Source organism: Mchenga conophoros, linkage group LG17, assembly GCF_057382185.1.
Source record: "Mchenga conophoros isolate Kocher_MC1m ecotype Shallow Benthic linkage group LG17, M_conophoros_male_GT1.1, whole genome shotgun sequence".
NCBI classification, from domain to species: Eukaryota; Metazoa; Chordata; class Actinopteri; order Cichliformes; family Cichlidae; genus Mchenga; species Mchenga conophoros.
The window spans coordinates 38,615,821-38,678,627 of record NC_140542.1 but is presented as its reverse complement, the minus strand read 5'-3'; the positions used below and the strand labels follow the sequence as shown (position 1 = coordinate 38,678,627).

General features: G+C 41.9%; 7 protein-coding genes across 12 annotated transcripts in view; 2 read left to right on the top strand and 5 right to left on the bottom strand.

Moving 5' to 3' along the window:
- pars2 (prolyl-tRNA synthetase 2, mitochondrial) overlaps positions 1 to 347 on the top strand; it is a 5,714-nt gene extending 5,367 nt beyond the window's left edge. For both annotated transcript variants that reach the window (XM_085252798.1, XM_085252797.1), the window contains exon 4: positions 1 to 347. This exon is cut by the window's left edge and continues 593 nt beyond it. In XM_085252798.1, the coding sequence (XP_085108924.1) occupies positions 1 to 289 (289 nt within the window). In that variant the 3' untranslated portion in view covers positions 290 to 347.
- Positions 348 to 1,026: 679 nt separating this feature from the next.
- Positions 1,027 to 6,845, top strand: ttc4 (tetratricopeptide repeat domain 4). The gene is made up of 11 exons (XM_085252445.1): positions 1,027 to 1,303; positions 1,849 to 1,966; positions 2,056 to 2,217; positions 2,315 to 2,392; positions 2,545 to 2,669; positions 2,774 to 2,860; positions 3,271 to 3,512; positions 3,852 to 3,933; positions 4,149 to 4,231; positions 4,518 to 6,333; positions 6,441 to 6,845. The coding sequence occupies exons 1-10, from the start codon at positions 1,196 to 1,198 to the stop codon at positions 4,615 to 4,617; spliced, it is 1,185 nt and encodes a 394-aa protein (XP_085108571.1). The 5' UTR covers positions 1,027 to 1,195; the 3' UTR covers positions 4,618 to 6,333; positions 6,441 to 6,845.
- On the bottom strand, positions 5,791 to 7,748 carry LOC146555924 (cornifelin homolog B-like). Its single transcript, XM_085252446.1, has 4 exons — positions 7,690 to 7,748; positions 6,679 to 6,784; positions 6,403 to 6,584; positions 5,791 to 6,320 (listed from the first exon to the last, which is right to left on the bottom strand). Exons 2-4 carry the CDS (start codon positions 6,743 to 6,745, stop codon positions 6,084 to 6,086), a joined length of 486 nt encoding a protein of 161 aa, XP_085108572.1. The 5' UTR covers positions 6,746 to 6,784; positions 7,690 to 7,748; the 3' UTR covers positions 5,791 to 6,083.
- Positions 7,749 to 15,067: 7,319 nt separating this feature from the next.
- LOC146555923 (cornifelin-like) lies at positions 15,068 to 23,016 on the bottom strand. Of its 3 annotated transcripts, none has more exons than XM_085252658.1 (4): positions 22,958 to 23,016; positions 15,910 to 16,015; positions 15,628 to 15,815; positions 15,068 to 15,545 (listed from the first exon to the last, which is right to left on the bottom strand). In XM_085252658.1, the coding sequence occupies exons 2-4, from the start codon at positions 15,974 to 15,976 to the stop codon at positions 15,312 to 15,314; spliced, it is 489 nt and encodes a 162-aa protein (XP_085108784.1). In that variant the 5' UTR covers positions 15,977 to 16,015; positions 22,958 to 23,016; the 3' UTR covers positions 15,068 to 15,311. The 3 variants fall into 3 exon arrangements, with proteins under 3 accessions (XP_085108784.1, XP_085108786.1, XP_085108785.1); XM_085252660.1 differs by lacking the exon at positions 22,958 to 23,016 and adding an exon at positions 16,786 to 16,857; XM_085252659.1 differs by lacking the exon at positions 22,958 to 23,016 and having other exon boundaries at positions 15,910 to 16,482.
- A 7,552-nt stretch (positions 23,017 to 30,568) lies between these two features.
- Positions 30,569 to 33,183, bottom strand: LOC146555922 (placenta-specific gene 8 protein-like). Its single transcript, XM_085252566.1, has 4 exons — positions 33,132 to 33,183; positions 31,476 to 31,581; positions 31,194 to 31,381; positions 30,569 to 31,115 (listed from the first exon to the last, which is right to left on the bottom strand). The coding sequence occupies exons 2-4, from the start codon at positions 31,540 to 31,542 to the stop codon at positions 30,882 to 30,884; spliced, it is 489 nt and encodes a 162-aa protein (XP_085108692.1). The 5' UTR covers positions 31,543 to 31,581; positions 33,132 to 33,183; the 3' UTR covers positions 30,569 to 30,881.
- A 3,539-nt stretch (positions 33,184 to 36,722) lies between these two features.
- On the bottom strand, positions 36,723 to 50,513 carry LOC146555921 (cornifelin homolog A-like). Of its 3 annotated transcripts, XM_085252568.1 has the most exons (5): positions 50,433 to 50,503; positions 50,248 to 50,345; positions 37,844 to 37,949; positions 37,527 to 37,714; positions 36,723 to 37,248 (listed from the first exon to the last, which is right to left on the bottom strand). In XM_085252568.1, exons 3-5 carry the CDS (start codon positions 37,908 to 37,910, stop codon positions 37,018 to 37,020), a joined length of 486 nt encoding a protein of 161 aa, XP_085108694.1. In that variant the 5' UTR covers positions 37,911 to 37,949; positions 50,248 to 50,345; positions 50,433 to 50,503; the 3' UTR covers positions 36,723 to 37,017. The 3 variants fall into 3 exon arrangements, with proteins under 3 accessions (XP_085108694.1, XP_085108693.1, XP_085108695.1); XM_085252567.1 differs by having other exon boundaries at positions 50,248 to 50,513; XM_085252569.1 differs by lacking the exons at positions 50,248 to 50,345; positions 50,433 to 50,503 and adding an exon at positions 46,529 to 46,655.
- A 10,777-nt stretch (positions 50,514 to 61,290) lies between these two features.
- LOC146555920 (cornifelin-like) lies at positions 61,291 to 62,230 on the bottom strand. The gene is made up of 3 exons (XM_085252441.1): positions 62,128 to 62,230; positions 61,809 to 61,996; positions 61,291 to 61,530 (listed from the first exon to the last, which is right to left on the bottom strand). Exons 1-3 carry the CDS (start codon positions 62,192 to 62,194, stop codon positions 61,300 to 61,302), a joined length of 486 nt encoding a protein of 161 aa, XP_085108567.1. The 5' UTR covers positions 62,195 to 62,230; the 3' UTR covers positions 61,291 to 61,299.
- Between the last annotated feature and the right edge of the window lie 577 nt (positions 62,231 to 62,807).

Here is a 62,807-nt window from a genome sequence, read left to right as displayed (position 1 = left end):
CAGTAAGGTGGATGAGGCAACACTCCTAGCTGAGGAACTGGTCCAAGCTTTGGGAGAAACTCTGCCTCACCTGAGAGGTGAAGTTGTTTTGGATGACCGCACACAGATGACAATCGGAAAGAGGCTGAAGGATGCCAGCAAACTGGGTTATCCATATGTTATTGTAGTAGGACAGGGAGCTCTGGAGGAAACACCCAGGTTTGAGGTGATCTGTCAGCAGACAGGTGAGACTGTCTTCCTCAGTAGAGATGGACTGTTAGATCTACTGGGAAGAGTGGAAACTATATAAGTAACAAGTATGAATGTTAGAATAAATGTTTCAGTTTGTGTGAGGTGGTGGGCATAGATTATTCCATGTTTTCCAAAGCCTGTAATTTACACATTCAATAAACGTTTTTTAAACAATAGCTCTGTGATGTACCTGACCTGCATTGTACACTACAATGTAATGGAGTCCACAGCTTTGTTTTTTACAGTAAGTCGTGTAATAATCCTAATAAAAACTTAATCTGTACCTGGACAAATCAGTGCTGGTTACAACCAAATTATGAATGTCGCAAAAAAGTGAGACAGCAAAGAAAAGCAAAGTTGGTAGAAATATTCCCACTGTTTAGTAGTATTTATAGTGGTATCCTACAATGCAGATATCCTTTGTAAGTAGGCCAGTATACAGCATGAAGTACATGAGAATTTGTCACAACATGAATGTAATATAACACTGATCTCACACCAGATTGGGAGTGAGTCCTTGAAAAATTAAAATAAATGCAAGTTTATTTTTTTTAGCACAAAAATAGTTATCCCAGTGCATGTTGTAAAGCAAGGACCTCAAAATGTGGACAAAAAGCCAAGAGTTAGGCTACAGTGCCCCCACTGTGTTAGGGTTGCTTTCCATGGTGCACACAAGTAAGGCTGAAATAATTAACGGGATAATTAGAAAAGAAACTGCCACCTATTTTAATAATACGTGGCAGTGCTTTGAGAGCCTTACTTCTGCCGTCGGAGCTTCGTACCGCGAGGAGTGGAACGCTCTGCCGGAAGTGAGTTTCCACACGGATTCTTTCGCATGTGGCACCGCTGTTACACATGTGTAAACAAGGCAACTTGAGGAACGGTTAGCTGGACAGACTGCTGTCAGCATTAATATAAGATTTAAAAACAAGAACAAGCTCTTTAAAGTACATTTTGATCCAAAATGGCGTCCACAGTACACAGTGACAGCGACGATGGCATGGACGCGTTCATGGACAAATTCAAGACCCAGCGGTATAAAAATGCCTTCAGTGAAAACGACTGGGAGGAGGTAAGGTTGGCTTGCGGAGACTATGTGCACTAGATAGAAAGCCACTTGAACCTGAATAAAATGTGTTAGCACGTCTTTGTTCTTATGTTGGTGGTTAGCAACAAGATGCTAACATGCTCAGTATCTCGTGAAGATATCGAAAAATAGCATCAGTACCAGTGCTGGTATCGGATCGATACTAGCGCGATAGAATCGATACTTTGCTTCTGTTTTCCACCTTCAGTTTGTAGCCCAATGAATTGTGTCTGAACCTTTCTGTGCTGACTGTCACATCTATTTTATTTATAGCCCACAGACACATTTAGATTCCAGCCCCCCCCCCCCAAAGAAAAAAATCAGTTTCAAAATACATGAAGCTGAAAGGTAAAAATCACAGTGATTATTAAAACGTGTTCAAAGCTTACAAATTAATAATGGTTAATCTCCGACTCTGTATGCTGCCCTCAGAGTTTAAAAGTATTAAAGTGTCCATATTGGTATCGGCATTACCGGCCATGGCTTTACTTGTATCAGGTAATACCAAAATGTACTGCTGTCTCACGCAGGAGTTTAATAAAATACCCATGTTCATGAAAAACGCCCCCGAAGAGATCGACCCACAGAAATACCCAGAACTAGCCTGCCTCCAGTCCATTATCCACGACGAAGACCGGCCTCCTGAAGGTGTGCGAACCACAGCTTTCTCTCCTCCAAGGCTTTGAATGTATTCGTGAAAACAGCTGAATAAATGTGAGAAACGTGTTCTTTTCCAGAACAAGCAAAAAGCCTGAAAGATGAAGGCAATGCCTATTTCAAAGAGAAGAACTACCAAAAGGCGGTGGTGGCCTACACAGCGGGTTTGAAGAAGAAATGTGCAGACCAGGACCTCAATGCTGTCCTCCTCACCAACCGTGCAGCATCACACTTTTACCTTGGTAAAAAAAAAAAGCATCCAAATGTCCTTTTGCTCTCACAAAAGATGACATTGTTTAAAAAAGATATGTCTGGGTTTTTCTTTTTTCCGTGACTCAGGAAATATGCGCTCTGCTTTGAATGATGCTGCAGCTGCAAAGAAGCTCAAGCCAGACCACCTGAAAGCCTTGATCAGAGGTGGGTACTGTTTTTAACATGTACTGCTATGATATGATGACATTGTGTTACTAGGCATGGAAATCTAGTGCTGGTTTCAGTTTAGATGCTCCAGATTTCTGTCGGTTATAGCTCTTAGAAAGCAAATGAATCCCATGTTTGTGCTTCTGCAGGCGCTCAGTGTTGTATAGAGCTGCGCCACTTTTCAGAGGCCATCCAGTGGTGTGAGGACGGGCTCAAGGTTCATCCTACTGACAAAAAGCTGCGGGAGCTGAGAGCAGCGGCAGATAAGCACAAAGTAACTACACTTCAGATGATCCTTGTTTTTTTATATATTATTTTTAGAAGTGGTGAAATCTTTAAAGCGCTGAAATAAACCTTGATTTGTTTTTGGTATCGAAGAGAGCAGCAGAGAGAGATGCCAGGAAGGCCAAGGCTAAAGAAAAGAAGTTGCATGGTGAGAAAGAAGCTCTTCTGAATGCCATAAAGGTAAGCATTAGAGATGGAGCATCTAACGTCGCTCACACGTCACACACATATTTGTATTTGACACTAATTGGCAGCTACCTGCCCCGGCTGCTGCTGCAGATTTATAGTTAGAAACCAGAAGTCCAGATGCTGCCACAGCCCTGCTGGAGGCGCCTAGCTATCAAGTCCAAGCCCGGCCACAGGCTCGTAGTTAATGGGCCCATCACTGGATGATGCGTTACCAGCGCAGGTCTCGTCTTCACCCTGGGCCAGGGCAACCGCCACAAACCATCCGATTCTACAAGGAGCTTAAGTCAAGAGGCTGACCCTACATATTAGAAGATGCATCTTAAACTGCCTTCACTATCTAAGTGAAAAATGAACGCAGAGAACGAAATTATATCAGTTATGATTTTGGCGTCTATACACAGGATCGAGGCATCAAACTCGTGCAGCCTGCGAGGGCTCAGCGGAGCGGTTCTGACAGTGAAGATGAGGACGAACGCTCTCCTGCGGTGATAGCGGAGCTCAGCCTGGATGGCCTCAGCTCTCAGGAGGTCACCGGGGCTCAGGTCTTCGTAGATGAGCAGGGCTCTCTGCAGTGGCCCGTTCTCTTTCTCTACCCCGAACATCAGCAGAGTGACTTCATCTCGGCTTTCTGTGAAAACAGCTGGTAAACGACTCCTGCCCTCAGTGACCAAGATTGTGCTAAATTTATATACAAATATCACTGATGATCGTTTTGATTATACATTCCTCCACTCTTTGATCTGTGACCTGTTTCAGATATCGTTTGACTAAAGTAAGACACGAGATGTAACTTTTATTAGAGCAGCATAAACGACAATAGCCAGTTTGTGTAATGTAAATGCCAACTGTGACCACTGGGAGTCACTGTTGAGCAAAAGGGACACAAAATGTTTTTAAAAGGTTTTTAAAGAATGACTCTTTTATGTAGGACAGCAAATTGAAGCAGTAAAGTGTGGAGAATAGTCACTCTTGCATCTCTCAGCTTCACAGACCACCTGGCAGTCATGTTTGAAGAACTTCCACCCTGGGACGCGGACAGAAAATACCTCCCACAAAATCTGCAGGTCTGTATGCTGGGCTTACAGGTGGGGAGGTGGGGGTGTTATTTTATGAGAACAGAGATCAATTAAAGTAATGATCAAACTTGTATAAAGCCTTTTAGTGGCTCCAGGTGGAGCCGAGTGAAGACTGGTTGGCTGTTTCAGATTGAAAATGGGGAAATGTGTTTGGCTTCAGTCATCAAACTTTTCCCACAAATAACTGATGTTGTCTTTCACAGCTTTACTTTGAGGACGAGGAGAAGGAGACACTTTACCGAGTCGACCCAGAGATGTCACTTTTGAAAATACTGCAACACAAAAGGTAGATTTAATAATTTATTCTGCTGATGAGTGGTTTCAGTTTCATTTACACGATGGTCACTAAGAGCACTCCTCAAGACAAGTTCTCTTTATAATGCTTCTTTTATTAGGTGCTGCTGTGAGTTCCTTGTTATAGATGACTTCCTTCCTTATGTCAGATTTAAATGTATACCTGAGGGGTTATTAACTGTTAGAGAATTTACTTGTACCATTGTTTTCCAGCGTTGCTTGTTGTAACTTTCCTTCATGCTGGTTTCCTGATTGAATCTCTTCTGTTTTGCCAACAGGTATTTTGTGAAGGCGGGCACGCCCAGCTTCATCGTTTTAGTAAAAGGCTCTTCATACTGCAAGCAGTTTTTATCAGGAAGGAAAATACACGGACTGTAAGGAAAGGCAGAGCTTCAACTCACGCACATGAAAACCTCTGACATTCTCAATAACTGACTCATCAAACGTCACTGAAAATAAAACATGAGGTTTTGTAACATGAACTGTTTACACTCTTTATTTCTTTCTGTGAAAAACGGGTGAGTGTTGAAGTGTGTGAATTATTGCGCAACAGTCATCTCATCTATATATTCTAAGGTAAGACCCTTCATAGTATTAGAGAGAAAACAATCAGAAGATCCCCTTTGAGTAATCACTGCTGTTAGTCCAATAGTCACACAACTGGCATAGTAACTCCAACTTTAATGGTCGCCTTCTTTCGTACAACCACAGAAAAAAACTGACCCTCCAAAACTCTTTTACTGCCCCTTTCCCGCCTGCACGTAGCCATGCCCCCCCCCCCCTCACTAGACATTTGCACAGTAGGACACATCTTATATGATATATAATATGATCTCTCTGCTCCCTGTCAGCACTCTCACTGCAGCAGTTTGCTTTTCCTGATTTTGGTTTCAAATCCTTCAGATTTCATTTTTGAGTCTGAATGTTTTCTTTCTTCTACATCAGGCCAACATTTTTGCAGCACTCCTTCCAAAATCAGTAAGATTTTGATCAAAGAATTCAACTTCTTGGTGTCTTCGAGTTTTCATTTTTTGACATTTGTGAAAAAGGTTTAGATTAATAATAATGATAATAATAATAATATAGTTTAGTAATAATAGTTTATAGTTTAGATTTTGCTCCCAGCTGTATAACCCTATTGTTGCAGCCCTACCAGCCACAGCGCCGCCTCAGACCCGCAGGCAGGCTCTTTTAGCTTTACATGTTTTACTTATGTGAAGCATTCACTTAAGTGTTTTTCACAATGGCTAAAATAATAAACTGGTGTTAAACAATTTTTTCCAGCTTGGAAGCCACGCCTCCTGTGACACTGCTGTGTTACAGTGGATAAGTCGGCCATGTGTGAGATCTCTGAAGCTTTTTGCATTGATAGTGTGATTTGATAAGCTCTTTATCTGCACACAGTTTCCAGGTCAAATTAAGCCCATGCTTTCTGTTTTGTAGGACATCACGTTCAAGCTGACAGAGATTCATTCATTCATTCATTCATTCATTCATTCATTCATAAATGAGATCATAAATGTCTTGGATTTCATATTTTTATTGATGAAAAAACACTTTACATCAGTTTTAGCATCAGAGCAGATCTAACACCACGTTTAGCTCTCTACATGCAACTATGTTTTTCTCATTAGCAGAAAAATTAATAGACTAAAATTCAATCCTCTGTATTATTACTGAAGCTATGCAGTGACTAATCTAAAAAGGCGACTCATGCATTTAAACTAAATGTAATTTTTATGATTATTAGGAAGCTGATAGAAATATTTAACGATACTCTCAATTCAAAATGACTTCATTGTCTCGTATCACTGATAGAAACATCAACACAAACTCTGATTTCGTCACTGTGTGATCACAGTGACTGCTGGTTGAGCCATATAAGCAGCTGGCATTGGTTGTACAGGCATCATCATCATGGGTGCCTGCATGACTGGAAAAGGCTGCATGTTCACAATGTTGTTATTCTGTATGTTGATGACAGTGGGGGCTTGCTTACGATGCTTTAACTCACGATGCATCTGACACCAGGAGCACGTGGCGCAGCAACTGGAAATTACAATATCGTTAAGGAGAGAGCCCTGCAGAGAGACGGTAAAACCATTATTTCTTTCTTTCTCCTTTTCTGCTTCATGATATTGTCTCACTGTCATTGCTTCATACCTTGATGCCATATCTGTTTCGCATGGCAACCCTTACAGATAAAACTGCAGGAGGTGGACAAGTAGGGATCCCATAGAATGAAGGAGCAAACATTAAATCAAATAAAGGGAGAAGATTGTTCTCTCCAAACCTTCCTGCGACAGTTTGGGCGAGGCAGGGGCCGCACCAAAAACCATAGCAGCCTGAAAAACAGAAATACATCACCAAAGTGGTAACATGTCTGAAGTGCCTAAGACCCCAGAAATGACAAGAAAAAGATCTTAAACTTCTTCTTACAAGTACTCGCATCCTCAAAGCAATCCAAGAGACCACTGTCCCAGTCTATCAAGGGTTTTTCTGCCATTGTGTGTTGAAGTTCAGCCACAGACACTAAATAATTACTCTGTAAAAGTAGAATGAAGTAGAGAAAACCCAAATAAAACAATTGCAATGAAAGTCAGCTTTGTCTTCACCTTTGTCTTCTTTCAGCTGAGACGGAAAGCTAAAGAAAGATTCCTTGCATTTGACTTTGTTGATGTTTTTAACATTGTACTGTTAAATGTTTGGTCACGATTATAAGTATACTGTTTTATCAAGATTACAGAATTGAATCTGTTTCCAGGAAATGGAGTAACATATAGGATGGAGGGAAACATGCAAACAACTTGCAAATGATATAAAAAGAGAGCACATGAAAACATGAAATGTGGACAAAGAAGTTGCTAGTTTTCCATGAATACTGTTGTAAAAAAATAGGAACATGTTACACATGTTGTTGTTTAGGGTACATTACTTGTGAATCAGGACATGTTATATATAGCTACTTTGACATAGTCCGATTGATTACAAGGCTAATTTATGACGTTTTTATATTTCTATTTAACCCTTTCAGGCACAGTGTCACTACAGTGGTCAGCTATTGATGGTATACTTCAACATAAACTACATTGGACACTGATGTGTAACTCCGTACCCTGCCGCACACTGGTCAACCAGTTGTCCACCTAAGTGGAGATGTTAAACTCTTCTGAAAAGTACATGTTTTAAAAAAGCGAAGATCAAAAATCTATTTTTTCATGTCTAAAGATGAATAAAAATACTTAAGAAAAGAAATCCAGATTGACACTGTCACTATTCATGCATGAAAGGGTTAAGTTTCTATTGTATATTCACCCTCCATCCATAATAAAGAAAACTGAACAAGTGAAATATCAGAATCTCTGATAAATGAAATAACTGAACTGACAGCATCATTAACATCAAGCACTAAAGAAAAAAAAGAGATGACACAACAAACTCTTCACTTACTTCTTATTCTGCACTCTGATGTCTCTCCTCTCCAGCACTCAGTCACACTCTGTTCTTCTTTATCAAAGGAGGTCATGACACACAGTCCCAGTGAAAACATTGGACATGTGAGCATGACTGGTACTGAATGTATTTGAATATTTAAACAAGTATTTTAAATTGGCTGCACAGAAGTTAAGTGACTGAGAGTGAACTACTGAAACCAGTGGTTTGATGTAAACAGAGCAGAGCAATGCTCTAATACATATAAATAAAGACTGAACGAATAACTGAATAAACGTATAACTGACTGCTGGATTGTAGCCTTTTAGTAAAACTTTGTAACCACCGAGAGAACTGTGGGTTCAGGATGAAGGCTACGAGATCAAGCCTGTCATCATCACTAAAAGCAGCTTGTTAAAAACACTTTTAAATTGAGAGTTTCAGCATGAAAACTACTGCAATTTGTAACTCTTGTGCTTATTTGTGGTCATAGATCAACAAAGTCAGGAAAGGGAAAGTGATGGAGGAAGAGAGCCAAGAGCTGTGGCTATGGAGAGTTTGCTGAGTTTTCTTGGGAAAACAGAGATGGGAAAGTTGACCTGTGGTTATGCTTGTTCCTAGTAGAGGTGTTAGGGTTTAGTTTACATCAGTGTGCTTACCATCTTTCTCTCTTTTAACCGCGGTCAATAAAGTGTCTTTTGTTGTGTGTGGAGAATGCCCACAAACACCCAAATATAATACATTTAGAGACTGTAGTAGTTTGTGGGGCAGAGCTTCACTTTCATGCAGTGTTTGGGTGAATCTGATATTTAAAATGAACAGAGCCTTTGTCTACATAGCAACGATGTTTGCATGTTTGAAAGAAGGTGTGCCAAACTATGAGTAGGTGTCTGTTGCATGGATTCTTTTTCCTTGTTTCTCCAGATATCACTTCCTTGTTGAGCTAAAATGATAACACTGTAAACTAGTACATTTAAAAGATTACATTTAGATTCCCAAAACTTTATTATTTTATTTGAACTTATACTATATCCATTTGGAGATATGCACACAAGTATGGTTTTAAGACAATGCAGCAGTATGAGTGTGCTGGTTTGGGACAAAAATGTCATCTACCTACCAACAAGCAGAGGGTAAATAGAAATCCTGTCCATTGGCTTGATTTTTTGCATTTGCGCAATATCTCTGTTTTAGAAATCACATGGCTATCCAGTGTTGCAACCAGGAAAGAGTTGCAGTCTTACACACCTCGTACTGATTTTATATAGAGGAGAGTACAGGGTGGGCCATTTATATGGATACACCGTAATAAAATGGGAATGGTTGGTGATATTAAAGTCCTGTTTGTGGCACATTAGTATATGTGAGGGGGCAAACTCCTCAAGATGGGTGGTGACCATGGTGGCCATTTAGAAGTCGGCCATCTTGGATACAACTTTTGTTTTTTCAATAGGAAGAGGGCCATGTGACACATCAAACTTATTGGTAATGTCACAAGAAAAACAATGATGTGCTTGGTTTCAACGTAACTTTATTCTTTCATGAGTTATTTACAAGTTTCTCTTTCTTCACTGCCATTGACACGTCGAAGAGGCTAACACGTGAGGAGCGGATCGAAATTGTGTTGATATCTGGTGAACGCAGTAACCGGGTCATTGCAGCAGATTTCAATGCAAGACACCCTACGAGACCACCCATCTCCCATGCTACAGTTAGCAAACTGCTTGCTAAGTTTCATGAAACTGGTTCAGTGTTGGATTTGCCAAAATGTGGACGCAAGAAAACTGTCACTAATGAAGAAACATCAGTGGCTGTCCTAGCTTCATTCAGCAAGAGCCCACAGCGACTCGCCACATGTCACTGGAGAGTGGCATTAGTCGAACATCCCTTCGGCGAATATTAGCTACTCACAAATGGCACCCTTACAAACTCCAGCTACTGCAGCATCTCAACGAGGATGACCCAGATCGGTGCACAGAATTTGCAGAATGGGCAAAACAAAAATTGGAACAGGACCCTCAGTTCACGCAGAAGATTTTGTTCAGTGATGAGACAAACTTTTATGTGAATGGTGAAGTTAACAAACAAAACCACCGCTATTGGTCTGACACTAACCCACATTGGATGGATCCCTCCAAGACTGTTGGACCAACAAAAGTGATGGTTTGGTGTGGTATATGGGCACAACGATAGTGGGTCCATTCTTCATCAATGGAAACCTCAAGGCCACTGGATATTTGAAATTGCTACATGATGATGTGTTTCCCTCTTTATGCACTGAAGCTGGCACGTCCCCTGAGTTTTTCCAGCAAGATGGTGCACCACCACATTATGGGTGCCAGGTTCGAGCATTCCTAGATGAACAGTTTCCTGGAAAGTGGATTGGTCGTCGTGGGCCAGTTGAATGGCCCCCAAGGTCTCCCGATCTGACCCCCTTAGACTTTTATCTTTGGGGTCATCTGACGGCAATTGTCTATGGTGTGAAGGTACGAGATGTGCAGCACCTGAAACTACGGATACTGGATGCCTGTGCTGGCATTTCTCCTGTGGTGTTGCTATCAGTGTGTGAAGAGTGAGAGAAGAGGGTTGCATTGTCAATCCAACACAATGGGCAGCACATTGAACACATTTTATAAGTGGTCAGAAACTTGTAAATAACTCATGAAATAATAAAGTTACGTTGAAACCAAGCACATCATTGTTTTTCTTGTGACATTACCAACAAGTTTGATGTGTCACATGGCCCTCTTCCTATTGAAAAAACAAAAGTTTTATCCAAGATGGCCGACTTCTAAATGGCCACCATGGTCACCACCCATCTTGAGGAGTTTGCCCCCTCATATATACTAATGTGCCACAACAGGACTTTAATATCACCAACCATTCCCATTTTATTACGGTGTATCCATATAAATGCCCCCCCCCCCCCCCCCCCCCCCCCCCGTAAAGGAGCAAATAGTATAGAAGTGCATCTCATGTGTTTATTGTTGCATGTCATCTGTGTCCTCATGTTTCGCCTGCCGCGGCTGTTGGTTGGAGGAGTTGCAACATCTTGTCAACAGAAGACTTTTTAGGTTTTATTGGATTTTTTATATATAGATGAGTTTTATTGGTGGGAGTTTTATGGTTTGCTGTTGCTGTTGTCCACGCAGCCTTTAGAGTAAGCCTGTGGCTTCACACAACAGATTTCCTTTAGTTTTATTCCCCTGTTAGGTTTCAGCAGTACAGCTGCATTAGGCATTGTACTGATTTTCTTTTTAGTTATTGTGCATCAGGCGGCTGAAGCCATTGGCTTGGGAGTACCGCTGCAGTTTGTTTAAGACAGTTTGCCTTCCTCACAGCTGACAGTATGGTACATAAATATCCACCGTTAGTATGCACAGAAGACTAGGCTGAGTGAGTTAGTTTTAATAGGCAGATTAGTGGGGGATATTGCTCCTGTTAATTGTGTGTCCAAGATTTATTGCCTGACCAACGTGTTTCGGCTTGTGGCCTTCATCAGGGTCATCCTGGGTGACCCTGATGAAGGTCACAAGACGAAACGCAGCTTTATTGGCAGAGCAACATTCTTTGTTTTTGCTACCAAGGCGTGACATTCAGTTTTTTGATGGTGATTCGTTGCAATACCAAACCTTTATGAGAGCTTTTGAAGACATGGTGGAGAGTCAAGCTCACAGTGCTAAAGATTGTTTATATTTTCTCAAGCAATACACCAGAGGCCATCCAAGAGAAATGGTGAGAAGCTGTCAGTATATGCCTGCTGAGTATGGATATGCTAAAGCTAAATCTTTGCTCCTGGAAAACTTTGGCAATTCGATGAAAATTGCTGCTGCCTATGAAAGGGTCAGTAAATGACCTCCTTTAAAATCTGAGGATGTGAAGGCTTTGCCGGAATATGGGTTTTTATTAAGGCAATGTTGTAATGCAATGGGAGATGTTGAGTCCTTGCATGAGTTTAATGTCTCTGCTAACATGCAAGCAGTTGTGAAAAGCTTGCTTTATAAAATCAGGGATAATCAGGAAATGTTGCGTCCGATCTGTTGAAGAGGGTTCACTCTAAAGTGGTTTTTAGTGATGTTGTTGAGTTTGTCAAAAGGCAAGTGAAGATTGCAAGTGACTGCGGCCGGTGGGCAAAATAGTGCTCTGTCCATAATACCAGTTACAGTGAAGTCCAAGAAAGGACAATCAGTCACTGATAACTTACGCTTTTCTAGATCCTGGGAGTTCAGCTTCATTTTGTACTGAAGGGTTCATGAATTGGCTGAAACTTTCAGGAAGGAAAACTGGCATTCTTTTACGTACAATGGGTCAGGAGAAGATGGTCAGTAGTTATCTTGTTTCAGATATGGAAGTAGTGGGCTTGGATTTAGATCACTACTGTGACTTGCTTGAATTATTTACACAGAAAAGCATGAATGTTCATCAATGCAATATTGCCCGATGGCCACATTTGGATGAGCTGTGGGAACGTCAAATGAAGGCTGATTTTCCAGAATGCATTCAGAATGAGCAGTTTGCTTTGTCTAGAGATCAGCAGTTTATGAAGTCAGTGATCGACACTGTTAAGTTGGTTGATGGTCATTATACCATTGGTTTACCTTTCAGGTGCAATCAGGTAAAAATGCCTAATAATAAGAAGGCTGTAGAACAGCGAGCTATGAGCCTTAAACTGAAGTTTATCACGGATGGCTCATTTCATGTCAGTTACACCACTTTTATGACTGGTATTATTTCCAAAGGGTATGCAGAGAAGGTGCCTACTGAAGAATTGGATCGCGGTGATGGAGGGTTGTGGTATATTCCACATCATGAGGTGCATCACCCACAGAAGAAGTAGTTGCGGGTTGTCTTTGATTATGGTGCTTCATTTCATGGAGTGTATCTGAATGGACAGCTTCTGTAAGGCCCAGTTCTTACTAGATTGCTAGTTGGGGTAATAAGTGCGTTCCGTAAAGAGCCTGTTGTGCTAATGGCAGATATTGAATCTATGTTTTATCAGGTCAGAGTACAAAGAGAAGACGCAGATCTGTTAAGGTTTCTGTGGAGGCCAGACGGAGATCATAGTCAGGATCTGGTGAAATACAGAATGAAAGTACACCTGAGGAGCCACCTCACCTCAAAGTTGTGCGAGTTTTGCCTTGAGGAAATGTGCAGAGGATAACAGAGATCAGTTCAGACTTGAAGTTGTCAATAATGTTCTACATAATTTTTATGTGGATGATTGCCTTACCTCTGTTGGGTCTGAAGCAGAGGCAGTGTTGCTCCATCAAGAACTTGTTGCTCTTTGTGCTAAAGGAGGCTTTAAGCTCACCAAATGGATTAGCAACAGAAGAGCAGTACTCGCTGGCATACCTCAGCAAGAACACTTAAAAACAAACCTCTCACAAGGAGAGGGATATTGTCCCTTGTGAGCTCGATCTATGACCCTTTGGGGTTTTTGGCACCTGTTGTGTTGCCTGCTGAGTTGATCCTTCAGAAACTGTGCAGAAATCGTTGGGGCTGGGATGATGTGTTGCCAGTTACTGTTGGACAAGAATGGACAGTTTGGCTGAATGATCTTTGCCTTCTTGCAGATTTTAATGTTGACCTTTTTTTTTAAACCTAACTTTGGAGATGTTGCTTCTGCTCAGTTACATCACTTTGCAGATGCAAGCGAGGAGGGTTATGGCACAGTCAGTTACTTTTTGCTTTTTGCAATATATTAGAAATGAAATTTCAAGGTTTAAAGTATTTGTAGCAAACCGGGTGACAGAGATACTTAGTGTCCGAACCTTCTCAGTGGAGATATGTTAATACATCATGTAATCCTGCTGATTTGACTCCTAACCATCTGTTGCTGCTTAAGACCAAGCCATTGATGCCACCAGGAGTGTTTTAGGAGGATTTATATGGACAACGTTGATGGAGACAAGTACAGTACATGTCTGACCTGTTCTGGAGGCGCTGGGTTAAAGAGTCCCTGCCCCAGGTTCAAGCGCGTCAGAAAAGGCAGAGAATTGGACGGAACGTCATTCCTGAACTTCTCAGGGTGAGAGGTTCAGGCATCCGGGAGGGGCTCAGAGTAGAAGCGCTGCTCCTCCACATCGAAAGGAGTCAGATGAGGTGGTTCGGGTATCTGACAAGGATGCCTCCGGGGCGCCTCCTGGGTGAGGCGTACCGGGCATGTCCCACCGAGAGGAGGCCCCGGGGCAGACCCAGGACACGCTGGAGAGATTATTTCTCTCGGCTGGCCTTGGTGTTCCCCCGGAAAAGCTAGAGGAGGTGGCTGGAGAGAGGGAGGTCTGGGCTTCTCTGCTTAGGCTGCTGCCCCCGCAACCCGGCCCTGGATAAAGTGGAAGAAGATGGATGGATGGATGGTCATTTCGGGGGATGTGGTTATCGTTGTCGATGATTCTGCGCCTCGTAACTCTTGGGTGCCTGGAAGCGTTGTGGAAGCAATTTCTGATGGTAAAGGACTGTATGTCAGCTTCGTATTAAAACAAAGACTGGTTGTTTGGACGGGCCGATCATTAAAGTGTCTCTTTTAGAAGAAGCAGAAGAGTCATGAGGATTATATATACTTTATCAAATGGCTACTTGAATTAATGTGGATGTGTTTATTTTTGAATAAAATTTTATCCTTAAATGTTTGATAAAGGATTGATTATGTCTATCAATGTCTCCTACATGGTAAGTATGACGTAATTATTGATCTCAAATAATTAGGGGCCGGTATTTAGGAGCCATATGAGTTGCGTCACCTCAGCCTGTGTTTGAGTCTCTGTGTTGTTCACCTCCTGTCACTGTTAGTTACTGTTGTCTCTGTGCTCCATGTTCTGTTTCTGTGCCTGTCATGTGCTTCCTGTTTTATTTTGATAGTCCATGTCCTGTGTGCAGTGTGTCTGATTTTGCTTCCTCGTCATCTCATTATTTGTCCCGGCTGTGTCACCACCTGTTCCCCATTCTCTCGCTGTCCTGCTTGAGTATTTAAGTGTTTCTCTCTGTTAGTTGTTGTATCGTACCCTCACCGTGTTGTGTTTTCGCCTCTGTGCTTGTGGTAACATCTTAGTTCTCTGTTACCGGTTTTCCAGTTAGAGCTTCGTGCTTTGAGTTTAATTTTTCCTACTGATAGTCCTGCATTTGGGTCCTTCCTCCTGCCACACAGCACACACAATGACACATTTTAAGAAAGACAAATTAATGAGGAGTGAAATAAAAAATGAAAAAAGCCACTGCAGGACTCCTGTTTGATCTTTGTGTCATGAAAGCTGTGAAGAGCACATCAGGTCTTCATCAATCTCAGTAAACTGTAAACTGATCTGAGGCAGAGTTTGGTGAATCTAAAGTAGGATTGCAAAATGATCATAAATGTCTTGGATTTCATATTTTTATTGATGAAAAAACACTTTACATCAGTTTTAACATCAGAGCAGATCTAACACCACGTTTAGCTCTCTACATGCAACTATGTTTTTCTCATTAGCAGAAAAATTAAGACTAAAATTCAATCCTCTGCATTATTACTGAAGCTATGCAGTGACTAATCTAAAAAGGCGACTCATGCATCTAAGCTGATAGAAATATTTAACCATACTCTCAATTCAAAATGACTTCATTGCCTCATTTCACTGATAGAAACATCAACACAAACTCGGATTGCGTCACTGTGTGATCACAGTGACTGCTGGTTGAGCCATATAAGCAGCTGGCACTGATTGTACAGGCATCATCATGGGTGTCTGCATGACTGGAACAGGCTGCATGTTCACAATGTTGTTATTCTGTATGTTGACCACAGTGGGGGCTTGCTTACGATGCTTTAACTCACGATGCATCTGACACCAGGAGCACGTGCAGCAGCAACAGGAAATTGCAATATCCTTACAGAGAGAGCCCTGCAGAGAGACGGTAAAACCATTATTTATTTATTTCTCCTTTTCTGCTTCATGACATTGTCTCACTGTCACTGCTTCATACCTTGATGCCATATCTGTTTCGCATTGCAGCCCTTAAAGACAAGACTGCAGGAGGTGGAAAAATTGGAAGGCCAAAGACTGCCGACACAACACAACAACATGTATCACACAAAGGGAGACAGTTGTTCTCTCCAAACCTTCCAGCAACGGTGCAGGCGAGGCAGGGGCCACACCAGAAACCATAGCAGCCTGAAAAACAGAAATACATCACCAAAGTGTTAACATGTCTGAAGTGCCTAAGACCCCAGAAATGACAAGAAAAAGATCTTAGAGTTCATCTTACAAGTACTCGCATCCTCAAAGCAATCCAAGAGACCACTGTCCCAGTCTATCAAGGGTTTTTCTGCCATTGTGTGTTGAAGTTCAGCCACAGACACTAAATAATTACTCTGTAAAAGCAGAATGAAGTAGAAAAAACCCAAATACAACAATTGCAATTAAAGTCAGCTTTATACACCTTTGTCTTCTTTCAGCTGAGACAGAAAGCCAAAGAAACAGTAAAGTGCTTAAATGGTCTTCCCCAACCTTCCCTCTCTGAGCTGCACTTGCTTTTCCGCTCACATCAACTAACCGACTGCTCCTGGATGTGTCGAGGACACAGCGGAGGCTCAGACGGACTTTTGCCGTAGCGGGTCCCAAGTTTTGAAATTTGTTCCCATTTCACATTAGAGAGGTCTCTTCACTGCCAATTCTTAAATCCAGTCTAAAGATCCACGTCTTCTGCTTGGTGTTTGACCCAGTTTGAGATATTTATCATTCATTTAAAATTCTTTTACTCATGTTTATCTTGTATTGATTGTGTTGATAGAAGTTATGTGGGTAGTTCAGCTTCACCACTGGGGGGCTGTCTAACCAAATTGTGATATATACTGTGTCGTAGAAGCAGCGGCAGGTTACGTTTACGTACATGGATGTGAGCCACGTTAAAATAAAGAAGCTTGCTAATTACTACGGATGTTTTATTGAAAACACGACATGGTACCAGGAGTGAACCAGTAAAGCAGGTCATCATGGACAGTGTTAAGCCACCAGATGCCGTCAACTGGAACGGAAATGTGGACTGTGAGTGGCGAACTTTTAAACAGCGGTTTATGCTATACCTGCAAGCTGTCGGCCTAGATAGTAAGCCTGATACACGGAAGATTGCACTGCTTCTTACCGTAGCAGGTCCACAAGCGGTGGAAGTATATAACACGTTTGTGTTCGCAACTGCAGAAGACAAAGAAAAGTTTGGCGAAGTAGTGAGAAAGTTTGATGAACACTGTTCGCCCAAAAAGAATGAAACATTTGAGAGGTACGTCTTTCGGTCACGTATACAACAACCTTCAGAGAGTTTTGATACGTTTCTGACTGACCTCAAGTTAAAGGCAAGAACATGCAATTTTGGACAGCTGCAAGAATCTATGATAAGAGATCAGATCGTATTTGGAATAAAAGATATAAAGATAAGAGAGAGGCTTCAGAGAGAGGCGGATCTGACTTTAGCAAGTGCTGTGAAAGTATGTCATGCCAGCGAGCTCGCCATACAACATGCAAAAACCTTCAGCGGGTCGCCGAGGGAAACAGACACGGAAAGCACAGCTGTAGCTGCAGTTAATACACGGCAGGCAGGGCGCACGTACAAAAAAGAACAGAAAGAATCAAAAGACACTTTCTTGTGCAAAAGATGTGGCACAAAACATGGAAGGAAACAATGCCCAGCTTATGGTAAAATATGCAAAAAATGCAATGGACAAAACCATTTTGCCAAGCAATGTTTTTCAAAGAATAAACAAAAAGAAAGAGTACACACAGTAGAAGAAACTGCTCTCAGTGACACGTTTTTTGTGGGAATGGTAATGCAGCAAGATACACCCATGGACCAACCTGCAGTCAGTACAGTGAAGCAGGACAAATGGACAGAGATGTTACCAGTGAACGGAGCCCTGGTAACTTTCAAACTGGACACAGGAGCCAAGGCTAATCTGGTGAATGAGCTGGATGTGAAAGCGATGAAAACGAAACCACACATATTCCAAAATAACAGTTTACTCCAAGCATATAATGGAGAACCAATCAAAACCAAAGGTAAATGCAGGCTCCGGGTACAAGTAAAAGGAAAATATCACAGTCTGATGTTTATCATTGTGCCAGAGGGACATGAATCTCTGTTGGGAGATAAAGCATGTGAGAGACTCGGCCTAGTCAGACGGGTATACAGTATAAACAGCTCTGAGCCCAAAAGTGTGAAAGAAATCGTGGATCTGTACCCAGACATATTCAAGGGGTTTGGAGTCTTACCCTTCACCTACAAGATAAAGCTGAAAGAAGGAGCTCAGCCTGTGGTTCATGCACCTCGACGTGTTCCAGCTGCTCTTAAAGACAAGCTTAAAGAGGAACTAGAGCGGATGGAGGCACTGGAAGTCATAAGAAAAGTTGAAGAACCTACTGAATGGGTTAACTCCATGGTGTGCATTAAAAAACCAACCGGCGCTCTTAGAGTCTGCATGGATCCGAAAGACTTAAATGCTAACATACAAAGAGAGCATTACCAGATACCTACAAGAGAAGAAATAACAAGTGAAATGGCTGGTGCAAAATTTTTTAGCAAACTAGATGCATCCCAAGGATTTTGGCAACTCAAACTTCATGAGGACAGTACAAAATACTGCACGTTCAACACGCCATTTGGGCGTTACTGCTTCTTGAGAATGCCTTTTGGAATTTCTTCAGCTCCTGAGATATTCCACAGGACCATGGAGCATATGATCGAAGGAATCGAGGGAGTCAGAGTTTATATGGACGACATCATTTTGTGGGGATCCACACTACAGCAGCACAATGAGAGACTAGTAAAGGTTTTGGAAAGGGTGAAACGTTATGGACTTAAACTGTACCAGAGTAAAATGTCAGTTTGGCGTGGGTGACATTACCTTTCTCGGTGACAAGCTGACAGCTGAAGGCATCGAGCCGGACAAGGAAAAGCTACGAGCTATACTGGAAATGCCACGTCCTGAAGATAAAAAAGGTGTGTTGAGAATCCTGGGAATGGTTAACTTTATTGGAAAATTCATCCCAAGCCTGGCGGCCAAAACAGTGCACCTGAGACAGCTTCTACACAATAGCTGCGAGTTCAGATGGAATGAAGAACTGGAAAACGAGTGGCAACAACTGAAAAAGACACTTACAACAGAGCCAGTTTTGGCGTATTTTGATCCAAAAAGAAAAACAAAAGTGTCAACAGATGCATCGAAGGCCGGGATCGGCGCAGTGTTGTTGCAGGCTTATGGAGACCACTGGAGGCCAGTGGCATATGCCTCAAGAGCAATGACAGAGACAGAATCTCGCTACGCCCAAATAGAAAAAGAGACATTGGGGCTTGTTTTTGGATTTGAAAAGTTCCACACCTATGTCTATGGTTTGCCAACATTTGTGGCAGAGACTGACCACAAGCCATTGATAGCCATAATCAAGAAAAACTTAAGTGAAATGTCTCCACGCATTCAAAGATTGATGATGAAACTACAGCGCTATGATTTCAACTTGATCTACACACCAGGTAAACACATTGTGTTAGCAGATGCACTCTCTAGGGCCACAACCCCAAACAAAGAGCAAAGCTCCACAGAGATGGATGTAAATATACATGTAAACCTGGTAGCAGAGTCACTTCCTGTGTCAGACAGAAAATCACATCAGATCAAGGCTGAAACACAAAAGGACTCTAGTCTGCAAAGAGTTATAACACTGTTGAATGGGAAATGGCCAAGAGGTGAATGCAAAACATACTACAACATAAGAGCAGAACTAAGTGTTGTGAATAGACTTCTGCTAAGACAAAACAGAGTAGTAATTCCACACTCACTGAGAGGAGACATCCTGAAAAGACTGCATGAGGGACATCTAGGCATAGAGAAATGCAAACGGAGAGCCAGAACAGCAATCTATTGGCCAGGTATAAATGCAGACATTGAGCAAATGGTTTCCACTTGTGATACGTGTATCAAACACCAGGCAAAACAACCAAAAGAGCCTCTGACCATAACAGACATACCGGAGGAACCATGGCAGAAAGTCGGAACAGACATTTTCCACCTAGGAGGAAAAAACTACCTGCTGGTTATTGATTACTTGTCAAACTATCCAGAGATGGCATTATTGTCCAACATGTCAGCTACTTGTGTCATAACGCACATGAAATCAATATTTGCTAGACATGGGATACCACAGATTGTTCATAGTGACAATGGACCTTGCTATAGTTGTAGAGAATTCCAACTATTTGCTCAGGAATATGACTTTAAACATGTGACCTCAAGCCCCCTGCATCCACAGTCCAATGGGAAAGCAGAGAAAGGTGTGCACATTGTGAAACAGTTACTAAAGAAAGCACAAGATGGTAAGTCAGATCCTTATTTGGCACTACTGAGCTACAGAGCATCACCACTGGAGCATGGCAAGTCACCAGCAGAAATATTAATGGGAAGAAAACTACGGACCACTCTTCCTTACACAACAACCAGGAAACATAAACAAGTGAGAGACAAAATGAAACAGTTGCAGAAGAGACAAAAGGTCAACTTTGACAAGTCCTCAAAAAGTCTAAAACCACTCGCACCCAATGAAGCAGTCAGAGTGGAAGATGCAAACATCTGGGAAAAGAGAGCAACTGTACTGGAGGAGGTAAACCCAAGATCGTACAATGTGAAAACTGAAGATGGACTGATATTAAGGAGAAATCGGAGGAGTTTACTGTACACTCAAAAGACAATGGGACCATCGGAAGGACAGTGTGATGACAACAACACACCACCTGAACCAACAACACCCGTGAAGGACAGTGTGGAGCAAAGAGACCAGTCACCCATTGTCAGAAGATCAGCACGCTCTATCAAGCCACCTGATAGACTAAACCTTTAAGCATATATATATATGTATATGTTGGTGTATACATATATAGCTAGATATATATGCATATATCAAAAAGGAACTTTCTGCATTATTGTGTGTTCCGTAGTTTACACTGTCACAAGTGTTTGTGATGTTATTCAAGCTATGCAATGTTAGGTATGTTTCCATAGTGTTGTTCAGCAGATAACATCTAAAGAAAAGGGGATGTGTTGATAGGAGTTATGTGGGTAGTTCAGCTTCACCACTAGGGGGCTGTCTAACCAAATTGTGATATATACTGTGTCGTAGAAGCAGCGGCAGGTTATGTTTACGTACATGGATGTGAGCCACGTTAAAATAAAGAAGCTTGCTAACTACTACGGATGTTTTATTGAAAACACGACATTGATGTTTTTAAAAAATGTTTGAATTCTATTTTATATTTAATGTATTTATTAATAAGAATATCTCTAGAATATCCCAAAATCTGACATGTTTGTGAACCAGGACACAGACCCCATTAAGCCAGGTGACGTCTGGTCCCATTTGGCTTTAGTTACGCGTCTCTCCTTCATGCTCCATTGCAGGCTTGGGTATCAGTGCAGATCTACGTACATGGATTCCTTGCATTTGACTTTGTTGATGTTTTTAACATTGTACTGTTAAATGTTTGGTCACGATTATAAGTATACTGTTTTTAAAAAAAAAAAAAAAATTTAATTTTGATTTTTATTGATTAGCATTCAAATATCTCAGTGAAAACAGAACATAGATCTACCACAAAGCAAGAAAGCACGAGACAAGGCTAATCAAAAGGTACTGGCTGAAGCATTTGCTTATTACGCCAACCCTTTTCACAAAATATCTTTTTGCATGCAGCTCCTGTACACAGGGCTCGAAGCAAATAATAAAACAAAGCAAAAACCAAACAAACAAACAAACAAACAAAAAAAACTTTCCACCTTAGATAAGTAACTACATCAAAGCAAAAGAATCAAGAGGTTTTTTTTTTTTTTTTTGCTCTTTTCATTCTTGATATATATATTTTTCTAATACTCTATTTTTAAACATATTTTTAAACAAGGAAAATGAACTACACCTTTTTAAATCACTGTCATAACTATTCCACAGGTTAACTCCTCTAACAGAAACACATCTCTGCTTTATATTTGTCCTCATCTTGTTTTTTTTTTTTTTTTAAAGAAATCTGTTCCTCTTAAGTCATATTGACTCTCTCTGACTTTGAACAGCTTCTGAGTACTGGGGCAAAGCAAGTTATTTTGTGCTTTATACATTATCTGTGCCATTTTATATTCAACTAAATCATAAAATTTCAGGGTATTCAGATTAATAAACAAATGTTAGTTGGTTCTATATAGTTTGATTGATTTATAATTCTTATAGCTCTTTTTTGTAACTTGAAAATATGAAGAGTGTTCGTTTTATATGCATTACCCCATATCTCCAGACAGTAAGTCATATATGGAAGCAACAGAGTACAATAAAGTGTGTATAATGATTTTTTGTTCAGGACATGCTTTGTTTTATAGAGAATAGCAATGGTTTTTGACATTTTTGTTTTCACATGGTTTATATGAGACTTCCAACTCAGCTTATCATCAATTATCACTCCAAGAAATTTATTTTCGTACACTCTTTCAATTTCAATTCCATTAACCCTTATTTTAGATACATTTTTCATTTGTCTAGTGCCAAAAATAATCAATATTACAATATTACTTTATCAAGATTACAGAATTGAATCTGTTTCCAGGAAATGGAGTAACATATAGGATGGAGGGAAACATGCAAACAACTTGCAAATGATATAAAAAGAGAGCACATGAAAACATGAAATGTGGAGGTTTTGAGTTTTCCATGAATACTCTTGCAAATAAATAGTTACACGTTACAAGTTTTGAGGTTTTTTTTTTAGGGTACATCACTTGTGAATCGGGACATGTTATATATAGCTACTTTAACATAGTCCGATTGATTGCAAGGCTAATTTATGACGTTTTTATATTTCTATTTAACCCTTTAAGGCACAGTGTCACTACAGTGGTCAGCTATTGATGGTATACTTCAACATAAACTACATTGGACACTGATGTGTAACCCCGTACCCTGCCGCACACTGGTCAACCAGTTGTCCACCTAAGTGGAGATGTTAAACTCTTTTGAAAAGTACATGTTTTAAAAAAGCGAAGATCAAAAATCTTTTTTTTTCATGTCTAAAGATGAATAAAAATACTTAAGAAAAGAAATCCAGATTGACACTGTCACTATTCATGCATGAAAGGGTTAAGTTTCTATTGTATATTCACCCTCCATCCATAATAAAGAAAACTGAACAAGTGAAATATCAGAATCTCTGATAAATGAAATAACTGAACTGACAGCATCATTAACATCAAGCACTAAAGAAAAAAAAGAGATGACACAACAAACTCTTCACTTACTTCTTATTCTGCACTCTGATGTCTCTCCTCTCCAGCACTCAGTCACACTCTGTTCTTCTTTATCAAAGGAGGTCATGACACACAGTCCAGTGAAACCATTGGACATGTGAGCATGACTGGTACTGAATGTATTTGAATATTCAAACAAGTATTTTAAATTGGCTGCACAGAGGTGAAGTGACTGAGAGTGAACTACTGAAACCAGTGTTTTGATGTAAATATTGGCTACTACTAACACAAATAAGACTTAAAGAGCAACGCTCTAATACATGTGAGTGAAAAGAGCAAGGGACTGAATGAATAACTGAATAAACGTATAACTGACTGCTGGATTGTAGCCTTTTAGTAAAACTTTGTAACCACCGAGAGAACTGTGGGTTCAGGATGAAGGCTACGAGATCAAGCCTGTCATCATCACTAAAAGCAGCTTGTTAAAAACACTTTTAAATTGAGAGTTTCAGCATGAAAACTACTGCAATTTGTAACTCTTGTGCTTATTTGTGGTCATAGATCAACAAAGTCAGGAAAGTGAAAGTGATGGAGGAAGAGAGCCAAGAGCTGTGGCTATGAAGAGTTTGCTGAGTTTTCTTGGGAAAACAGAGATGGGAAAGTTGACCTGTGGTTATGCTTGTTCCTAGTAGAGGTGTTAGGGTTTAGTTTACATCAGTGTGCCTACCATCTTTCTCTCTTTTAACCGCGGTCAATAAAGTGTCTTTTGTTGTGTGTGGAGAATGCCCACAAACACCCAAATATAATACATTTAGAGACTGTAGTAGTTTGTGGGGCAGAGCTTCACTTTCATGCAGTGTTTGGGTGAATCTGATATTTAAAATGAACAGAGCCTTTGTCTACATAGAAACAATGTTTGCATGTTTGAAATGTGCCAAACTATGAGTAGGTGTCTGTTGCACGGGTTCTTTTTCCTTGTTTCTCCAGATATCACTTCCTTGTTGAGCTAAAATGATAACACTGTAAACTAGTACATTTGAAGGATTACATTTAGATTCCCAAATTTTCATTATTTTATTTGAACTTATACTATATCCATTTGCAGATGCACACAAGTATGGTTTTAAGACAAATGCAGCAGTACGAGTGTGCTGGTTTGGGACAAAAATGTCATCTACCTACCAACAAGCAGAGAGTAAGTAGAAATCCTGTCCATAGGCTTGATTTTTTGCATTTGTGCAATATCTCTGTTTTAGAAATCACATGACTATCCAGCGTTGCAACCAGGAAAGAGTTGCAGTCTTACACACCTCCCTGCAGCTTCTCTCCCCCTGCTGTGACCCCAAACCCCATCACCATAGCAACTGTATCTGCTCACAGACCGACAAACCAACCAAAACTGACTTAAGCATAAAACAATCACAAAGAAAGAACAACATAGTTTCCTTAGCTCCATCAGTGTGTCTGTTATACCCCATTCCTAAAAGGATCCTTAAAGACGTCCTACCATTGGTTAAATGATTCAATATAAAAAGTTGTGGAGGTGAACACAGGAGAGCTCTCGATTGACAAACCTGGTTTATTACTTTATTACTCATCACCACACAACTTAATACTTTTGTATTCTGAATACTTTTGTATTCAGTTGTGTGTGGAGCCCTCTAGTGGTCCACCACAATGTCATCATTTATCTCTGTTAATGGGGTACGTACAAAGGGCCTTCAAGCTGGGAGTGATTAAACCACTATTTAAAAAACATCACTTTGTTTTCTCTGTATTAGTATCTCTGCCTTATAATATAAAGCACCTTGATGTGACCACTGTTGTGATTTGGCACAATATAAATAAAATTGAACTGAATTGAGTGTCTCTGCAGGTCAGTGTATGCCAATGAGGCCATGCAAAACTGTCAATGAAATGATCAGAGCCTTTATCATCCTTTAATGAAGTTGGTTGCACCTTAAGTGTGTTTATTTAGCAATTGGAAGAGAAAAAGAGTCACTCATTTTCTTCTAAAAATCTTTGTCAGAGGAGACGACCAACAAGCAACTACAAAGTTTAATGAAATCACTAGTTTTATTACATATAGTTCAATTCTACCCAGTGTAAGGTGGATTTCTTACAGCTCAGAAGACAGCTGCTAAACCAAGGTATTTACAAAATGTAGCGTATCCTCACGCCACATCGCGGTTCACTTACTAAGGGTGTAGAAATTATTTATAAGGGTGTGGGGAAGGTTTTTTATGGCTTAAAATATATAAAAATAATATAATAAACACGTGGTTTCTACTTGGTGGATTCTCATCGATCACGAGGGGTGTCGCAATGTAACCCCTACGATGATCAGGGATGTAGGACCCATATGAGTCGTTCCTTTTTTGGATTAAGAGGGTTGGTTTAAATGCAAACACTGTATTGGTGCACGGGTGTGGGGCGTGACTCATGGGTGTGTTAGGTGATAAAGGTGGTTGCACTCACCTGTTCACCACACATGATGTTGATGACACAAAGGTAGGCTGAACATGAGGGGAAACTTTCTGTTGACCACAGCTTGAGTCATTTTGATGCATTTTTGTATGCAGCCTGAGCTTGGTTTAGTGCACTAATTGATGCCATAGGCCGATGTTGTAGTTTGACATAGCAATTGGTGTAATGTTTGTGAGTTGTGTTCATGTTTGTGCAGTCTGTGCATTTGTATCCTGTTTGATCCCATGTACTGGTTTTGTATAGTGGACAGTACAACGTGGAATTAAAGGAGCAAATGGTACAGAAGTGCATCTCATGTGTTTATTGTTGCGCAACATCTGTGTCCTCATGTTTTGCCTGCCGCGACCGTTGGTTGGAGGAGTTGTAACAAGGGATCTTGGTTCAAGCCCTGGCTGGATCCCTTCATAGTAGAGTTTGGTTGGTCTCCCTGTGGTTGTGAAGGTTTCCTCTGAATACCTCGTCTTCCTCCCGCACTCAGCTGAGTAACACTCAGGGTTACTGTTCAGAAGACGTGTTTGAGATTTAACTCATTTAAAGGAGTTTAGATTTTGCTCCCAGCTGTATAACCCTATTGTTGCAGCCCTACCAGCCACAGCGCCGCCTCAGACCCTCAGGCAGGCTCTTTTAGCTTTACACGTTTTACTTATGTGAAGCATTCACTTAACAGTGTTTTTCACAATGGCTAAAATAATAAACTGGTGTTAAACAATCTTTTCCAGCTTGGAAGCCACGCCTCCTGTGACACTGCTGTGTTACAGTGGATAAGTCGGCCATGTGTGAGATCTCTGAAGCTGTTTGCATTGATAGTGTGATTTGATAAGCTCTTTATCTGCACACAGTTTCCAGGTCAAATTAAGCCCATGCTTTCTGTTTTGTACGACATCATGTTCAAACTGACAGAGATTCATTCATTCAAGAGGATCTTTGCATGCTTTGGATTTTGTGTTTGGCATAGATGAAGTTCACAAGCGGTCGAACTGATTTACCACTGAGGAAATGATAGGTAATAGTTAAACCTTAAAACTGATTTCTTTTATTCAATCTTTAAGCTATTAAAAGAGTCAGATGACTTAACTAAGCATAGACCTGCTGCTGGTCATTGTTTCTTTGTCATTTAAGTGACGCAGATATTCAATTCCTAATTTGATGACGTGACAACAGGTTAGTTCCTTGTTAGTTTTCAGTTTCAGAGCTGTTGGACTCGACCTGAAACAGTGATTTAAATAAAACAAAACAAACAGCAACAGCACAAAAGCTTCTCAGAGGATGTAAGATAAAACTGAAAATGGGGCCTGAACTCTTTATTGATTCAGTTCAACATTCTTAAACTCGTTTTGCTATCAGAACAGGAATAAAACCAAAAACAACTGACTACACAGCTGAGAAAGGCCACATGTTAACTGGGTTACTCTCGATACTGATGACGGGTTTTCTTGTAATGCTTTAACTCACTTTTTAATTTATCCAGTCGCAGTACACCACTTTGCAGTGACACAAGTCACATTTAGAGTTTGTGTTATGTAATTGCCAATTGTGACCACAGGGAGGCACTGTGTGACAAAACTGCTTTGAAAAAATGACAAAGCAGTAAACTTCTCTGATTCTTCTCTCTTCTTGTTTTATGAGAAAGTACATCCGTTTCTGACTCCAGTCTAAAAATAGTCAGGTCACCCAAGAAGTTTACTTTTAATTCTTTTCCTGGTTTTACTTGTTAGGCAAGTCACAGCAAAGAACTCCTGATGTTTCACCTTGTTGGCTGTTTGTCTGCGGTGAGCTGTATTCCTATATGCCCTCCTTCCTTACCACAGATTTAATGTAAACCCAGAGAGTTATCAGCTGTTTAAGAATCAAATTGTTTGTATTTGTATCATTGTTTCGGTATTCCTTATAGACCTTCTTTACTGTCCTTCCTCTGTGCTGTGTAATCACTGAATCTTGTCAGATTTGTTTTTGACACCAAGCATCATTGTAAGTACATATAAAACGTGAGTTTTTAATTTACTCCATTTGGATTCTGTGTTTCTATTTATAAAAGACATTTTGTCACAAAGACCCAGTATTTGTATTTCAGTCTTTGTAATTATGTTCTTTGATTATTCTTGTTCATGTTGTTGGGTTTCTTTAGCTCAGTGATCTTAGTCGCGTCACCTCAGCCTGTGTTTGAGTCTGTGTGTTGTTCACCTCCTGTCACTGTTAGTTACTGTTGTCTCTGTGCTCCATGTTCTGTTTCTGTGCCTCCCCTGTGTTCCTGGTGTGTTGTCTCTAGTGAACATTTATTTCTGCTTTCTTATTCTCTTCATTTAGTCTCCATGTGCTTGGTTCTGTGCCTGTTGTGTTTCCTGTTTTATTTTGATGTGTTAGTGTCTGCGTCGTACCCTCAGGGTGCTGTGTTTATGGTAACATCTTAGTTCCCTGTTTCCAGTTTTCCCCTTAGAGCTTTGTGCTTTGAGTTTCTAGTTTGGGTTATCGTGAGTTTTCTCAGCAAATAAAGCTGTGCTTTGAGTTAACAGATCATCTGCAGGGGAATGGCTTATTTGAAGAGTTTCAGTCAGGTTTCAGAGCTCATCACAGCACAGAAACAGCTTTAGTGAAGGTTACAAATGATCTTCTTATGGCCTCTGATAGTGAACTCATTTCTGTGCTTGTCCTGCTAGTCCTCAGTGCAGCGTTCGATACTGTTGACCATAATATCCTATTAGAGTGATTAGAACATGCTGTAGGTATTACAGGTACTGCACTGCAGTGGTTTGTATCATACCTATCTAATAGACTCCAGTTTGTTCATGTAAATGGAGAGTCCTCTTCACACACTGAGGTTAATTATGGAGTTCCACAGGGTTCAGTGCTAGGACCAATTCTGTTTACATTATACATGCTTCCCTTAGGCAGCATCATTAGAAGACATAGCATACATTTTAACTGCTATGCAGATGACACCCAGCTCTATCTGTCCATGAAGCCAGATAACACACACCAATTAGTTAAACTGCAGGAATGTCTTAAAGACATAAAGACCTGGATGGCCGCTAACTTTCTGCTTCTTAATTCAGATAAAACTGAGGTTATTGTACTCGGCCCTGAAAATCTTAGAAATATGGTATCTAAGCAGATTCTTACTCTGGATGGCATTACCTTGGCCTCCAGTAACACTGTGAGGAATAGGGATGGGTACCGGAATCCGGTGCCATGATGGCACCGGTTCTGACATAAACGGTAGTAACCAGACCGAAAAGCAGCGCACATTTCGCTGCTTTATTTCGGTGCTTTTTTTTCCTGAGCTGTGATACACTTTAGATTCTAGCCAATCATTTTACGTTTCCGAGGATAGTAGGCAAAAGAGGCAAACTCAGCAGCCTGCAACAAGTGCTTTAAGCTGATACTGTGATACTGTCAAAGGAGGTAACACCTCGAATCCGATGAAACACCTGGCGACGCATAGCGTTTTTTTAAAAGCCGAGAAATGCACTGAATTTGATAGCTTGCTGCGAGACCTCACACCGAGCACATCTACTGCGGGTGGGTTGCCTGTTATCGGACCCTGAGTTAGCAACATCCCCCAAAAACCCGAAGAGGAGAGTCCTGGCCCCTAGCCCTGCCAGTGTAGCAGAAATGATGAGGATGATGATGCAGCAGCAGCCGTTCTTCTCTGCGTGAGTAGCTTAATGTTGTTCGTGTGTAATTTACGTTGAGTAGGCTAACCACGTTATTACATTAATGCATGTAAGGTGAACTAGCAAACACCGTCGTAGTTACATGCAGCTGTCTTCTTGTTTGATGGCAGATGCTCCCTTCACCCTGGCCAAAAAGGCTAAAATGACCAAAGAAAAAGAGGAAAACAGCTGAACATGAGAGGTTTTTGGACAAAGTGTGTGGTTTTTTTTTTTTTTCATTGTTTAAGCACTGCTTCCAGCCAAGAGTGATACCATATATGCCCCATAGCTGCAGAAAAGGCTAACATTGTTATCTTTTTACAAAAAAACAGCTAAACATGAGAGGTTTTTGGACCAATTTTGTGTTCTCCATTCTTTAAACACCGGTTTGAGCACCGTTTAAGCACTGTTACAGTTTCAAAAGTACCGGTTTGGCACCGGTATCGGATAAAACCTAAACGATACCCATCGAGGAACCTTTTCTAGTCCTGACAGGGACTAGAAAGAGAGAGCAGATTTCTCCTGTTTTGGCTTCCCTTCATTGGCTTCCTGTTAAATCCAGAATTCAAAATCCTGCTCCTCACATACAAGGTCTTAAATAATCAGGCCCCATCTTATCTTAATGACCTTGTAGTACCATATCACCCTATTAGAGCACTTCGCTCTCGCTCTGCAAGCCTACTTGTTGTTCCTAGAGTATTTAAAAGTAGAATGGGAGGGAGAGCCTTCAGTTTTCAGGCCCCTCTTCTGTGGAACCAGCTTCCAGTTTAGATTCAGGAGACAGACACTATCTCTACTTTTAAGATTAGGCTTAAAACTTTCCTTTTTGCTAAAGCATATAGTTAGGGCTGGACCAGGTGACCCTGAATCCTCCCTTAGACGTAGGCTGCCGGGGGATTCCCATGATGCATTGAGTTTTTCCATTCCAGTCACCTTTCTCACCTTTGTGTTAATAGACCTCTCTGCATTGAATCATATCTGTTATTAACCTCTGTCTCTCTTCCACAGCATGTCTTTATCCTGTCTTCCTTCTCTCACCCCAACCGGTCGCAGCAAATGGCCCCGCCCCTCCCTGGGCCTGGTTCTGCTGGAGGTTTCTTCCTGTTAAAAAGGAGTTTTTCCTTCCCACTGTCGCCAAAGTGCTTGCTCATAGGGGGTCATATGATTGTTGGGTTTTTCTCTGTACCTATGAAGCACCTTGAGGTGACTTTTGTTGTGATTTGGCGCTATATAAATAAAATTGAATTGAGTTTAATTTTTCCGTCTGATAGTCCTGCATTTGGGTCCTTCCTCCTGCCACACAGCACACACTTAGACACATTTTAAGAAAGACAAATTAATGAGGAGTGAAATTAAAAAAACAAAAAAAGCCACTGCAGGACTCCTGTTTGATCTTTATGGTGTCATGAAAGCTGTGCCGAGCACATCAGGTCTTCATCAATCTCAGTAAACTGTAAACTGATCTGAGGCAGAGTTTGGTGAATCTAAAGTAGGATTGCAAAATGATCATAAATGTCTTGGATTTCATATTTTTATTGATGAAAAAACACTTTACATCAGTTTTAACTTCAGAGCAGATCTAACACCACGTTTAGCTCTCTACATGCAAGTATGTTTTTCTCATTAGCAGAAAAATTAATAGACTAAAATTCAATCCTCTGTATTATTACTGAAGCTATGCAGTGACTAATCTAAAAAGGCGACTCATGCATTTAAACTAAATGTAATTTTTATGATTATTAGGAAGCTGATAGAAATATTTAACGATACTCTCAATTCAAAATGACTTCATTGTCTCATTTCACTGATAGAAACATCAACACAAACTCGGATTTCTGTCACTGTGAGACCACAGCGAATCTTGGTTGAGCCATATAAGCAGCTGGCACTGATTGTACAGGCATCATCATGGGTGCCTGCATGACTGGAACAGGCTGCATGTTCACAATGTTGTTATTCTGTATGTTGACCACAGTGGGGCCTTGCTTACGATGCTTTAACTCACGATGCATCTGACACCAGGAGCACGTGGCGCAGCAATAGGAAATTGCAATATCCTTACAGAGAGAGCCCTGCAGAGAGACGGTACAACCATTATTTCTTTCTCCATTTCTGCTTCATGACATTGTCTCATTGTCACTGCTTTATACCTTGATGCCATATCTGTTTCGCATGGCAACCCTTAAAGACAAGACTGCAGGAGGAACACAAACAGGTATCCCACAGGCTGTTAATCCACCAGAGCAACATGTATCACACAAAGGGAGACAGCTATTCTCTCCAAACCTTCTTGCAACGGTGCTGGCGAGGCAGGAGCCGCACCAGAAACCATAGCAGCCTGAAAAACAGAAATACATCACCAAAGTGGTAACATGTCTGAAGTGCCTAAGACCCCAGAAATGACAAGAAAAAGATCTTAAACTTCTTCTTACAAGTACTCGCATCCTCAAAGCAATCCAAGAGACCACTGTCCCAGTCTATCAAGGGTTTTTCTGCCATTGTGTGTTGAGGTTCAGCCACAGACACTAAATAATTACTCTGTAAAAGTAGAATGAAGTAGAGAAAACCCAAATACAACAATTGCAATTAAAGTCAGCTTTGTCTTCACCTTTGTCTTCTTTCAGCTGAGACAGAAAGCTAAAGAAACAGTAATCCGTGCCCTTTTTACAACTTGGTTGTATTACTGTAAAGCTTTATATACTGGTGTTACCATTTTGCCCTGTGTCGTCTTCAGCTGCTGCAAAATGTTGGATCACAGCTTTTAACTGGCTGCACAGTTAAAGTGCTTAAATGGTCTTCCCCGACCTTCCCTCTCTGAGCTGCACTTGCTTTTCCGCTCACATCAACTAACCGACTGCTCCTGGATGTGTCGAGGACACAGCGGAGGCTCAGACGGACTTTTGCCGTAGCGGGTCCCAAGTTTTGAAATTTGTTACCATTTCACATTAGAGAGGTCTCTTCACTGCCAATTCTTAAATCCAGTCTAAAGATCCACGTCTTCTGCTTGGTGTTTGACCCAGTTTGAGATATTTATCATTCATTTAAAATTCTTTTACTCGTGTTTATCTTGTATTGATGTTTTTAAAAAATGTTTGAATTCTATTTTATATTTAATGTATTTATTAATAAGAATATCTCTAGAATATCCCAAAATCTGACATGTTTGTGAACCAGGACACGGACCCCATTAAGCCAGGTGACGTCTGGTCCCATTTGGCTTTAGTTACGTAGTTAGGAACATGTTACAAGTTTTGAGGGTTTTTTCAGGGTACATCACTTGTGAATCGGGACATTGTTATATATAGCTACTTTGACATAGTCCGATTGATTGCAAGGCTAATTTATGACGTTTTTATATTTCTATTTAACCCTTTCAGGCACAGTGTCACTACAGTGGTCAGCTATTGATGGTACACTCAAAAAAATGAAATTGGGTCGTTGTTACATGTACAAGATTCAAACTTGTAATTTGAACTAAATAATTTCATGTTTCTATGGTGAACGTATTTAAATCATGTACCATTTGCATGAAATTCAACTTCATTTGTTCTTGTTGAAATGATACAATCTAGTAAGAGTGGTTAGTTGCCCTGACTTGCCTGGACTGGTTCGTTGTCTCTATGAAATCATCAACACTCATATTGGTTCATTACGCAAGCCTAGCAGTATTTGCCTTGATTAACAAAGTATTTGTTCAAACAACAAGATTTCATTGTGTTTTCCTAAAGTTTTTAACTTATGCAGAATGAATTAAAACAAATTTCACTTTACATACTTCAATAAATCACTTCAAGTAAATGCAAGTATACTACGGTGATGATGATAAAATTGAAGATCAAAAATCTTTTTTTTTTCATGTCTAAAGATGAATAAAAATACTTAAGAAAAGAAAATCCAGATTGACACTGTCACTATTCATGCATGAAAGGGTTAAGTTTCTATTGTATATTCACCCTCCATCCATAATAAAGAAAACTAAACCAATAAAATATCAGAATCTCTGATAAATGAAATAACTGAACTGACAGCATCATTAACATCAAGCACTAAAGAAAAAAAAGAGATGACACAACAAACTCTTCACTTACTTCTTATTCTGCACTCTGATGTCTCTCCTCTCCAGCACTCAGTCACACTCTGTTCTTCTTTATCAAAGGAGGTCATGACACACAGTCCAGTGAAACCATTGGACATGTGAGCATGACTGGTACTGAATGTATTTGAATATTCAATTGGCTTCACAGAGGTTAAGTGTGAGTGAACTACTAAAACCAGTGGTTTGATGTAAATATTGGCTACTACTAACACAAATAAGACTTAAAGAGCAATGCTCTAATACATGTGAGTGAAAAGCGCAAGGGACTGAATGAATAACTGAATAAACGTATAACTGACTGCTGGCTTGTAGCCTTTTAGTAAAACTTTGTAACCACCGAGAGAACTGTGGGTTCAGGATGAAGGCTACGAGATCAAGCCTGTCATCATCACTAAAAGCAGCTTGTTAAAAACACTTTTAAATTGAGAGTTTCAGCATGAAAACTACTGCAATTTGTAACTCTTGTGCTTATTTGTGGTCATAGATCAACAAAGTCAGGAAAGTGAAAGTGATGGAGGAAGAGAGCCAAGAGCTGTGGCTATGAAGAGTTTGCTGAGTATTCTTGGAAAAACAGAGATGGGAAAGTTGACCTGTGGTTATGCTTGTTCCTAGTAGAGGTGTTAGGGTTTAGTTTACATCAGTGTGCCTACCATCTTTCTCTCTTTTAACCGCGGTCAATAAAGTGTCTTTTGTTGTGTGTGGAGAATGCCCACAAACACCCAAATATAATACATTTAGAGACTGTAGTAGTTTGTGGGGCAGAGCTTCACTTTCATGCAGTGTTTGGGTGAATCTGATATTTAAAATGAACAGAACCTTTGTCTACATAGAAACAATGTTTGCATGTTTGAAATGTGCCAAACTATGAGTAGGTGTCTGTTGCATGGATTCTTTTTCCTTGTTTCTCCAGATATCACTTCCTTCTTGAGCTAAAATGATAACACTGTAAACTAGTACACTTGAAGGATTACATTTAGATTCCCAAATTTTCATTATTTTATTTGAACTTATACTATATCCATTTGCAGATGCACACAAGTATGGTTTTAAGACAATGCAGCAGTATGAGTGTGCTGGTTTGGGACAAAAATGTCATCTACCTACCAACAAGCAGAGGGTAAGTAGAAATCCTGTCCATAGGCTTGATTTTTTGCATTTGCGCAATATCTCTGTTTTAGAAATCACATGACTGTCCAGCATTGCAACCAGGAAAGAGTTGCAGTCTTACACACCTCCCTGCAGCTTCTCTCCCCCTGCTGTGACCCCAAACCCCATCACCATAGCAACTGTATCTGCTCACAGACCGACAAACCAACCAAAACTGACTTAAGCATAAAACAATCACAAAGAAAGAACAACATAGTTTCCTCAGCTCCATCAGTGTGTCCGTTATACCCCATTCCTAAAAGAATGCTTAAAGACATCGTACCATTAGGTAATGATTCACACAAATTACCATCATTTATCTCTGTTAATGGGGTAAGTACAACGGGCCTTCAAGCTGGGAGTGATTAAACCACTATTTAAAAAACATCACTTTGTTTTCTCTGTATTAGTATCTCTGCCTTATAATATAAAGCACCTTGAGGTGACCACTGTTGTGATTTGGCACAATATAAATAAAATTGAACTGAATTGAGTGTCTCTGCAGGTCAGTGTATGCCAATGAGGCCATGCAAAACTGTCAATGAAATGATCAGAGCGTTTATCATCCTTTAATCAAGTTGGTTGAACCTTAAGTGTATTTATGTAGCAATTGGAAGAGAAAGAGTATTTACGAAATGTAGCGTATCCTCACGACACATTATAAGAGTATGGGGAGGGTTTTTATGGCTTAAAATATATAAAAATAATATAATAAACATGTGGTTTCTACTTGGTGGATTCTCACCGATCACGAGGGGTGTCGGAACGTAACCTCTGGGATAATCAGGGACCTTGGTTCAAGCCCTGACTGGAGTCTTTCAAAGTAGAGTTTGGTTGGTCTCCCTGTGTCTGCGTGGGTTTCCTCTGAATACTTCAGCTTCCTCCCACACTCATCTGACATGCATGTCAGGTTATCTGGCTAAGTGGAAAAACTTGCTGTAGGTGGCAGGTAGACAAAGTCCTCAAAGAATACAAAATTAGTCCAAGTTTATCAAAAATTAAATTTGACCCCAGCCTTTAATATGCTCTGAGGAAGTTCATTGACAGTAAAAGTGTGCTTATGTAATAAAAAGCAGAGATTCTGCAATTCTGCCTGATCTGTTAAGGCTAATGCTGAATGTTCAGTTTCATTTCTGCTTAATCGTAACTTAACATTTCTGTGTCACACGGAAGCAAATACAGGATGTACATTCTTGATGTCACATTTTTGGTCTGTTAGTCATTAAATGCGCTTTGGACTAAACCAGCTTTTCTTACTTTCTTACTAACTGCTAATGACAGTTCAGTTTCTGTTCTGCTTAAACCAACTTTATAGTATAAAATATAAACTTCTAATCAGAGCAGTTTTTCCAGCTTGCATGGCAGCCAGGTGCAGTCGTCTCTTTGTCAGTGTGATTCATCGAACGCATTATTAGGATGCACTTGCCAGGTCATATTAAGTCTTAAACCCTGAGCGTCACATGTCCGTAGAGATTCATTTGTTCAAGAGGCTTTTTTCATGTTTGGATGTTCTCTTTGATGTTGACAGAAGTCACAGGTTTCCTACAGAGGTAAAGTTAGTTAATTTCTAAAACAAATTATATGAATACATAATTTTTAAAACCCTTTCCTGCTGTTGGCTGTCAAGCAGGAGACTGTTTTTCCTTTGCCAGTCTGTTGCTACTCATGGTGATAACTTGGTCATCAGTTCCTTATGATTCTCTCGTTGTTCAGCTGTGTACTTACTTCGTTTCCTTGAGCCTACAGCTTGCATAGTTTCAACTTTCAGTTCAATTCAATTCAATTCAATAAAACTTTATTGATCCTGAAGGTTGACCCCAAAGGAAATTGGGACAGTTGGCAGTCTTGTGTCGGGTTCTCATCCGCCTTCACCCTGTTTCACCGCTTCACCTTCAGAAGTTAGATCTTCCCCATCTGCCGCTCACTCGGCCTCCTGCCCACTCTGAGGTTTAAATCAGCGCACACCTCATTCAGTCTCTTTCTTTCAGACGCTCAGTTCCCCTCTCTCTCACTGAACCAGCTTCTCCTGTGTTTTGCAGCCTTACAACTCAGTGAACCCCGTTTGGAAACCCTGTGTCATTATGGCTAAGTTGACTGTGTTTTGCCTTAAGAACATGATTGTGATCACTGTTTGAATTTGGGGTTTGTTCATCTCCTGCATCGGCCTCTGGGCCTTGTTACACTTGTGTAATTTTCTGAGTCTTTCCTTGTATGCTAACATTTTTTTCTCCCTTTGTCAAGGAGGGATACCCAGCATCATAGTTATAATAAATGGCTCTTTATATTGAAAACACCAGACAAACATACTGCATGACACAAAGCATCAGTGTAAAGTCTGAAACAAATGCTTCATGGTGGATTTTTTCAGTTGAAACACTCATTCAATAAACTCTCAAAAAGTAGGATAAGACTACAAAAATGGGGCCCAGATTGTAGATTGAATGTTTTTATTCAGTCAGTAAAATATTATTAAATATTGTTATTACTATATTATATTATTACTTATATAATCCTTCCATTTCTGCACTTGCAACTAAGATTCGCATGGGTGAATCATCATTCCCTTCATTTATGTTAACTCTTAACACAGATAATTTTCTTGATAACTAGGAAATCATGAAAATTAATTTAACATAGTCTAATTTCAAAATGATTATATAACACTCTTTCACTGATAAATATGTCAGAACACACTCAGACATTCTGCATTATCAGATCTCTCAGTTTCACTTTTAGTGAATGACAACTGCTGGTTGAGTCATGAAACCAGTTGCAACTGGTTGCGCAGGCATCATCATCCCTCCTGGCTGGACAGTTGGAATAGGCTGCATGTTGATGACAGTGTTATTGTGTAAGTTGATGACAGTTGGCGTTTTCTTGCGATGCTTTAACTCACGATGCATCTGACACCAGGAGCACCACTCACAGAAGCAGGAAACTACAATGTCCTTACAGAGAGAGCCCTGCAGAAAGAGAGTACAAGCATTACAGATGTGGTGTAATTCAGGTGGAGGAGCAGGTCATCTACCAACCAGAGGTTTGGTAGATCAATCCCTGGCTCTTCTGGTCCACATGTCACAATATCCTTGCAGCAGATACTGAGTATGTGTGTGAATGTTTGACAAAAAACATTTAGGCATAGTTGAAATCAAATATGGATGTTTTTGATTCAGTGAGTGAGACTTGTAATTCCCACTAAAGTCCAGCTTTGAGTTCAGTGTCATCATCTCGCGCTTCATACCTTGATGCCATATCTGTTTCGCATGGCAGCTCTTACAGACAAAACTGCAGGAGGAACACAAACAGGTATCCCAATGGCTGCTAATACACCAGAGCCACATATATCACATAAAGGGAGACAGTTGTTCTCTCCAAATCTTCCTGAAACAGTGCAGGCGAGACAGGGGCAGCACCAGAATCCATAGCAGCCTGAAAAACACAGAAACGCATCAACAAAGTTGTTAAGTCTCAAAAGATGAAGGCAACACAAATGAGAAAAAAACTGTAGTCCTGAAAACACAAATGCAATTTATGAGACAAATTTAACTGGCTTCTTACAAGTACTTGCATCCTCAAAGCAGTCAAGGAGACCACTGTCCCAGTCTGTCAAGGGTTTTTCTGCCATTGTATGTTGAACTTCACCCACAGACACTGAACGATCACTCTGTGAAAGTCGAGAAGCAGGAAAAAACAAAATTAAATGAAAATTAAAAGTACAAATTAAATGAAAGTTAAAATTTTGGAGCACTTTCTATCAAACTACAGCAAAAAACTATATGCCGTCGATCTCTTTTGTTTGAAAAAAGAGATCACTTTTATCATTATTAGAGCATTTTCCTTCAGATTAATGAAAAATTGATTCTTTTCACGGTCAAATAAACACTATACTGAAGAAACAAAAGTCTGTCTTAAGGATTTTGTGGTCATTTTTTAATTCTCCAACTAAGCTTTATTAATACAGGGAGTGCAGAATTATTAGGTAAGTTGTATTTTTGAGGAATAATTTTATTATTGAACAATAACCATGTTTTCAATGACCCCAAAAAACTCATTAATATCAAAGCTGAATGTTTTTGGAAGTAGTTTTTAGTTTGTTTTTAGTTTTAGCTATTTTAGGGGGATATCTGTGTGTGCAGGTGACTATTACTGTGCATAATTATTAGGCAACTTAACAAAAAACAAATATATACCCATTTCAATTATTTATTTTTACCAGTGAAACCAATATAACATCTCCACATTCACAAATATACATTTCTGACATTCAAAAACAAAACAAAAACAAATCAGCCACCAATATAGCCACCTTTCTTTGCAAGGACACTCAAAAGCCTGCCATCCATGGATTCTGTCAGTGTTTTGATCTGTTCACCATCAACATTGCGTGCAGCAGCAACCACAGCCTCCCAGACACTGTTCAGAGAGGTGTACTGTTTTCCCTCCTTGTAAATCTCACATTTGATGATGGACCACAGGTTCTCAATGGGGTTCAGATCAGGTGAACAAGGTGGCCATGTCATTAGTTTTTCTTCTTTTATACCCTTTCTTGCCAGCCACGCTGTGGAGTACTTGGACGCGTGTGATGGAGCATTGTCCTGCATGAAAATCATGTTTTTCTTGAAGGATGCAGACTTCTTCCTGGACCACTGCTTGAAGAAGGTGTCTTCCAGAAACTGGCAGTAGGACTGAGAGTTGAGCTTGACTCCATCCTCAACCCGAAAAGGCCCCACAAGCTCATCTTTGATGATACCAGCCCAAACCAGTACTCCACCTCCACCTTGCTGGCGTCTGAGTGGGACTGGAGCTCTCTGCCCTTTACCAATCCAGCCACGGGCCCATCCATCTGGCCCATCAAGACTCACTCTCATTTCATCAGTCCATAAAACCTTAGAAAAACCAGTCTTGAGATGTTTCTTGGCCCAGTCTTGACGTTTCAGCTTGTGTGTCTTGTTCAGTGGTGGTCGTCTTTCAGCCTTTCTTACCTTGGCCATGTCTCTGAGTATTGCACACCTTGTGCTTTTGGGCACTCCAGTGATGTTGCAGCTCTGAAATATGGCCAAACTGGTGGCAAGTGGCATCTTGGCAGCTGGACGCTTGACTTTTCTCAGTTCATGGGCAGTTATTTGGCACCTTGGTTTTTCCACACGCTTCTTGCAACCTTGTTGACTATTTTGAATGAAACACTTGATTGTTCGATGATCACGCTTCAGAAGCTTTGCAATTTTGAGACTGCTGCATCCCTCTGCAAGATATCTCACTAGTTTTGACTTTTCTGAGCCTGTCAAGTCCTTCTTTTGACCCATTTTGCCAAAGGAAAGGACGTTGCCTAATAATTATGCACACCTGATATAGGGTGTTGATGTCATTAGACCACACCCCTTCTCATTACAGAGATGCACATCACCTAATATGCTTAATTGGTAGTAGGCTTTCGAGCCTATACAGCTTGGAGTAAGACAACATGCATGAAGAGGATGATGTGGACAAAATACTCATTTTCCTAATAATTCTGCACTCCCTGTATATCCATAATTTACATGACATTTTATGTAAAAAGTTAAATATACTACAGCATTATAGAGAGAAACGCCTAAACATCCACCATGAACAAGCATTTGGGGAAGTTGGAAAAACAAGCTTTCTATAAACATCCAAGTGACTTAAAAACAAATAGCAATACATGGTTGACATATCTCAGAAAGATGGCTTTTGTAATTTGAAACACGAGTACAGTAACGCATGGGTAAACAACTCTCTCCCGAACAGGATATGAAGACTGGTTTGGAAGTGAAAGTCTATTATGCTTACAGTTCAGACAGTTTAATAACTGTCTGTAACACAGTGTAAAAACGGGAATAAAAGCATAAATATTGATACTATTTTGATTAAAATACGCATTTCACAATGGGAATAAACATTGGTAAAAAGCAATTAAATATAATAAATCCTCATAAAAAGCATGTAAACATAAGTTTGATTAATATGTGGACAAATGTTGTGGAGGCAGGACTTTGTTAGAGTATTTCAGAGTTTTGTCAGATACACTGAGTCTGACCCTCCCCCTGTGTGCGCTCCTCAGTGTACCAGTCAGCTAAGAAGGAGATACAGGCAGAGAGAGATCAGTCACTCCTGTTTGATGGGATTTCCGGCTCTTTTTAGAGATCCGGCTCTTTCGGTTCGGCTCACTAAAAAGAGCCGGCTCTTTCGGCTCTGAACCGGCTCTTCAGGTTGTTTTGTTGCTTTAATTAATTTATTATTAACAATAATATAAAATTATGCACAAAAGGAATTACTAATGTAAAAAAAAGTGGTTTTATTTGTATATGTTTATATATAAATATATGCGGTGGCCCCTAGAGACAAAACACGTACAAACTCCAAAACACATTTCTAGCATGAACTGAACTTCCAAAGCAGAGCTACTAGATCACTTAAATTACACAATTGAAAGCATGTGTGTATTGTTTGTATATTTATACACAGGCACTCATATATATTCAAATAATTTTAAAAAAAGTTCATTTACCTGTTACTACCACACACCAAATCCGGTCGTTGGTACTTGCTGGCTTGTGTAGCCACAAGATAACAAAAGCTCAACACTGCGCCCAGCATCCTGGAGCACTTCTGTTGTCTTTTGTACATGTTTTGAGTTTTTATGTGCTTCTGAGTTTTTTTGTACGTGTTTTGGAGTTTGTACATGCTTCACAGTTCGTACGTGATTTGAAGTTTGTATGTGCTTTGTCTGTAGGGGCCACTGTAAATATACTTTTATTTTTTCGCTCCACATAAAATGTAATAAATAAATCATATTGTAACGATGGTTAAGTGTTATTGTACATGTTGGTTATCTTTGCACACTGTTGTTGTTCCTTTAAGATTCATGTTTGGTTGTGCTGCAGGAAGTAGGGAGGGTGGTGTGGAGGAAGGGGAGGGGGGACCTGGGTTCTGTGTTGTGTGGGTGCCAGGCTGAAGAGAGGTGTAGCACGAGGGCGCTCTCCCCTGAGTTAGCAACCCGCTTGCTTATGTGCCGAATAAACGGACAAACTGAGACCCAACCGTCTGGTTCTTGTGAACGTTACATTGGTGTCAGAAGTGAAGAAAGAAAAAAGAACCCCAGAACGCCCGAGACCCTGTTGCCGGCGACGCTTGCCGTTACGAGACGAGGATGTTGCCGGGCGGGATTAAGAAGGAGACGGAGGAGAGGGAGGTTCGTCCGCGCTCGCCCGCCCATGGAGTGAGGGAAACGGCGCTGCGGCTGTCTGCAGAGGCTGGATTTTCTCCAGGTTTGACTAGGCTCGGGAACTGTTCGCACAGCGGCCGCGATTCCGGCGGGAAGGAGTCGACCTCGCTTGGCGCGCCGTCACGTGATGTAAACAAACATGGCGGCGCCCAGCAAGCTGCAGCGCATATAAAAACGCCTAAGTTCAGCGGCAAGACGCCATGGGAAGTGTTTATCGCACAGTTCGAGCTGTTAGCTGTTGCAGCTGGCTGGTCTGAGGAACATAAAGCTCTCCAGTTGGCTTTGTGCCTGTGTGAGGATGCAGCTGCATGCCTGCTGCTGCTAACCGAGGAGCAGAGGGGAGATTATAATGCTCTGGTCGGAGCACTTCAGAGGCGCTTCAGGCAGTATAACCAACCAGTGCTGCTGAGGTCGGAGTTCCACAACAGACGCAGATTGCCAGGTGAGCCCCTCCGCATTTTGGCCCATGAAGTCGAGTGCCTTTGCCGGAGGGCGTATGACAGCATGCCACCATCAGTGCAGGCGGAGTTAGCTCGGGACCAGTTCCTGCAGGCCCTGAGCCCTAAAGAGCTCCGTATGCAAACTCAGCTTGCTCGGCCGGCCACACTCAGTGCAGCCCTGGAGCTAGCGTTGGAGAGGGAGATGCTTGCGGGATCCTCTGGGGGCGCTGATGACGCACACGTGGTGAGGGCTGTGTCAGCACCTGTGGAACAGACGGAGACGCCAGCGGGCCTGTGCAGTTTGGTGCAGGCGGCTTCGCTGCAGTCGCCTTCCCCTCGGGCTGGCCCACACCGCCGACCGCAGAGCTGCTGGGGATGTGGACAAGTCGGACACCTCATCAGGCAGTGCCCCAAGCTTGCAGCGGTTCAGGGAAACGCCCATGGGCCCGTGTAGGCGGGAGTACACAGGCCTGGGAGAACGACATCCCCACTCCACCGCCACCCCCACCTGGTGCGGCCATCGCTGTGGGCTGGACCCAGGTTGGCGGCTTTTGCCATGTTCCAGTGACGATTGCGGGGGTGTCCTGTACGGCCCTGCTGGACACGGGGTCCAATGCAACGCTGGTCCGACCCGATGTTGTCCCACCCGGAGCTGCTGTGCAACCGACTAATGTGCAACTTAAGACTGTGACCGGTGATCTGGCCCCAATGAGAGGGAGGGGAGTGTTCCAGTTCAAGGTGGGGAACCTCGGTGTGTCTTATGCTGCCTGGGTGGCTGACGTGCAGGACGCCTGCATCCTTGGGCTGGATTTTTTACGAGCCATTGGTGGTGTACTGGACTTAGGCAAAGGCTTCCTCGCACTCCCTGATGGGAAGAAGGTGCCGCTTATTCCCCCCCCGGTCTGCACAGCATCTGCCGCGGCGTCCACCTCCACCGCAGAGACCCCTGCAGACCCGCCAGCAGAACAGCGAGCGGAGGAGGAGGAGAGGCTCTCAGCAGTGAGGAGTATCTGGTCAAAGAACTGTGAGGGGCTGACTCCACAGCAGCAAGAGAGTCTATGGCAGGTACTAAAAGAGTTTAGTGACATTTTTGCCCTGAAAGAAAGTGATGTCGGCTTGACACACTTGGTAGAGCACGTCATTGAGACCGGGGATGCCCAGCCTATTAAAGTGCGCCCCCGCCGCCTGCCCCTGGCTCATCAGGAGGCTGCAGACAGAGAGTTGTGTGAAATGATGAAGGCGGGCATCATAGAGCCATCTGATAGCCCGTGGGCCTCCGCGGTGGTGATGGTGCCTAAGAAAAAAAGTCCTAGGATGCGTTTCTGTGTGGACTACAGACCACTCAACAAAGTGACGAAGAAGGACTCTTACCCCCTTCCCAGGATTGATGAGTCTCTCGACTTAGTAGCCGGGTCCTCCTGGTTCTCCACCCTGGACCTGCGGAGTGGCTACTGGCAGGTGCCACTGTCCCCGGAATCCAGACCGAAGACAGCCTTCTGCACTAACAGGGGACTATGGCAGTTCAAAGTCCTGAGCTTTGGTCTTTGCAACGCTCCTGCGACCTTCGAGAGGCTTATGGACAGTGTGCTGGCTGGCGTCCCACGGCAACGGTGTCTGGTTTACCTGGATGATCTTCTAGTGCACGGGAGCTCCTTTGATGCTGCCCTGGATGCCCTGAGACAAGTGTTGGAGAGGGTGGCGGCTGCAGGCCTGAAGCTGCATCCCGACAAGTGCCACTTCATGAGGAGGGAGGTGGAGTTTCTGGGCCACAAGCTGGGTCGTGAGGGCATCAGCACTTTGGAGGAAAAAATTCACACCATTACCGAGTGGCCCACACCAGCAGACCAGAAACAGCTCAAAAGCTTCCTAGGACTGGCGTCTTATTACAGGAGGTTTGTGAAGGGCTTTTCCTCCATAGCCGCACCACTCTTCCACCTGCTGCAGAAGGACCGTGACTTCATCTGGACCCAGGACTGTCAGCAGGCGTTCAACACCCTCCGCAAATCGCTGACAGAGTCCCCAGTCCTCGCCCCCCCTGACCCCACCCTGCCTTTTGTCCTGGACACTGACGCAAGTAATGTGGGGCTGGGAGCTGTGTTGTCGCAGGTTGGGCCGGAAGGTGAGAAGGTGGTGGCGTACTTCAGTCGGGTCCTGAACAGGAGTGAGCGGCGCTACTGTGTCACACGACGAGAGCTGCTGGCTGTGGTGGCAGGGGTGAGACACTTTAAGTACTACCTGTGCGGCACAGCATTTGTTATCAGAACTGATCATGCTGCCCTTCAGTGGCTGATGTCTTTCAGGGAGCCAGAGGGACAGGTGGCTCGCTGGCTGGAGGAGCTCCAAGCCTTCAATTTCACTGTGGAGCACAGAGCAGGGACGCACCATTCTAACGCAGACGCCCTCTCTCGCCGCCCATGTGCTGCAGCTGGCTGCCGTTACTGTGAGAAGCGAGAGGAAATAGAGCGGGAACTCACGACAATAGACGGAGCAGCACAGCTCGCCTGCAGGGCTCTTCTGGTGGTGGATGCAGCGGAGTGGAGGGCACGGCAGGAACAAGACACAGACCTGCTGCCGGTCCTGCAGTGGCTGGAGAAGGGGGAGCAACCCCTTTGGGATGAGGTCACTGGGTTTTCCATCTGTACCAGGGGGCTATGGGCCAAGTTTGCAGCTCTCAGGCTGAAGGAGGGGGTGTTGGAGCGTGCCTGGAAGGATCCTGCCACGGGGGAGGAGAGGTGGCAGGTTGTGGTGCCAAGGTCGCTGAGGTCAGCGGTGCTGGAAGCCTGCCATGGGAGCACTGGCTCCGGCCATTTTGGGGTCTCTAAGACTCTCCGCCGCCTCCGCCAGGGCTATTACTGGGGTCAACAGCGGAGGGATGTGGAGGACTTTTGCCGCAGCTGTGATGCATGTTCCTCACACAAAGGGCCACAGGACCAGTCCCGGGCTCAGCTTCAGCAGCAACCAGCAGGGGCTCCAATGGAGCGAGTAGCTGTGGACGTCATGGGCCCATTTCCTCGCACAGACAGAGGAAACCGCTATGTTCTTGTGGCCATGGACTATTTTACCAAGTGGCCGGAAGCATACGCCATCCCAGATCAGGAGGCTGAGACTGTCGCTGATGTATTAGTGGAGGGGATGTTCAGCCGCTTTGGAACAGCAGAGACCCTCCACAGTGACCAGGGGCGTAACTTTGAGTCCAAGGTATTTGCTGCCATGTGTGAACGCCTTGGGATTAAGAAGACCCGCACCACCCCACTTCACCCCCAAAGCGATGGACTGGTGGAAAGGTTTAACAGGACGCTGGCCCAGCAGCTAGCCATCCTTACCTCAGAACACCAACGGGACTGGGACTACCATCTTCCCCTTATCCTCATGGCCTACAGGTCGGCAGTGCAAGACTCCACCCAATGTACGCCTGCCCTGCTCATGTTAGGGAGAGAGCTGAGAACTCCTGCAGAGTTGGCTTTTGGGAAGCCCCCGGACGCGCCAGAAGCACCACCAGGCCGGGACTACGCAAGGAAGCTGCAGGACCGGCTGGATTCTGCACATTCCTACGCCCGGGAGCAGCTGGCGAAGGCAGGCCTGCGCCAAAAGAGGAATTATGACATCACCACTAAGGGGAGGCACTTCCGTGCTGGGGAGCTGGTGTGGGTCTACAGCCCAAAGAGAAAGAAGGGACGGTGTCCTAAACTGGATAGCAGCTGGGTGGGGCCTTGCAGCGTCCTAGAGCGAGTGGGGGAGGTTGTTTACAGGGTGCAGTTGCCTCCTAGGGGGAGGATAGTAGCGCTGCACAGAGACCGGATGGCCCCCTACAGAGGGCAGTCCCTCCCCTCCTTTCCAGAGGGACGTGTACAGAGCGTCCATGACCCTGCTCAGAGGGGCCCCCGACCGGGGCTGCGTTCCCCTCCCTCGGACTCTTCACCCCAAAGCCCCGACGCTCCGCGCCCACCTCAGGGGCTCAGGAGGTCAAGGAGGGAACGTAGGCTACCACCCCGCCTCAGAGACTGTGTCGTTCCCTCGGGGACGAGGAACTTATTGCTGGGGGGGCAGTGTAACGATGGTTAAGTGTTATTGTACATGTTGGTTATCTTTGCACACTGTTGTTGTTCCTTTAAGATTCATGTTTGGTTGTGCTGCAGGAAGTAGGGAGGGTGGTGTGGAGGAAGGGGAGGGGGGACCTGGGTTCTGTGTTGTGTGGGTGCCAGGCTGAAGAGAGGTGTAGCACGAGGGCGCTCTCCCCTGAGTTAGCAACCCGCTTGCTTATGTGCCGAATAAACGGACAAACTGAGACCCAACCGTCTGGTTCTTGTGAACGTTACAATATAATACAAAAATCAACTATTCACATTTCAACTTTTAACTATTTAAATTTTCAGCTTTTTCCTTTTACAAATTTAAAGTGAAAACAACACAAAACACTGCAAACCACAACACAATTAAATCTAAATTATAATATGAAAACAAAAAGAAGATGCATATTCTCTGTCATATGGGCCTGCATGAATAAACTTTCTGAATCCTTTATCATCTGCAACCGAAAATAGTTGTGGATGATTACTATACCTTTCTAATGTGATGTTGTTGTCCCTGGCTCTCTTTCTCTCTCTCTCCCTCTGGCTCTGTTCCTGTGCTACTGAGTGTAACTACCGCCCCTCCACCCTCTGCCCAGCATAAAGCACAAGGCTCAGGTGCGAAGTGAAGCGGAAAAAAAGTGCGAGAGAGAGAGAGAGAGAGAGAGAGGGTGAGAGAAAGAAAAAAAAAAAAACCACGTGACGGCTCGCGATAAGGAGCCGGCTCGCGTCGTTCACGTCAAAGAGTCGGCTCTAAGAGCCATTTCGTTCGCGAACGACCCATCACTAGTGGAGAAGCTAACTGGATGTAAAAGCCTTTAAGGCAAAAATACTCAGTGATAGTGAATTCCGAAGGCTGTGAGCCCACGCGAGCACTGTGAAGCCCTGCATAGCATTTGCTACTTCACATGGTAAGCCCCAGTCAGTGCATGTGCGCTAGCATAGCATACTACTTGCCGCTAGCTCTGATGCTAATTTCCGCTAGCCATTTTGCAATGAAAGTGCCCTTTCCGAGGCTAAAGAAATTGACTATGTGCACGTTAGCATATGCTACTTCCAGTGCGGAAACTCCTGTGGGGAGCTTTGTTTCCGGTTTCCTATTCGCGCCTGGTTTACGGTCCAAAACAAGTTAAGCAAATGAATGAATCAAGCGGCGATTTACATTTCTATAGATGTCTTGGGCATTTACCCAAAATATCTGTAAATGATGTTCATCGACTTGTCGATGTTTTTTCCCCGCGCCTCAGAGCAAAAGAGAAAAGGGATTCAAATGTTATATTTCTCAGCTGTCCCTCGTTTACCGCGGGTGTATGTTCTAAAAATAACGAGCGATAGGTGAAATCAAGTAGCCAATTTTATTTTTTGACGGTGCAAAGTGTTTGGTGGACATCGTGGACATACAGCACTGCACTTCAGAGTCACACTGCTAGCGATCGATGCAGTGATTCTGTACTGTACAGGAGAGACGTCACGGAGGAGATCGTCTGCAGCGATCAGGACGCAGGACACAATGTGATGTAAAAAAAGCATGCAAACTTGCACTAAAAAATCTGTGAAACAGCGAGGTGAAATGTGAACCACGTTATAGTGAGGGACCACTGTAATTTTGAAGGTAAGTCACAACATACCCTTCGTAAATACTAATGTATAGAAACCGTTACCAGCAATCATTCATTTTTGTGTGGCTTTTTTCACGGTTTGTTAACATGCTGTGTAGGTGTGTACTTGACTAGCTGATATCGACATAACGGGGGAAACATCTGGTTTGACTATTCTTCACCTGTAGTTTGAATGCTGAACATTTGCCTGTTTAAATCATAAGACCAGTCACTATACAGAGATGTGCTTCTGAATGTGGACGATGTGTCTTCTGCTGCAGTAATGCAGTTCTGCTTGTGTTGAGTGATGTAAACAACTGATCGATCTAAACTCGATTGATGATTAGATTTTTTTATGACACAACAGTGGTGAGTGTTCCCACCTTCTGCTCTTTGTAACTTAACGCAATCTTTCCGTTTTCGAGTTTTGGACATGATTTTGGAGTATATCTTCGCAGTAGCGATTGACAGCAAAGTAAAGCTACCGGAAATATACAACCCCACATCCGGTCTCAAACCAGGAAGTTAGCATTTTCTCGTGCACAGGGTCAATTAGCACTGAGTCTGTTGCCTTTTTATATTACCATGGTTAGAGCTGGGCGATATATCGAGTTTTTAAAAAATATCGATATATTTTTATACGAGATATAAGATGTGACAATATCCTTTATATCGATATAGTCTATGTTACGTTATAATTATACTTGTGGAGCCGCAAGTTTGCCTCTCTTTCGTCCACTTTCGTCTTTACGCAACGTTACTCGGCCTCGCCTCTCCTTCACTGAACACAACTCCCCCTCCTCCCCCATCGCTTCACCTGCAGGAAGCGACAAGATGGACACGGCAAATCTCCGTTAACGAGTTACTGCGCATCGCCCCGTGCGTGGGGCTGGACGGCGTCAACGTGTTAGCTAGCTAACCACGCTAACGAGATAACCACGCTAACGCCATGCAGCCCAGAGATGCTGCACGGACTAAAATCCTTTCATTTTCTCAAAAGTTGACAGCGCGCCTTATATATGAATTCTGGTTGTGCTTGATGGCCTCGAACCGATTTTATGTGGAACACGGCGCTCAGCAATCTGTCAAAAATGTTTTAGTACGACTTTGGTAAGCTACGGAGCTGCACCGCTTGATGGATTGTCGGAGCATTACGGCTGAGCCTCGCGGAGTGATACGTACTGTGCTTCAACGTAATATTACCCTATTTTGTATAAGGACTATAAATGGCACCTGTTAAGAGACGTGGTTGCGAAGCGGATTTCAAACTCCAGGCTGTCAGTCTGTACAAGTTGGGAACAGAGCAGCTGTGAAATCTGTCTTTGTTATTGTGCTCAGCGTCTTTTAGTTTACATTTTGACTGCACAAGTGTGAGCTTTTTGTTATGCACAAAAACAACATTGTTTTCTTTTATTTATGGAGCATTATTATTTAATAAATGCTCATAATTTATTTTTGAGTAAATTTTATGTACATCTGCTCTATGTTAATAAAAGTGCCTGTGTGACATCTGGGACACAGCTTTGACTAAGAACTCTCTTTTTGTTCTTACTTTATGGCTTTAAAAAAATATATCGAGATATATATCTTATATCACCATCCAGCTAAAAAATATCGAGATATGAATTTTGTGTCATATCGCCCAGCCCTAACCATGGTATTGATGTAAAATGTGTGGTTTTTTGCAAAGTTGTTATGTTAGTATATGTTCACTTTTCTCATGGTCCTAGTTATGGTTCTGCACACTAAGTATTAGCAGTGTGAAATTAAGTGCCTTCACACACACTTTGCTTAGCTGGAACTTTATAAATCTTAAGCCAATGTGTATTTCTAATGCACTGCTGAGCTATTTTGTATTGTTCTAAATGTGTGTTTCCTGTGCACTTTTTTCCTTTGGAAATTAGAATAAACTTGCTGTACAACATAGAATAATTTGAAAGAAATTTAGAACCACTAAAAGCAGTTAGTAGTAATAATAAGTTATAGACCTTATCGCTTAAATGTTGAACTACTGTGTTCTGACCTGTCCCCAGGTCATTTTTTTTCCTTTGCTTATTTTGAATGGATTGGTTTTGAGGACCTGAGAAGAATCGAGGATCCCTTTTCCAGTACTGGATGGCGAGCCCCAGTCCAATTAGACGGATGAACTGGTAGATTGTAACCCAACTGGAGTGACTATTGAACATTGACGGACTGAAATTGACTTAAAAAAAGGACACAAAAGACAATACAAGCTTGGGTCTTATTTTGTTTTCAAGAAGCGTGTTCTACTTTTGTTGAGTGTGCACGACCTGCTAAACTTTAATAATTGTTAATAAATGTAATTTTTCCCTTCTGTCCTCGTTTTGTACTTCTACACTGTTAAATACATTTGAGTCTCTTTTTGTTTCATTTAAATAAACCTTGACGTTTTACAGCCACACCCTCATGATGGCCTCTGCTTCTCCAAAGAGGGTTAACAAACAAAACACACTGCGTGTACACCCATGTAATCCAATAAATTATAACGTCAAAGCTTTCTCTTTGTAAACTGCCTCTAGTATCAGGTACAAACAACAAAGTACTAATCACTAAGTTTGTGTGAAAGGACTTGTAGAAAACTGGAAGGTCTTACCTGCCCCTCTGTGCACCTCTTAATGACTGAACGGAGGCTCTTTGGACGGAGTTTATTTCAGTTGGGTCAACACAAATAACACTGCAAAGCTTGAAACTCTGGAAACGGAAAAATGAAACTCAAATCCATTCAGCAATGCCCTTCATGGCCATTGTGTTTTAACCTGTCAATACAAGCGCACACACCCACACAGCTGTACAAGCAGGTACTCGCAGACTCACGCTGTGTCAGGGTCCCTGTGCCTACCCGGTCGGCTCAGTATGGCTACATATGTTTTGTATTCCTTTTTTTTTATTTTTTTCCTGCTCTCTCCTTTCCCCTCTTTCCCTCCTCCCTCTGCCTGGGCGGAGCTCACCTGCGGGCTCCTGCCCTTGGCCCACGCACCTGTGGCTCATCACGAGTGATCCAGCTCCTTTATAAGACGGCAGCCCTGTGTTTCTCGTCGCTGGACCGTTGCCGACCCTCGTCAGTGTAACCCCAGCTCAATGACTTCAGAAGTGTTTCATAGCGATTTACCTAACTACCCATTCGTGTCTCTGTGTACAGATTCCCTGGACCTACCCCTGTGTTACCCGAGTGAGTGGAGTGTGAGGAGGAGTGGACGGAGAGTGTGCGTGTCTTTCCCGTTCGTGTGTGGACCCCCGGAGCCCGGCTTTCCCCTCACTTTTGTAAATAATCACCTGGTGCATCATAATAAAGACTCTTGTGCTTTCAAGACCTAGAGCCTGCGCGTGAGTCCGTTCAGTCCCGTTGTGACACGCTGTCTCGGTTAGCTACTGCCTCTAGATGTATGTGGTATTGTTAGTACTGTGTGCTGTTCATTAACATGTATTAATTATTATTATTTACTGCTTCTTTTCATATGTTGGTTGTAGATTTGATTTTTCTGCTGTTTTTTTTTTCTTAAAAATTTTCAGCAGTTTTTGAAGCAGAGTCTCAGTGTTTTTTCTCTCTCACTCCCTTTTCTTCTGCTCTACATTTCTTTCCCTCTTCTTCTGTTAGCTTTAACCACAATTTCTATTTATTCATTTTCTTTTCTGCTCCCAGGTCTTGTCCAGTTGGACCAATATAGCAAATGCCATAATGGTCCACTCTGAAGTAAATCTGTTGGGCAGTTTTTGGCCTTCCTACAAATATTCTGATTTCTAGATAAGATAGATAAAGAACTTTATTGTCATTGTAGTTATACAACAAAATTTGTTTGGTAGCTCACAGAGGCCAGCAGCAATAAAACCAGAAGCAGCATAGTAACATAATAACCAAGTAAACGTAGTAAAATATAAAGTAAAAAGAAGGCACTTAGCACAGTAAATAAAACAAAAAACAAAAAAGAAATGCTAGTATTTAGAATATGGTAGTTTGAGCGCAAACAGTATAATATAATATAATATAACAGTATCTACAATGTGGTAATTTTAGTGCAAACATTAATGCCCAGTAAATGACTTTGTACATTAGCAGCAGACATGACATGGGGTAAAGTAGAGAGAGGGAGAGTTAGCTATTGTGTGCTGGGGGAGGGGTGACACAGGCTACAGCTCTGGGGAAAAAGCTGTTGTTTAGTCTGTTTGTGCGGGTTCTGATTGCCCTTATATCTCTTCCCTGATGGAAAAGTCTGTGACCTGGATGGGTTGGGCCCTTGATTATGCGGCTAGCTTGCTTCTGTAAACGACTAGCATAGACCGTGTCGAGATTCGGGAGTTTGATTCCAACTAGGGCTGCCACAAACGATTATTTTGATTGTCGACTAGTCACTGATTATTTTTGCGATTAGTCGACTAATCAGATCATCATCCATTGGACGTAAAACGTACAGCTTATTGCACCAGCAGCATCTGCTCTTATATAACTATCATTAGCTTACAGCTTTAAGTGTTTAAGGTATTTGCTAACTAAAAATAAAGACAAGATGATAGTTTATTAAATTTTAATGAAATTTGCAGATTGTTTCGGTGAAGTTTAATAAACTCCTTGCTATCTAAAATATAACAGGACACCGGAGTAAATTCTTGAGCATCTCACACTTCTGATAATCAGTTGTCTGCTTGACGTCTATTTCTTGGCTCTTCTGTAGTCTACAACAATCTCCTTGGCAGTGTTCAGAACCAAGTCGTTGTTTCCACACAATTTGGTTAAATGTTGGACGTCCTCTCTGTAGTCAGTTGTCTGATAATCAGTTGTCTGCTTGACGTTTATTCAGTTGTGTAAAAACTATAACTTTAATCTCAACCAAACCGATTTACTCAGGAACAAATAAAATACTGGAAAAAAGCCAAACAGTAACATTATTAAGTTATCTAAGTGACTTATATATAATGTTTAACCTGAGTAGTGAAAGACGGCGGTGGGTTTGAAAATGATTTGCCGGGAGTCCGGTGTTCTCACCAGCTCTAGTGAGCCTAGCCCCCGGCTAGCTATCGAACTGGTGGGTAACAGACGTCTCCGAAAACGTCAGAGCGCTTTTGAAAATATGCGGTGTCTTGATAAACTGAGCAGATATTTGCTTGTAGCCTAGCCCGTATGCCCGCTCTCTTTCCCCGCTTTTGCTTCCAGTCTCTTCGCCATCTTCAGTGTCTCAAGGGCGGTATAATGAGTGTTCAGCTGAGCTCCGCAGAGCGCAGGATCTCCAGTGGGATGGAATTTAGGTTTCCAGGTGAATAATATTGATGCCGATTTCAGATTTCAAGCAGTTTGACTTATAATTGTTGAGTTAGTGCATGATAGAGTAAACTCAATATACTTACAGTAGCGTTTTTGTTTTTTTTTATGTTTGGGAGCTCCAAGCCGCTGTGTCTGCATGCGTCGCCAACGAACAGGGCGAAAAGAAGCAACAAAAAACTCCCAACTAAACCTCAACAAGTGCGGAAACAATCAAATAATCGGGCAACTATGGGTTAAGAAAAGTCCAACCAGGAGAAGCACAGAAGAAGAGTCAAAGTAATTTGTTAACTGGAATGTTACGCTGACCAAGATCTGAGCTCACTCCTGCCAGAAATGGAGGCTGTCAGTCTCTTAAAGAAAATACAGAAGATATTAGCTAATTCAAATTTACAGCTACACAAAACCTCAAATCGGAAGCAAGGTGATGGCTGAATTCCAGCTGATGACCTGGGAAAGGACTTAGACATAGAGACAGACTCTTCACCTCTTCAACATTGCATTGGACTAAGCTGGATCCTTGAATATGATGCCTACATCTTCCAGGCTTCTAAGCAAGAAGGATCCTTCACTTAGTGAGGCATACCCAGACCTTATGTCTCATTGCCTCTGTTCTCAATGCAGCACCAAAAGCATTGTTTCTTCTCAGATCAGTCGTTGATTGAAACTACAGCTGTCGTTAACACTGTCCTTACTCTTTGATGAAGGTGAAAGCCGAACTAGTGCCATGATGAGGGTTGAGTTGAATGCTTTACAGCAGTGATTCCCAAACTTTTTTGCTGCCCCCACCCTTTGTTTTACAAGAAGATCTTAAAGGTTTATTGCAAAAAAAAACCCAAACACATTTAATCCTCACATCTTTTCAGTGACTGGTGTGAGCCTGCCTGTTGGTGTAGAGCTTCTCAAACCTGAGTTGCAGTTTTGAGACCACCACTCTGAGTTCATTTTCAAGTCCATCTTTGATCTGTACTTTGTCTTGATTGAAGCCACAGCAGAAAAGCCTACCTCACATAAATAGGATGTGGCAAAAGGAAGAAGTATGGCCAGGGCTCTCTTATCCAGCAGTTGGTAATCTTTGTCCACTACAATCCAAAATTCAACCAGGGTCTGTGACTTAAACTGCAGCCTCTTAGTTGAATCAGAGGTAAGATCAATGAACCGTTCCTCCTCGGATTTGCTGAAGTCAGCAGGGGGTGTTGCACTGAAGGGGTCACAGATCCAATTATTCTTTGGAATCTTGCACCAGGAAATATCTCTGGAAATGTTTCTGAAGGGCAGACATGTGTTCTCTGATGCATGGGATCACTGTATTCCGCAGCTTGCGGTCTCCAATGAATGATTTTGAATTCTCAAATTAGTCCACGTTTCCATCTTTCACTCGCTGCTTCCACATTTGCATCTGCAAATTTAGTTCATTGAGTTTCAGGAACATGTCACTGAGGTATGCCAGTTTCATGAGAAAGTTGTTGCAGTTAAATTTGTTGGTAAGATCACTGCCCTCTTCCCTCAAAAAGATGCGGATCTCATCTCGCAGTTCAGAGACCCTGGATAGCACCTTCCCACGTGACAGCTATCGGGACTCGCTGTGATACAAAACGGCTGTGTGGTCGGAGCCCATTTCTTCACACAGTGCTGAAAAAATCCGGGCTTTCACAGGTCGTGTTTTGATGTAGTTGACTGTGGCGATGACATCAGTCATTACGTTACTGAGCTCAGGACTCAGCTGTTTAGACACCAGTGCTTCGCGGTGTATCATATAGTGCGTCCTCTGCACATTGGGGTAGACGCGCTTGATGAGCGCTTGCTGCCCTCCTGGTTTCCCAGCCATAGCCTGCGCCCCATCTGTGCAAATCCCGACACAGTCCTCCCATTTCAGCTCGACCTCTTTCAAGTAAGAATCCATGATTTTAAACAGTTCTTCTGCAGTTGCTCTGGCAGGAACTTGTTTGCAGAAAAGTAATTCCTCCCTCATCTCCATCAAGGAATCTGACATACGTTATCAATAAGCAGTCTTTTTTAATATCAGTGGCTTCATCCATCTACAGAGAAAAGCAGCTGTCACGCACCTTATCCTCTATGTCCTTTGACATATCATAAATGCGCCTGCCGATGGTATTATTGGACGAGGAATATCCCGTTATACCCTGTTTGCTGGCTGCTGCATCGTCAGTCATAGTTGAAACCATATCCATAGCACAGGGAAGTATTAATTCCTCTGCAATCGTGTGCGGCTTTTTACACTGAGCCACTCGGTAGGCAACTTTATAGGAGCTGAGGAGAGCATTTGCCGAAACAGATGCAGCTTTAGTAAAGAGACACTGTTGACCACAACATTTAGAAGTTTTTGTCTGAAAAAGTCCACTGATTTGTCTTTGTGCTCTGGATGTTTTGTCTCTAAGTGGCGTCTTAGCTTGTTGGGCTTTAAACTGTCTCAAGCTAGCACTTTAAGACAGACAACACACTGCGGCCTCTCCTCATTACCCACCGCTGTGCAGGTGAAGCCAAGCGCAAGATATGCTTCATCATATTTTCTGCTTTTTGCTTTGGAAGGAAGTGGGTTTGTACGCATATTTGGTGATGCTTCATCTTCTGCTTTTTGTTTGTGTCAAAAACCTGTCCATTATGCTAGCAGGTTCTGTTAGTTCAACATCAGTCATTTCCCATCTTTGTTTGTATGTCACCAACTGTAGATAAACGTTCCCTGTCAGTAAATTCGGTGCCTGCACTTGGGTCCTTTCTCTCATCACTCCACACGTCTGCCGTTGCAGCCCTGACAGAAATAGTCACGTCACTTTGGGCATGTCTTTTTTTCAACAGGAACCTCAGAAATAAAAAGTGCAATATTGTAACTGCTTTTTAAAAATCTGTTCCTAATTTGGAAATATATTTAATTTACAAGTTTTAGAGGGTTCTTTCAACAGTATATATCCAAGATAAATGATCACAATTATAATATTTCTTACTGCCTCAAAATCAAATTGAATCAAATCAAATCAGGACCTTGTGAATCAGAATTGAACGAGTTGTAGAAATCTGTGACAATACCAGCCCTAATTAGAAAGTCCACTACACAGACTCGGTGGCACAATGCTGCAAAGGAATGCAATCTAGCTAACAGTGGGACATGGAGAATGACAGCAGGTTTTCTAGACCAAGACAACTTTGTTCACCCATCCTTGGTTCCTGAAGTGGTTCCAACAACAGTTATTTACATCTACATCTATGTTATCACCATATTAAAATAATAAGATAAACATGTGATTTCTTGTTCATGGATTTTCACCTGTCAGGGTCAAGGAATGTAGCCTCTGCTATATTCGAGGGAGTACTGTAGTTACTTTCAGGTGGACTCTTGCCCCAAGGGTTCACCAGATCAGGTAGCTGTGCATGTTTTATTTGGCAGAGTTTATGCTGGACAGAGATGGGCAGTAACGCGTTACTTGTAACTCGTTACTGTAATCCGATTGCTTTTTTCAAGTAACAAGTAAAGTAAGGGATTACTATTGCAAAAACGGTAATTAGATTACCGTTACTTTCCCGTAGGAACGCTGCGTTACTGCGTTACTAAAACCGTGATTTTTTTTTTTTTTGCAAGAATGTCTCATGACAGTGACGTAAGCAAGTGCAACGTTTGTAGCAACAGCTGTGTGCAGATCAACAATGGATCATATATCGAGTGCAGAGAGAGTATGAGCGTGCAGCGTTTAAAGCGTGGAAGTACTGACCTTATTTTGAGTTTGATTCCATAAAAAGTGACAAAAACATTAGTGTCCGTTGTGCGTGGGAAGAAAACTTCTTTTTACAGCGAAAAAACCCCTAAACTTCCAAGCAAACACCGAGTGCGCAACGACGTAATGGGAAACACACAGAGAAACTCGCGGATTTTTCCACTGACCGCTGCGGCACACCTGCACCAGGGTAAACCTCCGCCTACCCCACTCCTGCTTTACAGGTGAAAATAGAGCAACAGGACCGCTGAGTCTTTGACTTTATTTATTTTCTGCTATGTTTTACTTGCATCTATTTGAAAGAGTGAGTGTAAACACAAAAAATATTTTATTTTATGTGCTGGAATGTGCAGAAAATAGGTTTAAATATTAAACTAATTTCTTCCAGTCAGAGAATGTTGCATGTAATTTAATTTTTGCTTGATGCATAAAGTTAAAAGATTAAAACTAATAAACAAGTTTTAAAAAGAGACTTTTCCATTTGATTATATTTTGTATGATGGATTATGCAGAAAAAGTAGAATTGGGCTGAAAGATCTATCGCTTTATCACCTATTCAGGTTGTAAATCGTGTTTTTAAAAAGTAACTAAGTAATTAATTACTTTTGAAAATAAGTAATCAGTAAAGTAACGGGATTACTTTTTGGGGGAAGTAATCAGTAATTAGTTACTGATTACTTTTTTCAAGTAACTTGACCAACACTGATGCTGGATGCTCTTCTGAAGTCCAAAAATAGAATTTGTGTCGCCGTCTAGAATCACACCAGCAGCCTTTCACTTGTCAAGTACAAGTTCAAAAAACTAAATTATACAGCCCACAAAATAAAAAAGAATTAGTTGATAATTAAAAGTATATCTTTAGCTTAAGTCAGCTTCCTCAGCATGTTATTTTCAGGGTCAGGAATCTATATATCCCTGATCAAAGGAGGTTGGTTCAAGCCCTGACTGGGGCCTTTGAAAGTAGAGTTTCCCGTTCTCCCTGTGCCATGGGTTTCCTCTGAATACTTCAGCTTCCTCCCACACTCAGCTGACATGCAGGTTAGGTTATCTGGTTATATGGAAAAACTTGCTGTAGGTGACAGGTAGACAAAGTCCTCAAAGCGTATAAAATAAGTCCTAGTTCGTCAAAAATTAAATCTGACACCAGCCTTTAATATGCTGAGGAAGTTAGTTGGACCTTAAAAGTGTGCTTATGTAATAAAAAGCAGAGATTCCGCAATTCCGCCTGATCCGTTGAGGCTAATGCTGAATGTAAAGTTTAAATTCTGTGTAACCTTAACTTAGCATTTTTATGTCACACGGCTTTACAAAAAACCCCACAAACTACTGTGTGTCTCTGAATCTGTTAAAGCCTGTGAAAAATCTCAATCACTATTTTCCTTCAAGAAAATAAGAAAGCCTTCTGACACAAGAGAACTATGATTTATATGTTTTATAGATGAGTAAAATTTGCAGCAATTACAGGACATTCTTGATGTCACGTTTTCGGTCTGTTGCTCATTAAATGCTAGTGGGACTAATGCAGCGTTTCATACTGATCTATTATTAACTGCTAAAGATGGTTCAGTCTTTGTTCTGCTTGAATTAATCTTATAGTGTTTGTCAGAATCACTTACTACTTCCATTACCTCGCTTTGCAAAGTGCTCAGCCTCAGAGAAACCGGTTTAGACTGCTTTAGATCGTACTTGTTAAACAGAAAACCTCCAATGCTTCGTCATCATGAGCCTCTGTGGGCTCTATGCATGGTGCCATATTCCTGATTTACATGCCTTAATCAAGACTGACATGCAGATGACACCTCGATTTATTTCCCTTTAAACAGACAGAAAAAAAAAAAAACCTCTCTTGCTCTAGTTAGAAGAGAATAAAAATTGAATATAATTTGGTTTGTCTTTCTAAAATTCACAATAAAGAATAGCCTTGTTTCTCTATCCAAAAATCTAAGTATGCTGTGTGACCTAAGTGCTGTTTAGACAAACAAGTATTTAATTACTGGATTACTACAAGCCAGAGTGCTGTAATATGAACTTCTAATCAAACCAGTTTTTCCAGCTTGCAAGGCACGTTTCTTTTAATGCTGCTATGCTAAAGGATAGTGTGGTGACCCACTAGAGGGCTACCATCACACCCAAGCTTGGAGGAGGGCGTCAGGTTTATATTGTTGGATTATATATTTCTGAGCATAAATGACAACCATATATGCTTAGAGGTATATAATTGATTGCATATTGATAGGATGTTTGATCCTTAATAGTCTGCAAAGACTCTGTGTGCATTCCAGAGCACTCTGACACACACACACTCCCTGAAGCTATGTTTGTCTTAAGCTCTTTGTCAATGCAATTCATCAAACTCATTATCAGGATGCACTTGCCTGGTCAATTTGTTCAAGAGCCTCTTTTCATAGTTTGGAAATTCACAAATATACAGGTTTCCTACAGCGGTAAAGTTAGTTAATTTCCAAAATAAAGCATATGAATACATCTGGCTCCCATTTATTTGATAATCTTGAAGCTAAACAAACTAACCAAAGAAATTTATTTTTAAAATCCTTTCCTGCTACTGGCTGTGAAGCAGGAGACAACAAACCACTAAAGTTTTATATCCAGACAATGCTAGTACAGTGGGGCAAAAAAGTATTTAGTCAGCCACCGATTGTGCAAGTTCCCCCACTTAAAATGATGACAGAGGTCAGTAATTTGCACCAGAGGTACACTTCAACTTTGAGAGACAGAATATGAAAAAAAAAATCCATGAATTCACATGGTAGGATTTGTAAAGAATTTATTCGTAAATTAGGGTGGAAAATAAGTATTTGGTCACCTCAAACAAGGAAAATCTCTGGCTCTCACAGACCTGTAACGTCTTCTGTAAGAAGTTTTTCTGTCCCCCACTCGTTACCTGTATGAATGGCACCTGTTTGAACTCATCATCTGTATAAAAGACACCTGTCCACAGCCTCAAACAATCAGACTCCAAACTCCGCCATGGCCAAGACCAAAGAGCTTTCGAAGGACACCAGGAAAAGTATTGTAGACCTGCTCCAGACTGGGAAGAGTGAATCTACAATAGGCAAGCAGCTTGGTGTGAAAAAATCAACTGTGGGAGCAATCATCAGAAAATGGAAGACATACAAGACCACTGATAATCTCCCTCGATCTGGGGCTCCACGCAAGATCTCATCCCGTGGGGTCAAAATGATCATGAGAACGGTGAGCAAAGATCCCAGACCCACACGGGGGGACCTGGTGAATGACCTGCAGAGAGCTGGGACCAAAGTAACAAAGGTCACCATCAGTAACACACTACAACGGCAGGGAATCAAATCCCGCAGTGCCAGACGTGTTCCGCTGCTGAAGCCAGTGCATGTCCAGGCCCGTCTGAAGTTTGCCAGAGAGCACATGGATGATACAGCAGAGGATTGGGAGAATGTCATGTGGTCAGATGAAACCAAAGTAGAACTTTTTGGTATAAACTCAACTCGTCGTGTTTGGAGGACGAAGAATACTGAGTTGCATCCCAAGAACACCATACCTACTGTGAAGCATGGGGGTGGAAACATCATGCTATGGGGCTGTTTTTCTGCCAAGGGGACAGGACGACTGATCCGTGTTAAGGACAGAATGAATGGGGCCATGTATCGTGAGATTTTGAGCCAAAACCTCCTTCCATCAGTGAGAACTTTGAAGATGAAACGAGGCTGGGTCTTCCAACATGACAATGATCCAAAACACACCGCCCGGGCAACAAAGGAGTGGCTCCGTAAGAAGCATTTGAAAGTCCTGGAGTGGCCTAGCCAGTCTCCAGACCTCAACCCCATAGAAAATCTGTGGCGGGAGTTGAAAGTCCGTGTTGCTCGGCGACAGCCCCAAAACATCACTGCTCTCGAGAAGATCTGCATGGAGGAATGGGCCAAAATACCAGCTACTGTGTGTACAAACCTGGTAAAGACCTATAGTAAACGTTTGACCTCTGTTATTGCCAACAAAGGTTATGTTACAAAGTATTGAGTTGTATTTTTGTTATTGACCAAATACTTATTTTCCACCCTGATTTACAAATAAATTCTTTACAAATCCTACCATGTGGATTCATGGATTTTTTTTTCACATTCTGTCTCTCACAGTTGAAGTGTACCTCTGGTGCAAATTACTGACCTCTGTCATCATTTTAGGTGGGGGAACTTGCACAATCGGTGGCTGACTAAATACTTTTTTGCCCCACTGTATGTGTTGGCAGGTTACGGAGAGCTCAACATCTCAACTATTGTTCCTTGTTATTGTTAGTTTGTCAGTCTGGACTGTATATCCATGGTGTTCAAATGTACCATTTGCATTCCCTTCTGAAGTTTTCGTGTAAAAGTCTTTGCAGCTTTTAGAATTGAATCACTCATTTGAGAAGAAAATTCTCAGAAAAGTAGGATAAGACTAGATCTCTGAAAGTTTTTAGTCAGTAAAATATTGTTATTGCGTAAACAATAAAGTACATTTACATTTGTAACCAAACTTCAAATGGGCAAATCATCATTCCCATCATTTATGTTAACTCTCTTAATTTTCTTGATAACTAGGAAGTCATTAGTAAGGGTTTACCATACTAAATGATTACATTCTCTGCTTTCACAAGTTAATACCCTGAGTAACATCAGATCTCTCAGTTTCACTTTTAGTGAATGACAACTGCTGGTTGAGTCATGAAACCAGTTGCAACTGGTTGCGCAGGCATCATCATCACTCCTGGCTGGACAGTTGGAACAGGCTGCATGTTGATGACAGTGTTATTGTGTAAGTTGATGACAGTTGGCGCTTTCTTGCGATGCTTTAACTCACGATGCATCTGACACCAGGAGCACCACTCACAGAAGCAGGAAATTGCAATGTCCTTACAGAGAGAGCCCTGCAGAAAGAGAGTACAAGCATTACAGATGTGGTGTAATTCAGGTGGAGGAGCAGGTCATCTACCAACCAGAGGTTTGGTAGATCAATCCGTGGCTCTTCTGGTCCACATGTCACAATATCCTTGCAGCAGATACTGAGTATGTGTGTGAATGTTTGACAAAAAACATTTAGGCATAGTTGAAATCAACTATGGATGTTTTTGTTTCAGTGAGTGAGACTTGTAATTCCCACTAAAGTCCAGCTTTGAGTTCAGTGTCATCATCTCACGGTTCATACCTTGATGCCATATCTGTTTCGCATGGCAGCTCTTACAGACAAAACTGCAGGAGGAACACAAACAGGTATCCCAAAGACTGCTAATACACCAGAGCCACATATATCACATAAAGGGAGACAGTTGTTCTCTCCAAATCTTCCTGAAACAGTGCAGGCGAGACAGGGGCAGCACCAGAATCCATAGCAGCCTGAAAAACACAGAAACGCATCAACAAAGTTGTAAGAAGTCTGAAAAGATGAAGGCAACACAAATGAGAAAAAAACTGTAGTCCTGAAAACACAAATGCAATTTATGAGACAAATTTAACTGGCTTCTTACAAGTATTTACATCCTCAAAGCAGTCAAGGAGACCACTGTCCCAGTCTGTCAAGGGTTTTTCTGCCATTGTATGTTGAACTTCACCCACAGACACTGAACGATCACTCTGTGAAAGTCGAGAAGCAGAAAAAACAAAATAAAATGAAAATTAAAAGTACAAATTAAATGAAAGTTAAAATTTTGGAGCACTTTCTTTCAAACTACAGCCAAAAGGCATATGCCGTCGATCTCTTTAGTAATCTTTTAATTCTCCAATTAAGCTTTATTAATATATCCATAATTTACAGGACATTTTATATAACAAGGTAAATATACTAGAGCATTACAGAGAGAAACACCTAAACATCCACCATGAACAAGCATTTGGGGATGTTGGAAAAACAAGCTTTCTATAAACATCCAAGTGACTTAAAAGCAAACAGCAATACATGGTTGACATATCTCAGAAAGATGGCTTGTGTAATTTGAAACACGAGTACAGTAACGCAACTCTCTCCTGAACAGGATATGTAGACTGGTTTGGAAGTGAAAGTCTATTACGCTTACAGTTCAGACAGTTTAATGTACTTTAACTGTCTCTGTGACCGTTCTCAGTCATCCAGGTCATCGTAGAAGCTTCTTCAGTTCAGTTCAGAACTGAAGCTTCTCAAATGAAATGTGAAACATCTTCAAGAAACTTA

What these genes read in the sequence shown, in the direction of transcription:
- ttc4 (XM_085252445.1), top strand. Translation starts at nt 1,196, where the DNA reads ATGGCGTCCACAGTACACAGTGACAGCGACGATGGCATGGACGCGTTC. An exon ending in CAGCGGCAGATAAGCACAAA is followed by an intron (nt 2,670 to 2,773) that starts GTAACTACACTT and finishes TTGGTATCGAAG; the next exon opens with AGAGCAGCAGAGAGAGATGC. An exon ending in AAAATACTGCAACACAAAAG is followed by an intron (nt 4,232 to 4,517) that starts GTAGATTTAATA and finishes TTTTGCCAACAG; the next exon opens with GTATTTTGTGAAGGCGGGCA.
- LOC146555924 (XM_085252446.1), bottom strand. Translation starts at nt 6,745, where the DNA reads ATGGCAGAAAAACCCTTGATAGACTGGGACAGTGGTCTCTTGGATTGC. An exon ending in CTTTGAGGATGCGAGTACTT is followed by an intron (nt 6,585 to 6,678) that starts GTAAGAAGAAGT and finishes TCTGTTTTTCAG; the next exon opens with GCTGCTATGGTTTTTGGTGC. An exon ending in GAAACAGATATGGCATCAAG is followed by an intron (nt 6,321 to 6,402) that starts GTATGAAGCAAT and finishes GTCTCTCTGCAG; the next exon opens with GGCTCTCTCCTTAACGATAT.
- LOC146555923 (XM_085252658.1), bottom strand. Translation starts at nt 15,976, where the DNA reads ATGGCAGAAAAACCCTTGATAGACTGGGACAGTGGTCTCTTGGATTGC. An exon ending in CTTTGAGGATGCGAGTACTT is followed by an intron (nt 15,816 to 15,909) that starts GTAAGATGAACT and finishes TCTGTTTTTCAG; the next exon opens with GCTGCTATGGTTTCTGGTGT. An exon ending in GAAACAGATATGGCATCAAG is followed by an intron (nt 15,546 to 15,627) that starts GTATGAAGCAGT and finishes GTCTCTCTGCAG; the next exon opens with GGCTCTCTCTGTAAGGATAT.
- LOC146555922 (XM_085252566.1), bottom strand. Translation starts at nt 31,542, where the DNA reads ATGGCAGAAAAACCCTTGATAGACTGGGACAGTGGTCTCTTGGATTGC. An exon ending in CTTTGAGGATGCGAGTACTT is followed by an intron (nt 31,382 to 31,475) that starts GTAAGAAGAAGT and finishes TCTGTTTTTCAG; the next exon opens with GCTGCTATGGTTTCTGGTGC. An exon ending in GAAACAGATATGGCATCAAG is followed by an intron (nt 31,116 to 31,193) that starts GTATAAAGCAGT and finishes GTCTCTCTGCAG; the next exon opens with GGCTCTCTCTGTAAGGATAT.
- LOC146555921 (XM_085252567.1), bottom strand. Translation starts at nt 37,910, where the DNA reads ATGGCAGAAAAACCCTTGACAGACTGGGACAGTGGTCTCCTTGACTGC. An exon ending in CTTTGAGGATGCAAGTACTT is followed by an intron (nt 37,715 to 37,843) that starts GTAAGAAGCCAG and finishes TGTGTTTTTCAG; the next exon opens with GCTGCTATGGATTCTGGTGC. An exon ending in GAAACAGATATGGCATCAAG is followed by an intron (nt 37,249 to 37,526) that starts GTATGAAGCGCG and finishes CTCTTTCTGCAG; the next exon opens with GGCTCTCTCTGTAAGGACAT.
- LOC146555920 (XM_085252441.1), bottom strand. Translation starts at nt 62,194, where the DNA reads ATGGCAGAAAAACCCTTGACAGACTGGGACAGTGGTCTCCTTGACTGC. An exon ending in CTTTGAGGATGTAAATACTT is followed by an intron (nt 61,997 to 62,127) that starts GTAAGAAGCCAG and finishes TGTGTTTTTCAG; the next exon opens with GCTGCTATGGATTCTGGTGC. An exon ending in GAAACAGATATGGCATCAAG is followed by an intron (nt 61,531 to 61,808) that starts GTATGAACCGTG and finishes CTCTTTCTGCAG; the next exon opens with GGCTCTCTCTGTAAGGACAT.